We start from the raw sequence: 69,793 nt of genomic DNA on the forward strand, positions 1-69,793 counted from the left end.
GAAAACTTAAATCAACAATTTGAAGTTTGTTTAGTGGAACGTTTTAATTCAAAAAATGTTTTTAAATCAAAGTTATTTGAAGAAATTAATAAACTTGAAGAAGTAAAAGAAGATGATCATCCAAAACTTGAATTAAAATCTTTGCCAAAAGAACTAAAATATGCTTTTCTTGGAGAAAATTAAGCATATCCTATTGTAATATCTTCTATCCTCTTACCAAAACAAGAAAAAGATTTAATAATATTACTTAAAAAGCATAAAAATGCGATTGGATGGACTTTGCAAGATATAAAAGGTATAAATCCTTTAATCTGTGCACATAGAATTCACTTGGAAGAAAATGCTAAAACATATCAACAACCACAAAGAAGATTAAATCCACACATGAAAGAAGTTGTTAAAGATGAAGTTTTAAAACTATTAAATGCCGGAATTATTTATCCAATCTCGGATAGTAAATAGGTAAGTCCAACACAAGTAGTACCAAAAAAACCAGGCATCACTGTTATAAAAAATGAAAAGGGAGAATTATTACAAGCTAGGATTCCATCTAGTTGGCGTATGTGCATTAATTATTGAAAATTAAATGATGCAACTAGAAAAGATCACTTTTATGCCGTATCCTTACTCTTGAGTTTTAAGTTCATGGAAAGCTAAATCATTTTATGTCAAGGTGAAAATGTTTCATTGTTGGTCAAGTAAGATTGTTTATATTTTGTATATTCTTTCCTTTTCTATTTTTATTTTTACTAATTGGTCTTTATTTGTAGGTATAATTTGAATGATTTATTGTTATCTATTTACATCAAATACTTGGTACCTTGAATGTGGTTACCTTGATTTGTTGTCTAATATGCTACAATAAATAGTACTACAATAATTATATACTATAAATATATGTATCAATTTATAATAAAGTCATATATATTATTTTGACAATAGCGTGGCTCTGCCTGTTGTTCTAAATAATATATTGTGGTTTGATCTAACATTTACTTTTCCGCAACTAACATTTAATTTTTCGCATCTAACATTTATTTTTCCGCAACTAACATTTACTTTCTCGCAACTAACATTTACTTTCTCGCATCTAACATAAAACAAAAGTCATATATTTTATTTAGACGATAGCATAGCTCTGCCGGTTGTTCTAAATAAAATATGGTGATTTGATCTAACATTTAATTTTATGTCAATTTATATTTATGCACTTATATATATATATATATATATATATATATATATATATATATAGAGACTTGATCCCCTGCACCCTAGGGTGCGGGGAATCCGTGCACACCCGTGCTCAAAATAATTCCGATTGAATTGAAATTTTTATAGTAGGATCGTTTTAAAAATACGAATTCAATGATATATCATATGCTACAAATTTCAATCTCGATGGTCGGAATCATGAAAATGACCAAAACTTGCACATTTAACCCTATTTTCGGCTATCTTCACGATACCGGCCATCGAAATTGAAATTTGTAGCATATGATATATCGTTGGATTCGTATTTTTAAAACGATCCTACCGTAAAAATTTCAAGTCAATCGAAATTATTTTGAGTACGGGTGTGCACGGATTCCCCGCACCCTAGGGTGCGGGGAATCCGTGCACACCCGTGCTCAAAATAATTCCGATTGAATTGAAAATTTTATAGTAGGATCATTTTAAAAATACGAATTCAATGATATATCATATGCTACAAATTTCAATCTCGATGGTCGGAATCATGAAAATGACCAAAACTTGCACATTTAACCCTATTTTCGGCTATCTTCACGATACCGGCCATCGAAATTGAAATTTGTAGCATATGATATATCGTTGGATTCGTATTTTTAAAACGATCCTACCGTAAAAATTTCAAGTCAATCGAAATTATTTTGAGTACGGGTGTGCACGGATTCCCCGCACCCTAGGGTGCGGGGGATCAAGTCTATATATATATATATATATATATATATATATATATATATATATATATATTATGGGTACCATATATTAATTATCGGTTCATCTGATATTAATATAGTGGGAACTATATTATATGATATATTTGTTTAAATATTTAATGTTTTTTTATGTTTATATTTATGCATCTATATATATATTATGAGTATCATGTATTAAATATCGGTTAATCTGATATTAATATAGTGTGAACTATATTATATGATATATTTGTTTAAATATTTCATTGTTCTTTTATGTTTATTCTTATTTTAGTTACTTTTATTTATTTTTGTTAAGCAATCTTAAATAAACTAACAATGAACCTTTGAAGCCTTGGCAATTTTATAATTTGTGTATTTGAAGTTTTATAATAATATTTTCATCTATAATATATCATTGCTAAAATTAAACTTACAGCATCCTCTCCGTGGATCGATCTCGTACTCACGAGTATATTACTTGCAGACAACCTACACTTGGGTGAATTACAATTTAAGATGTAGCAAAGCACCCTACTACATGATACCTCTAAGGTAAAGGATCAATATGCTCATGTATGCAATACACAGTCATGAAATGTTGTATATAAAGACATATAAAACATGCAATCACATAATCCATGCAAACACATAATACATGCATACTCAATCTGGATATCTCGAATAATACTTTCGTAACTCATATACTAAGGAAAGCTAGACTAGCTCTATGTCCAAGCCTATCGTCCATACTACAATGCAAATTACTCATTCATTATAATCTTATTTTAAAAGCCTCAACTACACTATAGCATACTCTCTATTTATTATAAAGAACCAAAGCTATACATGCGTCCATCGTCAGCCCTCTGATGACGACTGCCCCAGAACTTGGGCACCTCTCCGCCGCAACCCTGGAGCGCCTCGCCAACCTCCGGACCAAGCCTAAGAAGGCTGAAAATCACCTAGAAGGCCTAAAGACTGAGAGAGAAGAGTGCAAAAAGTGTGAAGAAAATGAGGCCTCGGATGGCCTATTTATAGGCGGAGTTCAGACGCTCCGATCCTAGAAATCACCTAGAAGGCCTAAAGACCAAGAGAGAAGAGTGCAAAAGGTGTGAATAAAATGAGGTCTCGGATGGCCTATTTATAGGAGGAGTTCGGACGCTCCGATTGAGGAGATCGGACTCTCCAAACCTTGCATGCGAGACCTGTCACTTCATGCACAGTTTGGACGCTCCGATCCCTACTTCGGAGGCTTCGAACTGCTGCGTGTCCATTCAACCTTGACATCTCAACTCTTGCATGACCTAACTGAGATCGGATGGTTCGATCTGGGGTTGGACGCTCCGAACCGTCCGTAGCCTCCTATCCAAGGTTCATGCTTCCGAAGGATTTCAGATCCTTCAATCTTATTTCAGACGCTCCGAACTCACCTAGGTCAAATTTCCGAAAATTGCTAAATTAATTCCAAATTTAGCCCCTAATCCATGCTTTACCATTTCTACTTAATTAATCTTGTAAAATGGAGCCGGACTACTACATTCTCCCTATACTTAAGATATTTTGTCCTCGAACAATCTTAAGTACTGAATGCAGAAAATACTGAATAAACATCTTTTACAAACTGTAAATTTTACAAGATACATGTGAAATACAACAATTTCAAAATAACTCTGGATAATCTGTACGCATACGACTCTCATCCCAATTGGCTTTTTCAGTACCTCGGCGCTGCCACTGAACTAGAACAAGAGTAATGATCTTGTTGCGTAAGACCTTATCCTTATGACCTAAGATACGCAAAGGTCTCTCCACATATGTCAAATCTGTATCTAACTGTACTTCAGACGATTGTAAGATATGAGACTCATCTGCCACATACCGTCGCAACAGTGATACATCAAACACGTCGTGGATACTCGACAAATATGGCGGTAACGCCAACCTGTAAGCCAGATCTCCAACACTTTTCAAAATCTCAAATGGACAAATAAACCTAGAAGATAGCTTACCCTTGAGACCGAATCTCAAAATCCTGCGAAATGGTGAGACTTTCAAAAACACTTTCTCGCTTACTTAGAACTGCAAAGGTCTTTGCTTAACATTCGCATAACTAGTCTGCCGATCCTGCGTAGTCTTAATTCTCTTCTTGATATGCCCAACAATATCAATAGCCTGCTAGATCAACTCTGGTCCCTCTACTTGTCGCTCCCCCACTTCTTCCCAGAACAGTGGAGTACGACATCGTCGTCTGTACAATGCCTCAAACGGAGCCATCCCAATACTGGGATGGTAGCTGTTGTTGTACGCGAACTCAATCAATGACAACTGATATTGCCAAGCTGGACCAAAATCCAAAGAACATGCTCGTAACATGTCTTTAAGAGTACGAATCATGCCCTCTGACTGCCCATCAGTCTCTGGGTGATATGCATTACTCAAACTGAGAGTAGTACCCATAGCGTGTTGAAGACTCCCCCAAATTTGGAAATAACTGGGATCTCGATCACTCAGTATGCTCACAGGCACTCCATGCAATCGGACAATCTCCTGGATGTACAAACGTGTCATCCTATCAAAAATGTAGTCCCGGTTATAAGGAATGAAATGTAATGTGCTTTTTCAAAAAGGCCGCACAGAAATCATGCGAGAAGAACAACATACTTCGGCTGTAAATACTTGCTTCTAAGAGAAATCAATAAATATCTCCACCGTTCAGAAGTTTTAACATGATGTTCCAAACACAATGTGTAAATTTTGCATAATTCCAACGGTTAGATCTTTCAAATGAGCCTATTCAATTAGACCGCACAGAAACTATGCGAGAAGAGCAGTCTCTGCCAGGTGGTCAAATTCCGATCCTAAAATCCACCAATAAAGATCTCACCGTTCAGATCTTAGATAACATAATTTTCAATATGAATACCAATTTGAACCCGATCGGACGGTTCAATTCTTCCCAACTCCTTTCGCAAATTGGCTGATGTGCAAGACATGCGAAAATCCAAAAATATTTCCTTTTATTTTTCGTTCTTGAGTCAACCGTGAAGAGTAATCGTAGATTTAGTTTTCGTTCCCACAGAAGGCGACAATTGACACGTTCAAAAATTTCACATCAAATAAGTTACCTCGAACCGATAATCAACGAACCAATTTCTTCAATAAACCGAGCTGAGTGATCCCAAAATATTTCTGTGTATAAAAAAACATGTGAGATGGCTCGCCCGGAGGCGAAGCCACTTCGACGCTCAAGTGAGTATAGGATTCAATAGAAAAAGTATGAAAAACGTATAAAAAATACATATATGAGATGTGTAAGAGCGTGTGAAAGAGTTGTAGAAAAGGTTACCGTAATAAGGGTTAGATATCTTTTATTTATAGGAAGAGAGTCCTAGTCCATATAGAATTTTATTATATAAGTCTACTAGATCATGCATATCCATGCAATATTATGATATATCTCTAAAATATAAATAAAGATATGATAGAATTTTTATCATATAATCAGAACAATTAACACACGAATTACTATGCACAAGTGCGAACACTTGTACGATACCTCAAGGCAAAAAATAATTACTAGAATAAAGTAATATTCAATTACAAAAACCAATCCTAGTAATTCCTATAAAATTTAGATCTTTCAACACGTTGAGAAATCCAAACAACACTCTAAATTTAATCATATATTGAAAACGAAAACTAGAAAGTGTAAAAGAAAAGATCAAATATCTCAAACAATTGAGATATTAAAACTACATCCTAACAACTATAAAACATGTATAGAAAACCACATGGTGCAGTAGGAGAATATAGCCGCAAGTAAAAGTTTGAATGATCTTCACTCGGCAGTGACCATGATGTTGTGTACTGGTGTTGTGTGATAACACAGACAACACCGAACGGCGGTAGGGATTCTTCAACTCTTGTTTTCTTTTGATAGAGTCTTACAATATTAAAAAAAAATCTATTTAAATCAAACTTGAGATATCAGATATCAATCATCAACTTATAATTAATTAAGGATATAAAAATCTAATAAAGACAAAGCATAACAAATCAAATTTAATTAAAAGGAAAATAATTGAAGAGATTTTATGGCTTGTACGTCAAAACATATTTTCCCTTTTAATTATATTAAATTTTCTTTTTTTAATACAAAATCATTTTCATCCTATAACAAATTTGTCTGTCTCCATCCCCGATATTGATCAATATGAATATTAGCTACAGGGAAAAAAAAAAAAAGAAATGGTTCTTAATGATTGAGTTTTCAGGAACTTGGTGGCTAAGATCTAATTAGAACTAGATGTTGTGTTGTCTTTCTTTTCTTTCCTTTTCTTTTTTTTTTTTTTTTTTAATGTTGACACTTAAGCACACCTACAGAAATTAATATTAATTTGAACCAGGTGTCGGTGCCTGAAATCAAATTAATTGCATGACTAGTGAACAATTTTTTTCACCGTTCTATCGATAGGTTGTTGGTTAAGACTCCGACTCATTTAATTAATTAGCTTAGTTCCAAGAGTTACAAGAATATTTATACACTTAGGTTAGTTCACGACTTTGTATTTTTTTTAGTCATTTTTAATTGAAATGTTGACAAAATATCGGAAAATATGACATAATTGAAAATATTATGGCATATCTCTGAAAAATACTGACGTGACAATAAATATTAATGCTAGCACGTTCGATGTCACGTCAGCACTTTGATGAAAAAAACTTAAATTAAAAATAATATTATATGATAAATTAGTGGATTAAAACTATGAATTGACTGATAACAGACTCAAAAACGAAAATCGTGCAAGTTACACGACAAAAAAATAATTTCATCTTAAAAATGAAGCTTTTTTTATTTTATTTTTTAGAGTCAGTACGTACCTTGTATGAGTTTTAACTTCCACTATTTTCACTCTTCCGAATTTTCCATCTTCAATTCTTTTTTGCGATCTAAATTTTCAATCAATAACCTAAGTACCTAACGATCTTAACATAATTATAAATATTTTTATATTTATTTTATTTTCATTTCATCAAATTAAATTATTTAATAATTTAAGGGAAAATGATTTTTCTTGTCAATTAATAGCTTGCCCATTTTTTGGTTTTCGTCCTTTAACTTTTCAAGTTTGGTTTTGTTACACTAACTTTTAATTTTCGATTATTTTGGTCCGACCGCTGATTTGACAGCTTGACATGTCATCATTTTCCTATGTCATGTCAGTATTTTTCGATGTCACGTCATCCGTTAGACCAAAATATTTTAAAATTAAAAGTAACCAAACTTTCAAAAGTCAATGGATGAGAACCAAAAATAAAGAAGTTAATGGGTAACTATTTTTCCATAATTTAACTATATATATATATATATATATATATATATATATATATATTTATATGTAAAGAAACAACTGTGAGTGATAGATAAAGTTGAAATAAGTCGAAAAAATTAATATTTTTTTAGATTTAAAGAGAAAAAATTAAGGTAGCTTTCAATAATTACTTTTTGTTTCCATGAGTGTCACAATATATATTTAGGACATAAATTAAATATTAACAATTAATTTACTTTGAATAAATAAATGGACACAAAAAATGAGATGAATTAAATATTAAAAATTAATCTAACTTGACTAAATAAATTTACTAATCTATAAAATGACATGAAAAACTTTAAAAAACCTTGAAAATGACAAAAATATTGATTATTAAATGAAATAATGAGGACAAAATTGTAAATTCACTATCAAAAATGTCAAAATATAGATTTAAAATATGAATTAAATATTAAAAATTAATTTACTTTAAATAAATAAATGGACACAAAAAATGATATGAATTAAATATTAAAAATTAATCTAACTTGACTAAATAAATTTACTAATATGTAAAATGACATGAAAGACCTTAAAAAATCTTGAAAATGACAAAAATATTGATTATTAAATGAAATAATCAGGAAAAAATTGTAAATTCACTATAAAAAATGTCAAAATATAAATTTAGTACATGAATTAAATATTAACAATTAAATTTACCTTAAATAAGTAAATGAACACAAAAAATGATATGACTTAAATATTAAAATTTAATCTACGTACCTTGAATAAATAAATTGACTAATGCATGAAATAAATGAAAAACTTTTAAAAACCTTGAAAATGACAAAATTATTAATTATTAAATGAAATAATTAGGACAATATTGTAAATTCACAATTAAAACCAAATAATTAATGAAAATAATGAGGATATTGAAGAAAATTTACAATTCAAACTTGTATATTTATATAGGTAATAAAAAATAAATAAATAGTAGTAATAATAATAATAATAATAATAATAATAATAATAATAATAATAATATAGGTAATAAATAAATATGTATATATATATATAGGTAATAAATAAATAATATAACTAGATTAGAATAGATAATCGAATATAATATATAAGAGATAGATATATGCCGAACCCATAGTTGCCGACAAATCAACCAACATCTGCAAGTAAGGACTAAAGAGTAAATCAAGTTAAACATGCCCCCAGCTGTGTTATTAACCTAGGTTAATAACACAGCTGGGGGCATATATATATAAATATATATATATATATATGTTCATCAAATTAAATTTAAAGAGACGAGCTTGAACCTTATATATGTTGTTGAATCTCAAATATAAAAAACAGTATATATTATATTAATTAAGAGAAATTAATTAGAGATGATGTTGAGCTACGAAGTTATGGCAGTCTTAATATCTTTCCTTGTCGGATACTATTTGATCAATATCTGGTCACGTTTTGCTGCTCCTAACAACAATGAGCCGCCGAAAGCAGGCGGCGCTCGGCCCTTGGTCGGCCACCTCCATCTCATCGGTGGCAGACTTGCCCACATCACGTTCGCAGCCATGGCCGACAAATACGGCCCCATTTTCACCGTCCAACTGGGCGTCCACCGAGCATTGATCGTCAGCAAATGGGAATTGGTTAAAGAAATCTTCACCACCTGTGATACAAAAGTGTCATTCCGACCGAATTTGGTGTCCGGGAAGCTCTTGGGCTTCGATTCCACCATGTTTAGCTTTTCTAACGACTTGGGATATTGGCGTGGGATCCGAAAACTGATCTCCCAAGAGCTTCTTTCGGCGCCGAGACTGGAGCTGCTCAAGCACGTTCGCGTGTGGGAGACAGCGGAATCGGTTAACCAGCTGTACAAGGCTTGGGAAGTACTGAAGATCAAGGATGGGTCGGACTCGGGCCGGATGATGATGCAGGTAGAACTGAAGCAGTGGTTGGGGGACCTGAATCTGAAGGTGATGCTGAGGATAGTGGCGGATAAGAAACTGTCTCACGGAGGAGACGATAGCGAGTCGAGCCGGTGCAGGGCGGTGCTTGGAGAGTTCTTCCTCTTGATTGGACAGTTTTTGGTGGGAGACATGCTGCCGTATCTTGGGTGGTTGGATGTAGGTGGATTTGAGAAGAGGATGAAGAAAACTGCTAGAGAATTGGATATAATCGTCGGGAAGTGGCTGGAGGAGCATCGCGCCGATGTACGTTCCGGCGGTGGTGGCGGTGAGGATAAGCTGGATTTCATGGGTGTCATGCTTTCAACTATACATGGAGTTAGCCTTGGAGGTCATGATCCAGATACCGTTATTAAAACCACATGTCTGGTATATCATATCATTCTTTTTATTATAATTTCATCTGTCAAATATATACTTTTGTACATAGTTATTACATGTTGCCCTTTTTATTACATGTTTCCCTTTTTATTACATGTTACCTTATTTGTTGAATCTACACATATTGAAAAAGATTCAACCCAAAAAAAAAAAAAAAAGGATTGAACTCAATTTTGTTAAGCACGGATGTTGCCGTATTCGTTGAAACTTTTAGTTACCAAAATTGGAAGGCTTATTTTGTGTTTAACATGAGCTAGCTCGTGCGTTTGGCTCAATTGAATCATCTGCAGTACTACCCTATATCTAATTTAGATATTCAGATGATCGAATATGGTATGCATGAATTTTGTTTAATCAGTTTAAATCTTTATATGGAGTTGGTCGATGCTACCCCACCCGGGTAGTGTCGGGTGGGATATCAACGGCCCGGATCATGCAGGTCAAATAAAATTGTTCCGTGGCTTTACGGTGGTACCCTGAAACCAGCATCGACTGAACCCTTTATATGACCAACGTGTGTATCTGAGGGGTAATAGATTTGAAGGGCCCGGGTTAGCCAAAACACAATTTTCATCCGGGGTCCACATAAAAATTGTGGGGCCCAAATGAAAATTGGCCAATCAAAATGTATTGGATGAGCCCCACAATTTTCATGTGTGCCCCGGATGCAAATTGTGTTTTGGCCAATCCGGGCCCTCTCAACTTTTCCGAGAAAAAGAAATTTAGCTTCCTCCCAATTTTTCTTTTAAAAAAACCCGAAAACAAAATTTTTTCTTATTGTATCTTGAGTTGAGTAAGCGTTGTAGGAGACGAGAGACATTTGCAAGGTTCCAAAATTCAAACCTTTATGATATTTCATTGGAAGGTTAAAGTGAGTTTTAACCATTTATCAGTCACAATAAAACTTTAATACTATTTGACATCATCACATGTAGGCTATGGTTGCGGGTGGGACTGATAGTATAACAATTGGTTTAGTATGGGCACTGTCTCTTTTACTCAACAATCCCAATGCTCTAAAACGAGCTTACGAGGAACTAGACACGGTGGTCGGAAGAGATAGACGCCTGAACGATTCCGACATCCAAAATCTTGTATATCTCCAAGCCATCGTCAAAGAAACACTGAGACTATACCCTGCACTGCCCTTACCTGGCCGGGAATTCACCCAAGATTGCACGGTCGGCGGCTACCACGTCCCGAAAGGCACGAGATTGATAGTGAACTTGTGGAAGTTGCACCGTGACCCCAGCGTCTGGGCCGAAGAACCCTCGAGCTTTATGCCCGAGAGATTCCTTTCAAGGAGCTCAAGTTCGGACGACGCGCTACGCCAGCATTTCGAGTACATCCCGTTCGGGGCCGGTAGAAGGATGTGTCCCGCAATGAATTTCGGGGTCCAAATGATGCATCTCGTGCTTGCTTATTTCCTGCATTCGTTTGATGTAAAAACTCCAGATGATCATCAAGTGGTGGATATGACGGAGAGTTCTGGTCTGACTAATATGAAAGCCACCCCTCTTCGTGTTCTTGTTGCTCCGAGGTTGTCTCCTAATCATTATATTGATTAGTTGTCGTTTACTGGTTAATGTGTTAAAGATATAAACATATGAATGCATGAGACGTCTAGCTATTCTAAAATCAAGTGCTTCACTTGATGATCTATTATTAGTACTATATCTCTATATTTAGGGCAGTTCTTGTCTAATAATTCATGTGATCATGTATGTATCTATGGTGAAGATGATGGCAAGTATTATGTTTGTTTACGGATGGAATCATTCATGCCCTTGTTTATGAAAAACAATGGATTATATAAATTATAAAATATTGTACATTTTTTATTTTCTTCATGAGATGTTTGAGCTCGTATACAAGCTTTCTTTCATCTACGTGCCTTTGGTAAATAATTCACTCGTACAGTACAGTTCTTTTATCTCATATATATATCCGATCGAATCTGCAACCATTGGTTCATCAATGGTTGCATGTGAAGTTCTATAACGATGTGATGCATCTTTAAGAATACATAGTGGCATCAAATATACAACTAGGAAACCACTTTACCATATGCACATCTCATATATATATTATGGCCAGAAATTCCATATATGTACTATTATCTCATTAGATCACATAGGATATCCACATCCGTAGACGAGCGGTGAATTTCTAACTACAATGTACTGGCTCCTACATGTGTCGCAACAACACCTCGCCACCTGATGAACCTCATTGAGTCGGTAAACGTGTCAAAGCACAATCCTAGCACGTAGAGTCTCAGTGTTGTCTCAGGTCGTAAGTACTAATGATGTACAATCATAACCACATACTTATCCACTCGATTACTGATAAACACTTGGGAAGTCCGAGAGAGGGTAGTTCAGTGAACTCATTGTATGAGCATCAATCTGTATGATTAAAAATATTAATTATGTCCATAACAATGAAACATGGTACACAACATCACAGATTCTAGTCTCGAGATCGAGCGATCCCTACGCTTTTTTTGGACGGCCCAATCGACTAAGAACTCGTTTTAGAATATACAATAATTTAAGATATATGTTTCATTATTGTCATCATATGTACAATCTCATATTTATTTACTATATTATATTCAAAGTGATCTTTATCTATGCGGCTTGCATGGGTATACGGGAAAAATAAATGCCAAAATTGAATAAAACATAATTATATTTAAGATAAAGATAAAAAAAACCGCTTGTCAACTTCTTTAATATATTTATTTATTTCTTATGATCTTCCTCAATTTTCTAATTTACATTGTTTTATTTATTATGTTATACATTCATCGTTGTATTCCTTGATCATGAGTGTTAGGATCGTGAGCGTGTGTAGAAGAGGGAGTGAATACACATTTTAAAATATTTTTAGAGCTATAATAGCTTGTTCTTGAAATATTCAAAAACGAACTGAGCACCGAGAGATTATATCGAGTTCGGTTTTCAAACTCAGCGAAAACCACTCAAAATAATCCCTCTAAAATCCGATTAAACATTTTAGAAATCGCTTGAAAATAATGCAAATTGAAATGATAAAAACGGTTTGGTTGAAATATTTTATCAAACACTTTGTATGCAATATTTTGGTATTTAATCAAACACATAAAATGCTTCAAAAATGCAATCCAAAACAGTAGCAATAAATAAATGCAAGAATTAAAGAGATATGGATTTGTTTATGGATGTTCGGAGATAAAACTTGTCACGCCCCGTGATCGGAACGTAGCATCGGCGTTGTAAACAATTTTAAATCGTAAAACAACAAGCCATGTAGTACATAAACAGCCTTCAACCAGTCTTTACAAATCCAGTAATGTCTTTACAATAACCAAAACATGATAATAGCAGAAGCGAAATATAAGCGATAATAAAACTAATAAGACTGCTAGCAATTCCATAAATTTAGACTTGATCACCAACCCCAGAATGCGTTTTTCTCATCATCATCCAACTGCTCTTCAGTATCTGGGAAGGGAAGTAAGGGGGATGAGTGTTTTGGGAAACACTCAGCAAGAGGGGGCCAATCGTACATGCAAATGTCTAATATACATATATATAGGAGTTCAAAGGAAGCACGTTCCAACACATGTCGCAACATAGATCAGAACAAGGCATGACTTGAAACTGAGCATCAATACATATCATGAATATCACATAAACTTAGACATAGCACTGTTATTCATCTCGTTAATCATGGCTACTGATCAGTCCCTAATTTTTACTCCTCTAAGGGGGCGAGGCCTTAAACGGTTATTATAACCCACCGCATCAGGGCCATATCATATCTTATCATGTTTTCGGAATTCCTTATCCACTTCTTAAGTAGAATTCTAACAGTGCATAACAAGGAGTTTCATAGAACAAACATGTACGAATTTCAAAGAAGTATGAACCAGGCCATGTACGATTGAATTTTCACAAACACGATCATGAACGTATTTAAAACATATATAGATATAAGCCCTCTTACAGTATTCGATTTACAACAAATCGTGCAAAACTTGATGTTGATGGTAAGCCTCAAACGTGAGCAGAAAACTTCTTCCACAATAGAACAGAATGCTTGCTTTGAAACTGGAACAGAAACCTTGCTCTGCTTGAACTGCTGCTATCGAACTGGTACTGCTTCTGCTAGTCCTCGAAAGTGGCAGAAGGTTGGAACTCAAAATGTGCAGAGTTTTACTCAGTTTTTGTGTTCGAAATTGGTGTGATCTCCCTGCTAAATCTGCCACTATTTATAGGTGTAAGAAGCAGCTGAAGGGCCTCCCATTCATGGCCAATAACTCATATTAACAGCCATCATTCTTTATTATTGCAGCTGTTACAATCTCTTGATTTCTAGCTGTTACACTCCTTGGCTGATACATGCAACACTAATCTGCATACTCATTGTGGCTGTTACAATTCTAGCCTATGACAAAAAACGTGGCTTCACATTCCTCCCACCTTGAGAGAAGTTTCGTCCTCGAAACTTGGATTGGGTTGTTCTTCAAAGAGAAATGGGTATAGCTTTCGCATCTTCTCCTCTAACTCCCAAGTGGCTTCCCTTTCCGTGTGATTAGACCACTGAATTTTTACGTATGGAATGGTTCTTCTTCTCAACACTTGATCCTTGGTATCCACTATTCGTATTGGAACTTCTTCATACTTGAGCTCTTTTTTCAGATTCCCTTCAATTACCAGAGGTTCAATTTCAAGGACATGACTGGGATCTGGGATGTACTTTCGTAATTGAGAAACATGGAAAACATTGTGAATCCTTGACATATCTGGTGGTAAGGCCAGTCTATACGCCAAGGTTCCTACTTTGTCCAGAATCTCGAATGGTCCGACGTATCTAGGATTCAATTTTCCAGCTTTTCCAAATCGAACAACTTCTTTCATGGGTGAGATTTTTACATACGCCTTTTCACCTGCTTCAAATTCCAACTGTCGTCTCTTCATATCAGCCCAACTCTTTTGTCGATCTTGAGCAGCTTTGAGTCTTTTCTTGATGATAGTTACTTTCTCTACCGTTTCTTGAATCAATTCAGGTCCAGTGATGGCTTTCTCTCCGACTTCATCCCAGTATAAAGGTGAGCGACACTTCCTCCCATATAATGCTTCGTATGGTGCCATACCAATACTGCTGTGGTAACTATAGTTGTAAGCAAATTTGATGAAAGGCAAGTGTTCACTCCAGTTACAACTAAATTCTAGAGCACAAGCCCTCAGCATATCCTCCAATGTTTGGATTGTTCTCTCTGTTTGACCATCAGTTTGAGGGTGATAGGCCATACTGAGAGTGATCTTGGTTCCCATTGCATTCTGAAAGCTTTTCCAAAATCTGGACGCAAACCTCGGGTCCCTATCTGACAAAATACTAGCAGGTACGCCATGTAATCTTATGATATTGTCCATGTACAGGGTAGCTAGTTTATCCAGGTTGTAGTTCATGCGGACCGGTAGGAAATGCGCTGTCTTTGTAAGTCTATCTACAATTACCCATATTCCGTCATGACTCTGCCTTGACTTGGGTAAACCGACAACAAAATCCATAGAAATATGTTCCCACTTCCATTCTGGAATTTCCAAAGGTTGAAGTAATCCTCCAGGTCGTTGATGTTCAGCTTTGACTTTTTGACAGACCTGACATCGCGACACAAACTCAGCAACATCCTTCTTCATTCCATTCCACCAAAAATTTCCTTTTAAATCTCGATACATCTTGGTGCTGCCGGGATGCACTAAAAATTTTGATTTGTGTGCCTCAGACATCACCTCATGACGAATATTATCGATGTTGGGTACACACAATCGTCCTTTCACCCACATAACTCCATTGGAATCTATTTCAAGATTTGGTGTCTTTCCTTCTCCTGCTTGCTCCCTGAGTTTTGCTAAAGAAGGATCGTGGCTTTGTTTCAATTTGACTGTTTCTCGAAGACATGGTTGTGCTGAGAGTGAGGCTAAGATTACCTTACTCATGTTCTTCCGACTTAGAGCATCAGCTACCTTATTTGCTTTTCCAGGGTGATAGCTTATTGTCAAGTCATAATCCTTCAATAGTTCAATCCACCTTCTCTGTCTCATATTCAATTCTTTTTGAGTAAACAAGTACTTGAGACTTTGATGATCAGTAAATATTTCACACTTTGCACCGTAAAGATAATGTCTCCAAATCTTTAGTGCAAAGACCACTGCGGCTAATTCAAGGTCATGCGTAGGATAATTTTGCTCATACGGCTTTAATTGTCTTGAAGCATAAGCAATTACCCTTCCATCTTGCATGAGCACGCATCCCAATCCTTCTTTTGACGCGTCGCTATAGATGACAAAATCCTTGCCTTCAGTTGGAAGTATCAATACTGGTGAAGATGCCAGCTTTTTCTTCAGAATTTCAAAGCTCTGTTCACACATTTCATCCCAGTTGAACTTAGAGTTCTTTTGTGTGAGTTTGGTGAGAGGTATAGCTATCGACGAAAAACCTTCCACGAATTTTCGATAATAGCCAGCCAAACCTAGAAAGCTTCGGATTTCAGTTACAGTTTTTGGTCTAGGCCAATCCATAACTGCCTCCACTTTCTTGGGATCCACAGATACTCCGTCTTTGGATATTATATGGCCCAAGAAGGTGACGCTCTTTAGCCAAAATTCACACTTCTTGAATTTGGCATAAAGTTCTTTCTCTCTTAGCGTCTGGAGAGTGAGTCGGAGATGTTCTTTATGGTCTTCTTCACTTGGTGAATATACGAGGATGTCGTCAATAAATACCACCACAAACTTGTCGAGGAACGGCTTGAATACTCTATTCATGAGATCCATAAATACTGCCGGTGCGTTAGTTAACCCAAAAGGCATCACCATAAATTCGTAATGCCCATACCGTGTCCTAAAAGCTGTTTTCGGAACATCTGCTGACTTGACTTTCAATTGATGATAGCCTGACCTTAGATCGAGTTTGGAAAAGACTGTAGCTCCTTTGAGCTGGTCAAACAAATCATCAATTCTTGGGAGGGGGTACTTGTTCTTGATTGTGATCTTATTGAGTTCTCGATAGTCGATACACAACCTCATACTCCCATCTTTCTTCTTCACAAATAGGACCGGGGCTCCCCAAGGAGATGCACTTGGTCGTATTTGCTTTTTATCCAACAATTCTTGGAGTTGCTAATTCTTTCAGCTCTGCTGGAGCCATTCGGTATGGTGCTTTTGAGATAGGTGCAGCACCAGGTACTAGATTAATTTCAAATTCCACTTCACGGTTGGGCATTATCCCAGGAAGTTCTTCAGGAAACACATCTGGAAATTCTTGAACTACAGGAATATCTTCTAATGAAAGTGCAGCTTCTTCCTTTACTTCGCCTACCACTGCTAGGTATACTTCTTCGCCACTTTTCATAGCTTTCCAAGTTTGAGAAGCAGATAAAAGGGACTTCTGCTCCTTGACTTTGCCATGATAAATGACTTCGTCGAGATTTGCAGCTTTCAATTTGACATTCTTCATGCGACAATCTACTAAAGCATGGTTATTTGCTAGCCAATCCATTCCTAAAATGGCATCAAATTCTACCATGGGTAGTTGAATGAGTTCATCTTGAAATATGTGTTCACTAATTGTCATTACACAATCTCTGTGAACCCTATGTGTTTCAATTGTTTTGCTAGTGGGAGTTGCTACTCTAAAAGGTTCCACCAGTATCTCAGGAGTAAGTCCTAACTTCTTAGCAAACCTCTTAGATATAAATGAATGCGTAGCACCACAATCAAACAATACATAAGCAGAATTTTTTTTGATTAGAATGGTACCTGCTACAACGTCATTTGCATTCTCGACTTCTTCTTGTGTTACCGCAAAAACTCGGGCATTTGGCTTGTTCTCTTTTGGTTTATTCGTAGCAAAACTGCCTTTTGCCTCAGCTTCTTTGCCTTTGTTTTCTGGACAATCTGCAATGCGGTGTCCAGTCTTTCCACATCCAAAACAGGCGCCACTTGCTCTGCGGCATTCTCCAAAGTGTTTAAATCCACAGGTACTACATGTTTGGATTTCTTGATAGCTTGGTTTTGAAGGAGCGCTCTTGTTTGTTCCAGTAAACTGATATGGTTTCTTGAATGTCTGTTTTCCTGTTGAAGATTGCCCCACAAGAGGTCTCTTGTTCGTGTTCTCACCATCCCTTCGGTTGATATCGATCTCAGCTCGAATTGCAGCTCCCATTAAATCAGCGAAACTTGTGGCATGGTAAACTGCTAAAGCTGTCTGAATACGACTGCTCAAACCTCTTTTGAAACGGTGCATTTTCAAGACATCATCAGCCATGATAGTAGGAGCATACGTTCCAAGTGAATTGAATTTTGAAGTGTATTCAACCACTGACATATCCTGAGTCTGAGTGAAATTTTCGAACTCACTTAATTTTTGCAATCTGACTTCCGCAGGGTAATACTGCTTCAGGAACACATCCTTAAATTGTCGCCACGTGATTGGACCAGCTGCTATCATAGGTGGTGACACTGCCTCCCACCACTTGGCTACTTTTTCTTCCAAGAAGGGTGTTACTACATCCACCTTAAACTCATCAGGGATCTCGAGTAGGCGGAGTTGAGTCTCGATATTCTTGAGCCAATATTGGCCAACCTCAGGATCTGGATCTCCTTTAAAGGTTTGGGCTCGGTTCTTTCTCAGTGACTCATAATGATACTTCACCCCATGCACCTGTGGTAGTGGGTTGCCATTTGCAGGCGGGTTTCCCAACCTTTGAAGGGTGTTAGCCACAATGGCTGCTATAGCCGCCAAGTCAGCATGATTTAGGCCTAATACTTGCGGCGGCGGCGGCGGCGGCAGAGGGTTCCCTTCATTGTTGTTGTTGCGGTTTCTATAGCGTGGGTTACGATTGTTGCGTACTGGTCTCTTGTCCATGTCCTACATACGTAAAAGTTTCTAAGATTCTGATAGATTTATGGTTTAGAAAAATAAATTAACAAGTTGAACACATAGGTAAACAAAAGACCATTCATTGAATTTCAGAATAACAACCGAATTGAAATAACAACTGATAGTTTTGGAATTGAAAGCAACAACTGATTTGGAAATAAGTGACAAGAAAACATAGCTGAATAAAAACTAATGCATCCATACTAATCTAAGTCTATAACTTCTCCATCCCCCAGAACATCGGCGGCCACCTCCTCAACCTCAATCTCTTTCGGATCTTCCTCTGGATCCTCCTCAGGTTCCTCCTCGGAATCCTCTTCTTGCAGTTGATTCACGACCTGGAGTAGAATGGCATTATGATTATTCAAGTTTGCCACTGTACCCTGCAATTGCTGGACTTGAGCTTCCAGCTGTTGGATGCGATCTCGCATCTGTTGACGACGCTGCCCATGTTCTGCGCAGGACTGCTGCCTCAACTGCTTCTCATGTTCCACTTGTTTAGACAAGTGGCTAACAACACCAGACAGCTCTGCTATGGTGTCCTGTGCTGTCCCCAATCTGTCTTTCGACTGCTTATGTTCTATCTCAGCTGCCTCCATTTTTCCTTTCGTTTTGTTATGCTCTTCTTCAGACTTAATCACTTGGTTGCGCAGAGCTTCTTCACGAAAATGGTTAAGGTCCATGTCATCACGAAGATATATGTTGTCCCCCCTCACTTGCTCTAACTCATAGAAGTACTGGTTGGCCCTCTTCTCCCATTCACGCTGCTCACGTCTAGCAAGAACTACCTTAGCGCAAAGTCGAGTAATCTTATGCTTCTGGTTATCAATAACCAGTTGCTTCATGCGAAAGATGGAATGGGCACGAGTACGAGGAAAACTGGGCGCCATTTCCTGAAAGAAAACAAATGGAAAGGCAGGGCTTAGAACAAAAAAAAAATATATCAGAATTCAGCAATTACACAATACATGAACAGTTTGCAATAATTACAAACGAAACGAGACTTTTCGGAAAAATTTTCCAAAAATGGAAAATTTTGAGATTTTTAATTGAGCTGACAGTATCGATTGTGAGGATCACGACACAATTGACGGAATTGGATTTCGAGTTTTTTATAAAAAGTTATAAGCATTCTAAATCTTTCCTAAAACGGCAAAAACGCGATTTCGGAGGCCTAAACGAAGGAATTCGGCCAAAATCCGAGTTACATCATGACAAAATGTAATTTTGTCATGACTTTGGTTCATGAGATCGTTTCGAAGGGGACTACATTGGCCCTTTGGCCTACTGTGAGAAACTGCAAAAAAATTTCTAAGGTATTCCCACCCGGATTATGAACCTGGCGGTCTCTGATACCACAAAAATGTCACGCCCCGTGATCGGAACGTAGCATCGGCGTTGTAAACAATTTTAAATCGTAAAACAACAAGCCATGTAGTACATAAACAGCCTTCAACCAGTCTTTACAAATCCAGTAATGTCTTTACAATAACCAAAACATGATAATAGCGGAAGCGAAATATAAGCGATAATAAAACTAATAAGACTGCTAGCAATTCCATAAATTTAGACTTGATCACCAACCCCAGAATGCGTTTTTCTCATCATCATCCAACTGCTCTTCAGTATCTGGGAAGGGAAGTAAGGGGGATGAGTGTTTTGGGAAACACTCAGCAAGAGGGGGCCAATCGTACATGCAAATGTCGAATATACATATATATAGGAGTTCAAAGGAAGCACGTTCCAACACATGTCGCAACATAGATCAGAACAAGGCATGACTTGAAACTGAGCATCAATACATATCATGAATATCACATAAACTTAGACATAGCACTGTTATTCATCTCGTTAATCATGACTACTGATCAGTCCCTAATTTTTACTCCTCTAAGGGGGCGAGGCCTTAAACGGTTATTATAACCCACCGCATCAGGGCCATATCATATCTTATCATGTTTTCGGAATTCCTTATCCACTTCTTAAGTAGAATTCTAACAGTGCATAACAAGGAGTTTCATAGAACAAACATGTACGAATTTCAAAGAAGTATGAACCAGGCCATGTACGATTGAATTTTCACAAACACGATCATGAACGTATTTAAAACATATATAGATATAAGCCCTCTTACAGTATTCGATTTATAACAAATCGTGCAGAACTTGATGTTGATGGTAAGCCTCAAACGTGAGCAGAAAACTTCTTCCACAATAGAACAGAATGCTTGCTTTGAAACTGGAACAGAAACCTTGCTCTGCTTGAACTGCTGCTATCGAACTGGTACTGCTTCTGCTAGTCCTCGAAAGTGGCAGAAGGTTGGAACTCAAAATGTGCAGAGTTTTACTCAGTTTTTGTGTTCGAAATTGGTGTGATCTCCCTGCTAAATCTGCCACTATTTATAGGTGTAAGAAGCAGCTGAAGGGCCTCCCATTCATGGCCAATAACTCATATTAACAGCCATCATTCTTCATTATTGCAGCTGTTACAATCTCTTGATTTCTAGCTGTTACACTCCTTGGCTGATACATGCAACACTAATCTGCATACTCATTGTGGCTGTTATAATTCTAGCCTATGACCAAAAACGTGGCTTCACAAAACTCCTACGCCGCCCCTTCTTCTCCTTGTAAGGATCCACTAGAAAACTTTGATTTATAAAACTTTTTGTACAAACCCAATCCGCTCTAAGACTTACCCACTGCCTAAACAAGAACTCCTAGCACACTCGATTATAGACTTCAACCTCCCAATCCACATAATATTTAACGTCTCTTATGTCAAGACTACAAACACAATCTTTAATGTCTTTGTGCTAAGACTCTCACACAACTAATCTTTCAAAGCACATCTCTTGTATGTGTGTGAGTGAGCTCTCTTCAACTGATATTTAGCAACATTTGGATGTGGAAGAGTGTTTTGTAACCTTGATTTGGCGTGAAAGATTTAACTTTGAAAGATTATCTCTCTTCTTGTTCCTTACACCTCGGGCTTGTTTTCTTCTATAATCTGCCCATGCTTTTAATTCCCAACAAAAGCTGTTGTTTGATCTTCAAAGTGTTGTATTTATAGCCTCCAATAATGATATGAACATTAGATTCAAGAATATGACCGTTTGGGGAAGTTTCTAGACACTTTCTGATATTGTTGAAACAGTCATATTTGAGTTGCTGGTAATTTTTTGAAGTTGAGCTGATTTTACTGTTCATCGGACTTTTTTGATTGATCTGATCTGACCGATCTAGTCAGGTCCAACTTTGATATGGTATAGTCCAAATTTAATCTGGTCTGGTCTAGTCTGGTCCAACTGCTCTGGTCTATAGTTGATCTGGTCCATTCAAATTGAACTGGTTTAGCATAGATTAATCTGATCTGTTCACTTGATTATAGCTCTTATTCACTGATTATTGGCAATGTGATGAACATGGAATTTGTATTCCTTTGTCTTGTCTTTCCATGAAATCAAGAATCACTCGATTTTGAGTTTGTACGAGAGAGATATGCTCGAAATACACGGAGATATATATATGTTAGATACAAGAATATAACTGTTAGTAAAGGTTTTTTACTATTTCTGACATTGAAACTGTCATATTTAACTTATATACACATTCCTCATCTTCTGCTGATTTTGGGCTCTAATGATGCAGTATCTATTGGTTGTCTACTGGTTGCATCGACTACTGATTTTCGACGGCTACTGGTTTTGATTGGCTACTGATTTGTTTTAACATCTTGTTGCGATATTTACGCTCGCAAGCGCACGATTATCAAGTTTTAATATAGTGATTAATAGAGTATCATTCCCACGATGAGTAAAATTGGTAAGCTATTTGAGACACATGGAGTACCGTCAGAAGATCTTGGTTATTCATTCATGAGGTCACACGGATCAGGATCTGGACCGTGCAAATTGGTAAGATATTTGAGACACATGGAGGTTCGGGACCCGACTAGACCATTTAGTCTAAACTTCATATTTCCTTTAGATCAGAAGGGGAAGGTACTATTGATGCCCCCAAAAATATTAAAGGTCTGGTCCGACCCGAACCCGATAATCCATGCCAAAGAGGATAATCCAAAGTTCACCAAATTTCATCATACATCAAGGTCCAAGCCGGATAAAAGCCCAACCAACACAAAAAGGTAATATTTATGGTTCAAGCCTATAACACCCTGATTTTATCTTAATTAAACTTATTTGAGTTAATCGGAGATTACAGAGTTCAAGAGCCGACTTGATTTTGATCAGGGTCTATTTTGCAAATTTTGGAAATTTTAGGGACTGAAACACAATTTTTGGATTTTATATATTATCCTAGCTTGTTGACTAGTCTTCATTGCACCATCATCTTCCCCAACTCGTCACCTCCATTAGAAGACGCCCCATTTGAGTTCCAAGCTTCCAAATTTCAGTCCGAGCTCGATCCGTCCGTTGGAATTTATTTCTGATGGCAGATTAGCGATCACAACAGCGAGAGCTCCGTTATATAGTAAGTTTTTCTTCAATCAGTTAGACTTCTATTTTTGGATGTTGTTAGAATCGATTGAGTTTTGAGTATGTTGTCATTGACCGAGTTCTGATCGTTTATTCTCAATCGGTTTTGAAATAGAGCGACGTTCGAAATTGTTATGATTTTTGGAAGATTATTTCAAAAATTGAGTTTTGAGATGTGTTGAATTTGAGTTGTTATTATTGTTTTAGCATTGATATGAGTTGATGTCGATAGTATACTGCTGTCTGCATTTCCGGTTTGATCAGTTTATAGCCGTTATGCCGCCGGTTTGAGTTTTGGGATTTTGAACCGTTTTTTAATCGTAGAACCTTGGCTTTTGAGTTGATCGTTGTTGTTGATCATCTATTGTCTCTGAACAGATTCGTTTGGTGTTTGTCGAGCCCTGTGTTAGCAGCATTCGATCGTCGAAGAGTGGGACGAAGAGCGGTAAAGAGTTTACCTTGAGCTTTGTTGTTGTTTAGGTTGTGTAGATTTTGATATAACCTCTTTTGTAGTGTATCCAGAGTTGGAGCTACTTGCATTGAAAGATACAAGCAGTCATCGTTAGCGGGATAGCATACTCGGGACAGTTGGTTCTTGAGTTTTCCCTTAAATCACATACTTGCATCAATACTTGTTCTAGCATGTGGAACTTGTATTTTGTTGTTGATTGAGCTTTTATTATTTGGCTTAAATGCTTTATGTTTTCTTATGCATTCATCTTGAGCCAAACCTTTGATTTCAGCGGGCAGAACGACCCTTTTTGTTTAGACGTTTTGGGGGCTATACTGCGAGTGGCCTGGGTGTAGAGGTTCACCTAGAGTCGGCATACTCCTTATAGTCGCACCAAATCTAAGGGAGTGGGATACGTGGCACCACCTCGATTGGGAGAGTCGGTGAGTCGTTACGTGATCTCATCCCCGGGATCCCAAAAGCATAGCAGTAATCCCTTGTGTATCAGAATTGATATCCCGATTTAAAGACATCCATATCATTCGTTTTGATTTTATTATGTTGTCTTGAAAGCATGTTGTTGATATATTACTTGAATTGCTTGTTATGTTACTTTTACTGGGAATATCATTCTCATCGGAGTTATCCGATTATTGCTTTGTTTTGTATGTGTACTTGGCGACAGATGGGACAGGATCAAGTCAGAGGCAACATGCTAGGGGTTGAGTTGAGTAGAAGTGAGGACTCGGTGTTTTTAGAAGTCGAATTGTAATTCGAACTTGTTTGTATTTGGATTGTAATCTAGAACCGATGCATGTTCTATTGGTTTGAATAATGTACAACTCTAAACCTACCTTATACTCCTTATGCATGTTGTAATGAGTTTGTAGCACTGTTGAATTGAAGAAATGGATTGTGTTAGAATGGTTTTTGTATCTGTCATGCCTTTTTTCTTTTTTGGTGCAGCAGGGCACAGACCCCATGCCACGTCCGTGCAAGGGTCCGCGTCCTCTCGCAAGCTTGGAGTTTTCCTTTGTTCAAGTGCACGGACCCCGTGCCACCTTCGGGTGAGGGTCCGTGTAGCTGGACAGAAACTCACGTTTTTAGTACAATGTTTAAGCACGGACCCGGATGTGGTGCGGGGTCCGTGTGTGCTTTGATTAAATGCACGGACCCATGCACAAATGTGTGCACGGGGTCCGGGCATGCTCTTTAAAAAAAAAATTTCTTCTTCTTCTATCGCTTTTAATCTTGGATCTTGTATGCTTAATTACTGTTTAATTCGAGATTAGATGTTTAGAACCGAGGTCTCACAAAGCCCTAACTGCTGAGCCCATTAGACCGAGCCATGACTGGGTAACATAGTCATTGGGCCGACAACATGTGGAAGCTTGGATAATAAAAAATATTTGAGGATCTCTAACAGATAAAGATAAGCTACAACAAATACGAAATTTGATAAGATTTGTAATTCGGTCCAAGAGTCCTAGCCGTCATAATCATTGAGTCCTACCCTAACACGAGTTCTACCTCAACAAGATAACCTACCTCTCCAGCCCCTATAAATACAGGTATTATTTATGGTTTTACAGATTCACTTTGACTCGCGCATCACTCACATGTATTCTCTTGTTCTTTTACTTTCGTTACGCTCTTCATCTTCTAAGCATTGACTTAAGCATCGGAGGGGTCATGCCAAAAACACCTTCGGCGCTCCCTGACGAAGTATGTGTCTGTGTAGAACCACGTCATTCCAGACCCGACCCAACCCGATTTATTGAAGATTTGAAGATCCTCTCTACCAGACCGAACTCGAGGCAAAATTTTGGTATCATCAGAAGAATTTTTGGAGAAATATTAAGATGGACAAATTAAAATAATTAAATATTTAGGCTAAAAATAAAAAACCGGCTAGGCGACCGTCTAAACGTCTAGGCGCTAGGCAGTGGGTGATCGTCCGCCTACCACTTTTTAAAACATTAATATATATATATATAATTTTGATCACTAGCACCCTAGGGTGCAGGTTTTTTGTGTGCTTTAGTGTAAAAAAAAACACTAAAACCCGGTACCCGTGATCATTACTGTGTGTATATATATAGTTTGTTCTTATATTTACTGTGTGTATATATATAGTTTGTTCTTATATATATAGGTGCATCATAAGTCTAAACATAACATGTAGCTAGAGTAAATGGGGACTTGTATAATAATCATTTTTAATTTAAAAATTTGGGTCCAAACAGCTTCCCACCAATACTGCAAAAATTGGCCTTCTTTAATTGATGATAACACTAAACTATGCAGTTCAATGAACTTAATATATGTTATAATATAATAGATGATAGGCATGTATTTTGTGTAATAGACTTATATATCTATTTACGTGAGATAGATTGATTCATATATGTAATAAAAATGAATATTTTTTTACGAAAAAAGTAATAATTTTCTTTCAAATAAATATATATTACACAATGTAACACTAAAAAAATCATTCTTTTCATTCAAAGCAACACATACTACACAATAATTTCATACTATAACTTACAAAAAATTAGATACTTTTACTGTGAATAATAATAATGTGGACAATACATAATATTTTTTTTTTATATGTGGAGTCTGATCATAAATCCGTCTCACATGAATCTTTGTAATAGATAATATAATATAGCAAATGCAAGATTTAGAATTTTCATCAATAGTGTCAAAATATGGTCTCAAAATCACCATTCACCTTAATCTTAAAAAATACCAAAAATTATGCACGTATCATATTTTAAATAAAAAATTATTTTTATTTTACAATGGGATTAAATTTTACATATAACATCAAATTAAAAAAAAAATTACATAATCACTTATCCAAAGGCAAACGATAAATACTAGTATATAATTTGTTGATGACTTGAAGCTTATTTTTTTATTTTTAATGACGCGAGAACCCAGAATCGCTACCTTTTGATGCATACTAGGTAAATCTCGACTAACGCAATAACATGTAAATCACGCTAATCAGATAAATCGCACTTAACAAACTTTATGCGATAGATTATACCAAGAAAATGCCGAGAAAGAAATTGAACACTGGACAACTAACCAAGTACTTATCTACTATACCAATTTTAACACACTGTTAAAACACTCTAAACCTGTCTGGCATGGAGGTCCCATGGTGAGAAGAGATTTCGGTGTGACATCCAATTGTACCAGTTCCCTAAACAACTAAATAATATATATTTTTTTAAATCTTAACCGTTGGATCATGGAACCCCATACCTGAAACCCATAGACGGTCCAGATACCCAGCACAGCCACACGGGGACCGAATCCATAAATGGGCTGTCCCAGGGCTATTAATGGGCTGGGTCATGTCCCACTTATTTGGGCCATATGCCATCGATCCACTGTGTGGGCGTCAGAGTGTCGGTGGAGATATTAGTTTAGCCAAGAATAGAACACGGGCAACTCTTAAGATCTCGAGTTTCAGCTCCCCACGATTCTTCACCTGTCACTCTCTATTTCAAACCTCATTTTTTTCTTTCTTTCTTTTTTATATAAAAACGATCGATAATTGATAGATTCGATGTGTTGTACTAATTATATCAGTAATATATGTAATAAATTAACATTAAAATCACCACTTTCCTCGTTTTTCTGGGAGGCCCAAAACCTCGTGCGCTCATCCCAAGTGGTCTCTCCTCCGTTGTGTATATAGTCAATGCTGCAACACAAAATATGAGTGGAGGGGAGGGGAAAAGATTGAATCTTGAATATCCAATTTCAAGTTTTTAATTTTATGTTTCGTTTTTTTTAGTAGAATCTGATGTTTCTTGCGTTATTGGATCTGGGATTCTTGCTATTTAAGTAAAGGTATTTCCTTTTTTTTTGAGTTGGTGCTTTTTTGTTTATGCAAGTAATTGTGTATTTGTTGCATGTTGATGCATTTTTTACTCTATTTTGGTGGTTCGTGGTTACCCTTATCGTTTATTTTGGATGTTGTGTTGCTGTGATTCATGGTTTGACTGCCATTGTTTCCCTTTCTGTGTCTATTATGGAGTGTAAAGTTTGTATTCTTTCTTTTTGCGCCAAATGGACTTATTTGAGGAATCTAATTCATTGCCTTTATTTTCATATTTATATGCTCGGCCTGATGTTTGTAGTTAATTTTTTTTTGATTCACTATTCATGGTGTGTTCTTGAAGTTTTACTTTTCATTTTCTTCTTTGTGTAACTTTTTTGCCTAATGCCGCAGGATTTTGTTGGAGTGTTTATGGGGCAGTTTGAAGAAATGACTTCGGATTACTTTTTGTTCCTGTGCTTGAATCTTTGTATTCTGTGTAATTTTGGCTAAATGGTTGCTTGTGTAAATTTGAATTTGTATTTACTTGAATCAGAGGAATAAAAGTCTGGAAAATGGATCTCACTTATGTAAAAGAAAGGGACATTGTGATTGATATCGAGACCTGTGTAAATTCAAGCAAAGAACTAGTGAGTCTTGAAATTTTGGATGGTCAAGTTGAAAAGGTGGTGTCTTTCACAGTTTGTGGTACACCGATGGTTGTAGATGAATTGGCGAATGTCGAAATTTCGGTGAGCCTGCCTATAAATGTGAAAAATGTCAGTGAGATTTCTTCGGATATGGGCAAGAGTGTGAAGAAAGATAGTCGTAAGTCAACTAGTGCTAAAAAGCCTCCTAAACCTCCACGTCCACCGAGATCGTCGCTAGATGCAGCTGACCAGAAGCTTATTAAAGAGATGACGGAACTTGCCATGATTAAACGTGCTAGGATTGAACGAATGAAAGCATTAAAGAAAATGAAAGCGGCAAAAACTTCATCATCGGCATCTGCATCATCGAGTGGCAATTTGGTTGCTTTATTGTTCACCGTTTTGTTTTGTATTGTCATCATTTTTAAAGGTAACGACTAGCTTGTTTCAAGCTATTTTTTCATTACTCATTGCTGAATTTGTTTCGTCCATAGCAAAATGTAGTTATAATTGATATCACATTCTTGGTCGGGGTTCATGCTGTGACCCTTTGAAAAGCTTACTATTTTTACAACTAGCTAAAAACGATCCAGTAATATGTGTTTTTCATCTCATAGCTATGGCCTAAGATAACTAAAGATAATACATGTGTAACTTCATGCTTGAGATGAAAAAGAAACAATCTTGATAGATTTTACCATCGCAATTGTGGCTATCTGAATACTTACTAGATTATCTGTTGTATTTCAATAGGATGCCATTCTTCAGGAATGCACCCGAGGAATAACAACACCATTCACGTCCATGGATCTTCTGAATCAAATAGTGAAATAAGTGGAAATAATATTGTGGTTCAAGTTCAAAACCGGCAAAATTTATCAGTGGGTAATGCACCCTTGATGAGCACTGGATCTCCCTTGTATGTTATCTTTCTAATTTCTTTGTCTTAATTATTATATTAATGGATAACTCACTCTTGGCCCGCATGATTGAGCTCCCTTTTCTTTGTTTTTTAGTTAATGGAACTGGTGCCTGGTTCGGATTGCAAGGATGAGGGAAAAAGAATTATCCATTGAAACAAGTTTCTTGGGGAAAGATAAGTAAACTCTTCGCAGTTTTGTTGCCCAAAAATCTCTCTGAAACGAAAACTAGATAGATCAGAAATGCCTTGTACAGTGATAATAAATACAGAAGGCTCCAAATAAAATTATTGTCCAATCTCTGCTGCGTTTTGCCATTAGTGTGGCAAACAAAGTTGCAGATGGGAAGAAGCTACTTTCCTTTCCTGATGCTCTTTCGTCCAAGTTTGCTCCTTGTATGTTATCATTTTGATTGAGAGTTCATTTTGTTAGGCTGAGTGTGTGCCTTGTTGCATATTGAGAAATGGTGCGTCTTGATTCTTTTGAATTGATAATATTCTCGAGTGTGATAATATTCTTGTGTCTATTTTGAAATACTTTTTAGTGGTTATTTGATATGCCAGACTGCAGTTCAACAAAGCTTGGTCTAACAACATCAAAAGCCCTTTTAAGTTCAAAAAATTAGAACAATGAAAGGTTTGGTGAAAATTCATAAACTGAAAGGCACTTTTATTCGAGCGTTTCTAGCTCTTTATTGTAGTTGGTTACAAACTCAGGATTATAGATACATACATTCTAAAAGGGTTCACTATATGTCCAAATACATCGCCATCATCCTGTGAAAAAACAAACTATATGCAACTCAATTTCAAGTATGACTTAGCTACCTCACCATCAGCTCCATTGGGGTAGAATCCACCAGGTTCAGTCTCCTTCCCACTTCCATACACAATCCTTAGTATTTCCTCGGGTGTTCGATCAAACGCCAACGAGTCTTGATCACCTGCTAGCACATTACCTGAACTTTTCCCCTCTGGACCTTGGCTGGGGTGAACGATGAGTCCTTCATCTTTCAATCCTTGATTTCCAAGCTTATTCCTCAGGTTTGAGATCTTATCCGTAAATTCTGCCACTGTATAACCATAGGGTGCCACCGGTACAGAGGCCCGCTCATAGAGTAATGCCCGGATGACCGCATCTTGACCTGCTTCAACGCCTAGAAGTCCTGCCAGAAGCTGGAATTTCAGAGTAACCAAGTATTAGTTGTTAGCACAAGCCACAAGATTATCACCATATATCCAAAAAGAGCCTCTTAACTACACACAAATGCTCGCTCACACACACACACGCTATAATGGTAGGTAGTTTTGATTTTAAACAACGTAAAAGAGTAGATGAGCATCACTTTTTTGGCGGTTGGGGATTGGAGTTTTGGATTAGCTCCCACATATCCTGTGAGGCCAACATATGGGATAACATAGCATGCAATCAGATAGTTGAGATCATTTTCGTAGGGATCAAATGGAGGATCCAATTCTTTCCCAAATGCATCATTAATCACAGTTGCGAACGATTTTACGCTGAGGTCGAGCTGGGGTCGGGGAAATCCAGGAACTGTCCTTTTTATTACCCTGCAATATGCATCAATCAAGCTCTAGTTTGTACATTGAAATATGAAACAAGGGATGCGATAAATAATGGTGTTGAGTGAGGGGGTAGGAATTGACCTCACGTGTCCAAATTCTTGATATGCAAACTGCCCTATGATATCTCTTATCAATGGACTGAGTTTGGCAATCTGAGCACCGAGAGGCGGCGGGCCTCCGGACGTAAGGTTAGGCTCAAGAACGTCCAAGCCATGACCAAAAGCTCCCCAAGCGAAGAACTCGGCTTCCATGTATTCCAAATTCAAAGGGAACTCCAGAAGATTGATGTCAGACTTGGGCAGATCCTGCGACTCCGAAGAGCCGCCGTTGAGGTGGAGGAGCAGGAGGAGTAGGAGGGTGGTTGAGGCGGCGGGAATGGACAATGTTCTCGACATAATGTTAGATGGCTCACCTTTTGGGGTTATGTGATATTTTCTGGAAGAGTTTGTTCATGCAAATAAGATTTCTTGGGGTTGCTATTTATGGGCAAGTTAAAGTGCCGCCTTAGTCAAGAAAAAGGGTCACGTAGGGATTGGTATATTTGAAGAGCATTTAATTCTATAGGTAGGAGGCCACATTGACACTGTTGAGATAAGGCACGTCTTTCTGGGGGTTTCCACACACAGCTCTAAAACTTACACGAGTCATCTTGGGTTATTTTTTTCCCCTTAAAAAATATGCACCAGAGGCTTTCCAGATTTTGTAACCTTTTTCTTTTTGTAAATTTTGGAACATAAAATTTTTATATTTAAGCTAAAAAAATGATCCGGAAACGAGAAAAATGTCATCGGTGAGATTTCTTCGGACTCTGAAGAAAAAAAATTGCAAAGATCGTCCGGTGAGGTGGCCTTGCACGGTGATAAATACCATAGAGTTGAGTAAATAATCATCGAAACTCTGCAACATTTTGCTATCAAATGTAGAGCTGTCTAAGTGGGTTGGATCTGTTGGGTTGACCTATTCTTTCTTACTAAATAGACGAGTTGGGTTGACAAATTCGTCTAAATGACGGGTCGTCCCGTCCCGTCAAGTGATGAATTGTGGTAGGTTGTGAGTCAACTCGCTAAAAAATTGACAGGCCGGCCCATCCCATAATGCCAAATAGACGGGTTGGGTTACTAATTTTCCAATCCATCCAAATGGCGGGATGGGCTTGGCAAGTTTTGGTGGGTTGCGAGTTGGTCCGTTTCGATAGCTCCAACTAAGTGTCCCTAGTTAAATTGTATTTGCGGTTGCTACTCTCTTTTTGCAACCTCTCTTCTTCTGTTTGTTTAGATACTTTTTACTAGTTATTCCTTATGCCAAAATGCAGTTATCTGAGTGCCATCTTCTAGTAAATTTTGTATGCATCCAGTAAAGTTTGCGTTTGGTCTAATTACATACAAGAACCCCTGCAAGTTTGAAAAATTAGGACAGCTAGTACACTTGTTGGTGCGAAAGATGATCGTTATACATTTTTTGTTTATCCGATGTTTGAGTTCTACAATAGATTAAACTTATAAATCATTATACATATTGACATATATCCATGTATCTTACATCCTTCATCATCCGATCTCACAAGCCAAATCTCATGACCCAAATGGCGAGGTTTGATTCCAGAAACTTAGCTCTTTATTGTAGTTTGTTCAAAATTAAGCAGTATTGTTTATACATCCTAAAATGGTTCACCATATATGAATACATGACCTCATAAAGAAAGAAAAAGAAAAGAAAATAAAATGTAGCTTCACTTCAAAACTTCAAGTAGGACTTGGCTATCTCACCATCAGCCCCATTAGGGTAGAATCCACCAGGCTGAGATTCCTCCCCACTTCCATACACAATCCTAAGTATCTCCTCCGGCGTACGGTCAAATGCGACCGAGTTTTGATCGCCTGCTAGCACGTTACCCGCGGTTTTCCCCTCCGGACCTTGCACGGGGTTCACGATTAGACCTTCGTCTTTCACCCCTTGATTTCCCAGCTTATTTCTCAGGTTTGAGATCTTATCTGTGAATTCCGCAACGGTATAACCATAGGGTACCACCGGTAAAGCGGCACGCTCGTACAGTAGTGCCCGAAGGACCGCATCTTGGCCTGATTCGACGCCTAGCAGTCCCGCCACAAGCTGGAATTTCAATCATTTAGTGACCAAAATATTAGTTCTCAGTTAGTACAAGAGAAAGATAATCGTTATATTTCACAGAACTCCTATGTTAACGTCTCATGAAAATGATTACTTTTTATTACAAATATTAATCAGATCGACCCATAATCTATCTCACCGTACATCTCCTCTTGTATTCTTGAATCTAAGTCTAACTATTTATTTAGATTTTAGAGAGGGTAAAATAGTTTTTTAAGTAGCCAGACATATAAACATGGTATCAAAAAAGTAAACAACCAAAAATTATTATTAATTTTCCACTTACATCGCCAACTTCGTCTCTTGATATATTTTTACGATGTGAAAAACATGATCACTTTCGTGTGTATATATACATATATATATGTATGTATTTTAAATATATGCTCAATGGTATGCGCAAAGAAATTGTAGTTAAGGCCTGTAATTCAAAACTCCATAAAACATAAGAATTTTCGATTTAAAATGCGGATGTTACTATGTTAGTGCAATAGTAGTTATAATAATCTTATTATAATCTTATTAATATACTTTATCCAAGTGAAACGCATAGAAGCAATTCAATATAATATACTTATTTATACAACACCTAGGCCAACACGTTGGGCTTGACTTTACCATAACTAATCTGATGAAGTCATAAAACCATATAAACATTTATACGGACCAAAATATTCTAATATCTTGGGTTCCAAAATGCAACAACTTGAAAAATTTGGGCGGCCCACGTTAACACACGAGTTATGTTTGATTACCAACTCAATTTGAAATGATTTTAATGACTTTGAAATGGACTAGAATAATCAATTTTTCTAATTGAATTTCTAATTCTAATTTAATTAATTTAAATCCCAATTTAAACAATTTCTATTATACAGTAAATACATTTTAATTAACTCATTTTCAATTAATTGACAAAATTTGAAATAAAATTATGATTTTTAATTCATAACAAACTTAAATTATTGAGTTATTTTATATGACATTATATTTTCTTAGCTATTAGATGTTTTCTTATTTACCAAATTTGTGACCTTTGAATTTTTTTTATTTACGAAAATATCACTTATCTGTAATTGTTGTAGTAGTTGCGTTTTAGTGACTATTTATTTATGAAATACTATATTTTTTGTATTTTTTAATTTTACAATTTATTTATTTTTGTTTTTATGATTTTCGTAAAAAAACAAAAACACGGACTCTACAAAGCAGGCAACGCGTGAACGAGAGAGAGGTTTTAATACGTTGGTATGTTGGTATGACCTCCCTAATGTTTTTTTCCTTTTAATGCCTATGTAATTACAGAAATACCACTTTCACTATATAATTTTTTTTCCTTTTATGGATATTTATTTATTTACAAAAATGTCATTTCTTTTGTTTCACTGTATTATTGTTATTTTTATTTTCAGTTAAAAATTTGAACAATAGAAGACATGCATCACGTGCGTCCCGACACTTGTATAATATAAATGTGGAGTGCAGAGGTTGGCCTTGTCTTGGTACTTATTTTTCACTCATTTGCCTAACAACTTCATTTGCCGTCAATTACTTATAGTTCACCTAACGTCAAGATCCAAATTTGAGTAAAAATATTGGGTCTAAAACATAATTATAAAGAAACCTATTTAACCAAGCAAAAAATAATTTCTAATTTCATGATACGGCTATAGTAGATCTACTTTATAAGCTTTGACTTAGGGCAAGCAAAAGACAAGGAAGAAGAGTACTATATATTACCCGTTTGGCGGTTGGACTTTCTAGTTTTGGGATAGCTCCAACGTACCCGGTGAGGCCAACATAAGGGATAGCGTAGGACGCAATGAGATAGTTTATATCATTTGCATATGGATCAAATGGAGGATCCAATTGCTTCCCAAATGCATTATTCATCACCGCCGCAAAAGACGCCACGCTCAGGTCGAGTCGTGGTCGAGGGAAGCCAAGAACTGTCTTTTTTATAGCCCTGCAATATGCATCATTAATATATATCCTGTCTTTTTTTTTTCTTTTTATCTATACTATATTATTCAGTGTGAAACCCTTGGAATAACATGCGTGCATCGTGTGACAAAGTTTTGGTGAAAGATATATAGAAAGTATTAATATATAGTATGGAAGGGCTTGGGAATATAATGGACCTCAAATGGCCAAATTCTTGATATGCAAACTGCTGTATGATGTCTCTGATAAATGGACTGAGTTTAGCCTTCTGAACACCGAGAGGTGGAGGGCCTCCGGCCGTAAGATTAGGCTCAAGAGCGTCCAAGCCACGACCCAAAGCTCCCCACGCGAAGAACTCGGCTTCCAAGTATTCCAAATTCAAAGGGAACTCTAGAAGGTCAACATCCGATCCGGGCAGGTCCTGCGACAGCGTAGAGCCGCGGTGGAGGAGGAGGAGGAAGAGGAGAAGGATCGTTGAGGCGGCCGAAATATTGGACGACATTGTTGCCATGATGTGAAATGGCTTGTGGGATATATTTCGTCTACTTGTTTTTCATGCAAACTGAATTATATTCTTCTGGTTACGTATTTATTGGCAAAATTCAATGCCAACCTTGTTCAAGAACATGGGGGGTTACTTTTTGTACAGAAACGCCATTTCAAATTAAGGGTCAGGTAAAGATTGGATTAAAGGGTATTTTTCATGAGCATTTAATTAATTCTAGGGAAAACTGCAAATTTAGTCTTGTATGTTTGTCATTTGTAATTTTGGTTTTCTATGTTTTCATATTTCAATTTTAGTCCTACATGTTCCGAATTTGGCAATTTCGGTCCTTTTTACTCGAAAATTCTTACGTGGTATTGTGTACACGTCAGCTCCACGTCAGCATTGAATTGGTGCCACGTCGGAAAAATGGCTAAAATTGCCAGAAAAATAAAGATAGTGGACTAAAACTGAAATCTGAAAATATAAAGGACTGAAATCACAAAGTGACAAATATACAGAACAAAAAAAAAAAAACAATTTTCCCTCAATTCTATATATAAGAAATTAATAGGAAGTCACAGGTGAGATAATCATTTATATATATCTTTCTCGGTGTTTCCACACACAACTCCAATAAAATAATCAATACACCACCCAGTTTAAGTTTGTTTATTTGAATTTAAAAACACACCCTTTCCACAAGAATTACCACAAACTTCACTCACTTCTCCTTTGCAGATGCAAGATCATCATCATTCCGTTCGGATAAGATAACGAAGCCTTTAATTTCGCCTTTCGCGTCAGTTCAAACGTATAAATCTCACCATACCGTACTTAATCAATGAAATTAATGACAAGCCAAGCAATTCTGAATGGAATATGAATTTTCTGGAGAATTAATGTTAATGTCTAATTACAAGATTTGGTGAAAGTTCATTCTTTATTGTAATCTGTTCAAAATCCAGCATTATTATTTATACATAAATTATAAAAGGGGTTCACTATTATATAATAAACAATGTACATGATACAATTAATAATTGTATATATGCAAACTATTCAATATTATTTCTGCAAGTAGGACCGAGCAATGGCGCCATCAGCTCCATGGGGATAGAATCCACCTGGATGAGACTCATTCCCACTCCCATACACAATCCTAAGTATTTCCTCGGGTGTTCGCCCATAAGCCAACGAGTCTTGATCCCCTGCTAGCACATTCCCCGCACTTCTCCCCTCCGGACCAAGGGCGGGGTCAACGATCAGCCCTTCGTCTTTCAAGCCTTCCTTTCCAAGCCTATTTCTCAGGTTTGAGATCTTGTCTGTAAATTCTGCCACTGTATATCCATAGGGTACCACTGGAAAACCGGCACGCTCGTAGAGTAGTGCTCGAATGACCGCGTCTTGGCCTGACTCGACCCCTAAGAGTCCCGCCACAAGCTATATATATTTTTCAAAAAAATATTAGTTCATTCTTGGCACATATATGCTATAAGGTGATAGTGGCAATGTTATGATCTATATATTTACCTTTTTGGCGGTTGGGGATTGGAGTTTTGGATTAGCTCCGACATATCCGGTGAGGCCAACATAAGGAATAATATAGGAGGCGATGAGATAGTTGAGATCATTTGCATAGGGATCAAATGGAGGGTGCAGTTCTTTTCCAAATGCATTGTTTATCACCGTCGCGAACGTCGCTGCACTCAGGTCGAGTAGGGGTCGGGGAAATCCAGGAACTGTCCTTTTTATTGCCCTGCATATATATGTTTTCAAGTATATATGAGTACTTTAAAAAACTCCTCATCATCATGATATTTGATGGAAAACATTAATTATTTTAGCATACATGATACCGTTTGGTATCATAGATGAGATGTACGATAAATGAATAAAAACATGATGAAATATGGATAAGGAAGATATAGTTATGAATAATTTGTTGTTTTGTATGATTTTTATTTTGTAAGATTATTGTGTTTATTCTCTTAATTGTCATTGTCAATTTCACACACAATGTTACTTATATGACACTCATTCTCCACTAATATCATGGGTGGAGAAGTATTTGTCATCAAACCTACATCTAATCTCATACCGGGCCATGAGATATCATTGAGTTAATAAAAAAATGAGAGAAACATTAGTAAAAATTTGTGTCTCATTCCATTTTGAATCTCATGTACCAAACGGTGTAAGTATACTTTTATGAAAAAATTTCCTATGTGAATGGGAATGTACCTCAAGTGCCCAAATTCTTGATATGCAAACTGCCCTGTGATATCTCTGATCAATGGACTGAGTTTAGCAATTCGTGGGCCGATGGGCGGTGGGCCTCCGCCGGTGAGATTAGGCTCAAGAGCGTCCAAGCCACGGCCGAAAGCTCCGTAGGAGAAGAACTCGGCCTCCAAGTATTCCAAATTCAGAGGGAACTCAAGAAGATCAACGTCGGATTTGGGAAGGTCACGCGACACCGTGGGACGGCTGCCGTGGAGGAGGAGGAGGAAGAAAAGGACAAGGGCGGTCGATGCCGCGGAAATGGACGATGTTGTTGCCATGAGATGACTACCTAATCTGAGTTACCGTTTTTGGTTTTGTGTGTGAAATAGTTTGGTTAATTCTTTGTGCAAATTGAATTGTTGGGGTTGGGTATTTATGGACAAAATTCAAAGCCACTTTAGTCAAGAAAAGGGTTGCTTGATTATACAGACATATTATGTGAAAGGGTCACGTAAAGATTGGACTTACTTTGGTATTATTATTGTTATTTTTTTCTTGAAGAGCATTAAATTCTAGAGATGAAATAGGAAGCCACATTGACATGATTGAGATATGGCACGTCTTTCTCGGCGTCTCCACACACAATTCTATATAAAAAAAATCACCATCCAATTAATTCGAGTTTGATTTGGATTTTAGAAGCGTATGGATGAAAGATACGGTTTGAGTGATTAAATTAAAATGCATTTTCCGATTAAAAACAACATTAAACTATATTTTTAACTCGAACTTTGATATATGCTAGATGATTAACTAGGAGTCAAAGATGAGAAACGCCTAAAATCGAATTGAGTTTATGCTCCATGCCCCATCTACCCAAACCCAAGTACTGGAGCATGATCAAAATCAAGCTCGAATATTACTGCATTAGCGTGGGGTTTAACAAAAATGAATTGAAAAGTGGCCATTGCGTATTTATTTTTCAAGCTCGAAGAAATTTTTGACTGGGTCACTTGCTCATAAGAAACAAAATACAATTTTGATCTTGTATATTTCTAATTTTTTTTTTCAATTTGTGTGCAACACATTATCAAATTTTAATTTTCGTTCACTATATTCATTTTTTTGTAATATAAGTTTTTTCTTTATGACGTATAAACCCGCCGTTGATACTTTTGGTGCACACTGGGTATTCTCCCTAACTAATGTAATTTCCTGCAAACTATGCTAGTCAGGTAAACCGCACTGAGCAAGCCCTGTACGATAGGCTCGCCCGAGAAAGTGTAATTGGTAGGAGGAATCGAACTCCTGACCATTTTTCAATAATTTACCTACTCTACCAACTTGAACACTTACTTGAGAGCGCATTATTAGTTTTTTCCCGCGTGGTGCTGACGCTAGAATTATGAAACAAAAATTAGTATAATTATCAAAATTGAAATATATAGTGATGATGTCGATTTTTTACCTCGGGTTCGGTCTGGTAGAATGGATCCTCCAAATCTTCTATGAAACAGGTCGGGTCGGGTATCAATGAAATCTGCGCAAGCAACAGCTAGGTCAAGGGGCGCCGAAGCTGTTTTTGGCGTGACCCCTCCGATGCCTAAGTCAGTGTCTTGAAGGCAGATGGTATGATTAATGCGAAAATTGAGAGATATGAGTGTGTGAATGTAAAAGTGAGAGTGAATGTGTGATGAATAATGAGTAGTGAATAATGAATAATCACAACCATAACAATACCTGTATTTATAGGGGAAAAATAGTAAGTTACCTAGTCGAATTATAACATGTCCTGGACTAGGACTTTTCATCCATTGGTCCCTTTGTAAGCTTATCTCTATCTCGTGAATATTTGAAAAGATCCAGACTTATCTCATATATATCAGAGTCCTACCTGAACTCGAAAAAAATACTTGCGGCCCATTAAAAACAGCCTAGATCGGCCCATAATGACCAGCCCTGGTCAAAGTCCAACATAGTCCAAACTGAGCTGGACCTTGTGTAACGACCCACTGTATCAAGACGAGTCTTTTCAGCGTGCTTATGTCCTCACTCACACGCACCCTGGAAAACTTCCCAGGGGGTCACCCATCCTATAATTTCCCCAAGTCAAGCACGCTTAACTTTGGAGTTCTTATGTGATGAGCTTCCGAAAAGAAGATGCACCTTCTTGATATGAGCAGTACATATGAAATCTTTTAAGCCCTCCTCAACTATGTAGTCCCATACCTACACAGTCTCAGAATCCCCCCTCATTCCGGCACGAGATCGGTTCATTCATGTCTCCCTCCGCCTAGAAGCCTACCAGGAGCCGCTCATTGTCCGTGCAACCTCTTGGCACCGGCGATCACTCCTTGCCTCATCAGCCCCGGGCGTCACATGCCCACCAGCTTCCGCTTGGTTCGTCCCCGAACCATACCGTACTAAGAGAGGTCGGCTTTGATACCATTTGTAACGACCCACTGTATCAAGACGAGTCTTTTCAGCGTGCTTATGTCCTCACTCACACGCACCCTGGAAAACTTCCCAGGGGGTCACCCATCCTATAATTTCCCCAAGTCAAGCACGCTTAACTTTGGAGTTCTTATGTGATGAGCTTCCGAAAAGAAGATGCACCTTCTTGATATGAGCAGTACATATGAAATCTTTTAAGCCCTCCTCAACTATGTAGTCCCATACCTACACAGTCTCAGAATCCCCCCTCATTCCGGCACGAGATCGGTTCATTCATGTCTCCCTCCGCCTAGAAGCCTACCAGGAGCCGCTCATTGTCCGTGCAACCTCTTGGCACCGGCGATCACTCCTTGCCTCATCAGCCCCGGGCGTCACACCTTGACATGTTGGGTCATATCGGGTAGGCCAATTATAAACGAGCTCGGGTTGAAATATTTTCTCGGGATAACAATAGTACCTCCCTAACTGGTCTAAAATAAGAATGAATTTAGACCAATAATGTAGACCTGACCCCGAACTACATGTGCTTCCTTTGGACGAACGGTCTAGATGAAGGTCTGATTAGAACCGATCTCGAACAAAGAGCAATAGACGACAATCTGATGAAACTGAGTGCCAGACCTGCCTGGGCTTTGAATACCACTGACATGGGCCACTGAAGTGGACTTTAAGTGCGAGACCTGCCTGGGCTTTGAATACCACTGACGTGGGCCACTGAGGTGGACTTTGAGTGCCCGACCTGTCTGGGCTTTTGAGTTCCACTTATGTGGTCCTTGTCTGCCAGACCTACCTGGGCTTTTGAGTTCTACTGATGTGGTCCTTGAGTGCCAGACCTGCCTGAGCTTTTGAGTTCCACTGATGTGGTCCTTGAGTGCCAGACCTGCCTGGGCTTTTGTATACCACTAATGTGGGTTTTTGATGCCACTAATGTGGGTTTTTGATGCCACTGATGTGGGCTTTTGACGCCGGACCTGTCAGGACTTTTAAAAGTGTTAAACCATAAATTGGGCCTTATTGCTAGATTGCATGCCCGATGTGATAGACTTGGGTCTTACAGCGAGATTGCATGTCCGATATGATATAATTGGGCCTTACTGCGAGATTGCATGCCCGATATGATATAATTGGGCCTTATTGCGAGATTGCATGCCCGATGACGTAAAAAATGGCCTTACAGAGAGATCGCATGCCCGATATAATAAAATTGGGCCTTACAGCAAGATTGCATGCCCGATGACGTAAAATAACCCAAACAAAAATACAAGGGAAGAGAAGTCCAACAAATTTGATCACAAGAAAACAAACATGTAATTTTGATAGTAGAAGATGCCACAGAATATTATTAATAATGATAATAAATAAAAATTTAATAATTTAATTCAAACATAAAGATGATTGAAATACTTATCTCGTTCATGCGTTGTCGATGACATGACTTCAGATGTATAGCAAGATAATATCTTATATACTTTGATCTGAGGACCGACTTGATGTAGCAAGAAAAAATCAATCTCAACCGTCCAGAATGTGCGTCAATATGTTATAAACTCATGATAAAAATTTCAAATAATTTCAACGGTTAGATTTTTGAGAATGACTTTTTCAAGAACACTGCTCAGAAACCATGCAAGTAGATTGTGTTGCAGCTCGGCGGTCTGAGCCACCTTTTCCCAAGTCCCAAAATTCTGATCATGATCTCACCGTTCAGATCCTAGAAAACATATTAATAAATATGTCTGCAAAATGTGAATTCGATCCGACATTTCAATTAAGTTCAATGATTTTCGCAAGGTTCTGATGCGCAAGCCATGCGAAAATATACAGAAACTGTGCAAGTGGGAAGATGATGTTAGGGTGTCAAAATCCAATTGTACAAGACTCCATTCACGATCTCACCGTTCTGATCCTAGAAAACATATTAATAAATATGTCTGCAAAATTTGAACTCGATTCGACGGTTCAATTAATTCTTATGAATTTTGCAAGTTTCTGATGCGCAAGCCATGCGAAAAACACATAGAAGATCTGCGAGCGAGCAACGTCTGTTCGGCAGTCCAGATCTGATTCTAAAAGATACCAATCATGATCTTCACTGTTCAGATCTTAGAAAACATATAAATAAATTCTTCTGCAAAATTTGAACCCGATCCGACAGTTCAATTAATTCTTTTGATTTTTGCAAGTTTGTGATGTGCAAGCCATGCAAGAATCCGAAATTTGTTTCTTCTCTTGTACTCACCATCTTAACCCTTTGTTTTCAAATTTCCACAGACGGCGCCAGTTGATGATGTCATTTTTTTACCTCGGGTTCGGTCTGATAGAATGGATCCTCCAAATCTTCTATGAAACAGGTCGGGTCGGGTATCAATGAAATCTGCGCAAGCAACAGCTAGGTCAAGGGGCGCCGAAGGTGTTTTCGACGTGATCCATCCGATGCCTAAGTCAGTGTCTTGAAGGCAGAGGGTATGATTAATGCAAAAACTGAGAGATATGAGTGCGTGAATGTAAAAGTGAGAGTGAATGTGTGATGAATAATGAGTAGTGAATAATAAATAATCACAACCATAACAATACATGTATTTATAGGAGAAAAATAGTAAGTTACCTAGGCGAATTATAAAATGTCTTGGACTAGGACTCTTCATCCATTGGTCCCTTTGTAAGCTTATCTCTATCTCGTGAATATTTGAAAAGATCCAGGCTTATCTCATATATATCAGAGTCCTACCTGAACTCGAAAAGAATATTTGCGGCCCATTAGAAACATCCTAGATCGGCCCATAATGACCAGCTCTGGTCAAAGTCCAAAATAGTCCAAATTGGGCTGGACCTTGACATGTTGGGCCATATCGGGTAGACCAATTATAAACGGGCTCGAGTTGAAATATTTTCTCGGGGTAACATATAGGATTAAGACCAAATATAGATTACTAAAATTGCAAAGATATGAATATAGGTTTAAAGGAAACACACTACAAAACAAAATGCCAATAACGACAGCAAATTTTGTCGCTATTCCGTCGTTAAATTAATTTAACGACGGAATAGCGACAGAAATATAGTTGTCCTAAAAATCTTTGTCTCCAACCGATATAATGACAAAAATGGATCTCTGTCACTAAATAGCGACAAAACTTATTTTCTGTCATTAAATTTTAGCGACAGAAGTTATTTTCTGTCGTTAAAATTAATGACGAATTCGTCGGATTTGTCGCAAAAATTACCGACGCATCTAAATTTCTGTCATTAAATTAAGGACAAAAGTTTTTTATCTGTCATTATTTTTACCTACAGAATCTAATATTTCGTCTTTAATTTAACGACAAATCTATCATTTTGTCGTTAAATTTAACGACAAACTGGCTATTGTCGTCGTTAATATTTAAGGATGGAAAGAATTTCCGTCGTTACTTTGTGAACCCACCCAACCCCCCTTCTCCCAGTAAGCACTACCCCTATATATAATCCATCATTCACAAACACCAACGATAACTACAATAAAAACTATCAATTGATCTCCAAAAAATATATCAACAAAAATATCATTGTAGATAATATTTCAGCCATTACAATTGAATTCATCAATTTGTTTGACAAAATACATGCATACCAAATATCTTGATATATATACAAAAAAAGTGAACCCACCATGCATATAGCCAAATATCAAACTATGTACCAAAAAGACGTAGAACCAACCAAAAACCAAGTATCTGAAATCTTATATGTGCCAAAAAAAAATCTAACCATCACATAACCAAGTATCTAATCTTGTGATGGAGATTGAGTGCTATCATCATCATGAGGACTCGAATAGGAATGAGACTGGGGGTCAAGGAGTGCGTGCTCCATCAAATATCGAACATGTTCTTGCAAACTAGTCAGTTGTTGTGTAAATTCTTCAACTTTGGAATTTGCAGCAGCAGCCTCAGCCCTAGCAGCCGCCACATCCGCTGATGAGTTGGTACGTGCATGTGGTCCACGTCCCGACATAGCATCAGGAAATGTCAAAAAAGCCTGCGACCCAATGCCATATATGCGTTTCTTTCTCACTCCTCCAGCAGCCTCCATATACATTTCATTTATGGATTCTAGATTCGGTGTCCGTGGCAACCCACCATCAACATCAGGTTGTGAGAACTCAAGTAATCGCTCATTCATATCATCCTAAATAACATATCATAGATTGACCTCAATTCAATAGCAGTATATAAATTGAAAGGGACCACGAAGGCTCCAATGTTTTTAACTGAAAATTGAAATTTGAACAGAAAATTGATAAGAAAAAAATAAGGTTTTAGAGTCAAACCCCAAACTTGAGTCCTGGGCAATCGACAGTAGATGGGAATCGGTGATTGGCGTAGCGGAAAGCAGTTGATTTTGGGTCACAAGATCACAAATACAACAAGCTAAAATCTGAAAAATTAAAGAATTTAGAACATATCTTACCTGAGAAACCGTCCGACGACAAAGAACGAGCGCCAAAGGAAGATCGAAAAGAGAAAACAATATCGCCAAGTATTTGGGAGTCCGCAGGGTTAAAATTATTAAATATGTATAACGACGAAAATAAAATTCAGTCATTATTTAATTATTTAGAGACAAGTTTTCTTATTTTGTCAGTAAATAATGACAATTTTAAAAGTCTGTCGTTACTTAACAACGAAACAATTTTTTTCGTTGTTATTTTGCGACAATAAAATATCCTTTCGTCGCTCAAATAATATAATTATTTTTAAAAAAAACTTTGCGACAAAATGTAAAAACTGTCGTAATATAATGACAAAATATAAGTATTCGTCATTAATTAACGACAAATTTAAATTTTTGTCGTTAATTAATGACAAAAATAACTTTTTTGTCATAAATCAAAATTAATGACAAATTCTCATTATCTGTCGTTACTTTATGACAAATCTATAATTTTCGTCGCTAAATCCAATTTATCTTGTAGTGACATGTCTTGGTGTAAGACATAATTTATTTCTAAATTATCTTTTGAAAAAACTGCAATTTTAGTCTTTTATATTTGTCACTTTGCGATTTCGATCCTCTATGTTTTCACATCAGTGCCACAGCAGAAAAAGGACTAAATTGCCAAAAAATAAAGATAGATGACTAAAACTAAAATCTGAAAATATAGAGGACCAAAATCACAAATTGACAAACATACAGGACTAAAAAAACAATTTTTCCTTATATTTTCCTATTTGATAAGATTACATAGAAGAGTTTTTTCTTTCTAGACTAATAAAATATTAATATAAACTCTAGATATGATTTCTTATATTTAAAAATGATTTATTTTGTAATGAAACTCTACTTTTTTGTTTTGTAGGTATCTATTCAAGGAACGTATTCTAGGTCAAATAGTTATATATATCAAAGAATAGATGTTGAAAAAGAGAGAGACGATCACAAGAAATAGAAAGAACATAAATCTTGAAATTTGCCCTTAAGAACTCGAGTAATCGAGTAGTGCTTATTTTTCTGTGCTCCTGTGAAATATTGAAAATGCTCAAATACAACACTTGTTCAAAACGTTGTTTGATTGGTGATCGTTGTTCATGTTTTTGGTTTTCACAAAATTTTCATATGTCTTTATTTGTTTATTTTTGTTGATTTAAATCTAGGATGCAATTTGCTTTCATAATCTGTTAAGGGAGTTATCGTTTAGACTATTCACTAGTATTTGTTTTATGTCTAAATTGGATATATTTTCTATTAAATTTTTTCCCTCGAGCATCGCACATGTGCATTAGTATGTCTTTTAATCTATTTCCATAAAGTATTTGTGTGTTATATTATTTATTTCGATGCATGTTGTCTTAAGTGTTACAACACCGTACACAACACTTGTATCTGATATACATAGTTCTCAAGTTATTTTGTATTTTTATGTTAAACAACCTTTTCAAGTGGTATCAAGAGCCAACTCTTGACGCTACTGAGTGAGATTCTGGTTAGTTACTTTTTCTTAAGGGGAAAAATTACCATGGACATGCCACTTGTCAATACTGCACTATGACCACCAGTTCTGGATGCATCCAAGTTTGCTATTTGGAAAGTCAAAATGAGGGCCTACATCAAATCTATAGATGAAAGAGCATGACAACATGTCGTCGATGGTTGGACTCTAGCAAAGATTGATAAAGACGGTGACAGTTAGATCAAACCAGAAATCGAATGGACGGATGATGTATTTCAAATTCCGAACTACAATTCTAAGGCACTCAATTCACCTCTATTGACATAAACATGTTTAGTTTAATCACCAACTATGTCTCTGCCAAAGAGCATGGGAAATCCTTCAAAAACACTGCAAAGGGTTTGAAAGTGTGCGAAGAATCAATGTAAGAATGCTAACCACAAAATTTGAAAATTTGAGGATGGAAGAAACTGAGACAGTCACTTCCTATGATTGCAGTCTGTGTGAAATTTCTAATGGAGCATACAACCTTGGTGATCTAATCTCAAATGAGATATTTTTGAGCAAAGTTTTAAGATCACTTCCAGAACGCTTCAACATCAAGATATGCGCAATTCACGAAGCATGAGACACTGATAAGATTGGACTAGATGACTTGATGAGTTATCTTCGAATCTTTGAGATGAGCCCCGACCTATAGAATTGGACAAAGGAAAGACTATTGCATTAAAAGTCTCTAACGACTCTTACAATGATTTTTTCAAATCTATCAAGAATTCATTGATTCTGACCTGTGTGAATATTTTATTTCAAAAATCACAAAAAAAAAAAGAAAATTAGGAGAGTATTTGAATAAGATAAGGAACAAGAAGAAAAATGTCCAGCGAATCAAACCTCCAAGTCTAACTGCCTCTGAGAAAACTCATAAAATGTCTCCCACTCAAGTATAGTTTCAACCGAGGAATGAGGGAAGGAATCAATCAGATGCCAATAATTTTTGACTCTGTGCAATATAGATAGTGCACTTGTTTTGGACATTATTCTAGTGAGTGTCCAAATAGACTTCGCAAAAACAAAGGGATGGATGTTTCGTTAAGTGATGGAGAATCTGATAAAGAACAAGTATCCAGTGAAGGAGAAAACCATACTTCTTTGTCTGTACTTTTGGTAGAGAAACGTTGGCTGCAAGTCAATCCATTGGGTTTTGATTCAACTTCTGCAACATCTGGTAGGAACATCACTTTAAATCCATCAGGATCAATATGTCTCAATGAGACAACTCTCGGTGATATAAGAGATATGGAAACCCGAGAAGTAGATGAAGAAGAACTCACCTTGGAGAGAGTATGGAAACTAAATGAGGAGTTGTATGCTGATTGAATAAAAATACCGAGTTGAAGGGTTTTGTGGCCAAATTTGATGTGATATTAAGTAAGAAAGACCTCGAGAGGTGCAATATCAAGGCTGATTTCGAAAATACAACACAAACTTTTGCTAAGGTCAACTTGAGCTCAATCAAACTTGACTCCATTTTGATGATGGGAGAGGACAACGAAACTAGTATAGGATTTAGCAACAATGAAATTGGAGAATTGTCCAACGCTAGATCACAACCAATTGTATTTGTGAAAGAATGCATTGACACATATGACTCACCAACTGTCGCCCATACGGTTTTAAGCGTTCCAACAAAGAGGAAATATTCTGCACAAAAAGCTGAAACAAAGGAAGCACCACTTTGTATGTTAGTTTTAAACTCGGTCACATCAAATCATATTCCTTAAAATGGAGAGAAGCTTTCATGAGTTTGGAACCCAATCGGATGTTGCAAAAAGTGTCATACAACATCTACCACGATACTTCCAACTAAAGGACCTCAGTAAAGAAGATTTGGGTACCTAAGCCCAAAATTCATTGCACTGTTTTTATACCTCTTTGAAAAACTAACATTGCTATTCTCTTGTATTTCGATACTGGGTGTTCACACCATATGACAGGTTTAAAGGAATATCTTATTGATTATATTGAACAAAATAGAGGCTGAGTGACCTATGAAGGTGGTGCGAAGGGATGGATCGTTGGTAAATGAACACTGAATGTGGAACGACTCCTTGAACTTCTCAACGTGCTAAATTTCGAGGGACTCAACTAAAACTTAATAAGCATTAGTCAATTATGTGATGATAATTTTCATGTTCAGTTTGATAAAAATAATTGTGAATTTTTTGATAAAACTAATGCATGTGTTATGACAAGTTACGAGTTCTGCAGATAATTGCTATCAACTGAGAGAGGATCACGCCTGTAGACATACAAAAGTGAGATGCCAACTTCAAAACATTGAAAAATATGGTGAAATATTATGTTGTGCGAGATATGCCTTATCTGACCTCAAGAACACCGTATTTTTGTGGGACATGTAAAAAAGGCAAACAAACTCGAGTGTTACATCAAGTGTTGTGACACTTTGGCAAAACACGCTGCCTTGAAGTGTTATATATGGATCTTATGAGTGGAATGTAAGTGAAAATCTTGGGAGGTAAAAAAAGTACTCATTCGCGTGTTGATGACTTTTTTACGGTTTGCATGGGTAAAGTTTTCTTATAGAAAAGTTAATGACCTTGCTACAGTTAATAAATTACTTGAAAAGATGGCCAATTGAACAATTTATGGGTTGGAAAAATCAGAATTGACGACGGTAAAGAGTTCGAGTACTCTCACTTTTCATCTCTTTGTGATAAAAAAAAGGTACAACTCATGAGTTATCTGCTCCGAAAACCTCTCAACAAAACAGTATTGATGATAGGAATAACCAAAATTTGCAAGAGATGGCTCGGATCATGTTAAGTTTAAAAAATATTTCAAAATGATTTTGGGCTAAGGCCCTAAGCACAGTTTGTCACATTTCAAATCGTGTATATTTGAGGAGTGGTTCAACTATGACGTCTTATAAGATTATCATGGGAAAGAGGTCAAACCTAAAATATTTTCATATTTTTTGGTATAATACTATATATGTATTAAATGACCAAGATCACCTATGAAAGTTCGATTCTAAGAGTGATATGTGCATGTTATTTGGACATTCAACTAATAGTCATGCTTATAGAATATTTAACCTAATAACTTAAACAATCATGGAATCTATTAATGTTGTGTTTGATGATCTTGATCTTGGAAGAAAAAAAATTAATGATGACTTATATAATCTAATGGAAGTTTCTATACCACCAGTAAATCAGATGTTGTATTTTATGTTGTCACACCTAGCACAACACCTCCACTGAGATTGATAGAATATGAGGATGATCATCGAAGTGATGACATACTGAATGATGATGATGGTGTGAACACAGATGGAAATGACATTCCTAAAAAAAATCCAGAAAGACCACCCTCATCCCAAATCATAGGAGATGTGCACGGAGACATGCAAACTCGAACGAAAGGAGAAAGTTTATTACTGAAAGATTATTGATTTAGTATGCATGACTACCGTATATTCTCAGGTAAGAAATTTATGCTTTGTCAAAATTGAACCAAAAAATATTAATGAAGTCTTAAAGGATGAATTCTAGATTAATTTTATGCATGATTAACTTGAACAATCTATTCGGAATGATGTGTGGTACTTAGTTCGAAGGCCTAAACATGTTAATTTTATTGGAACCAAATGGATTTTTAATAATAAAATCGATGAATCATGGAATGTTCTTAAAAATAAAGATCGATTGGTTTTTCAATGGTACAAATAGGTTGAGGGGGTTGATTTTGTATAGACCTTCGCTCTTTTAGCCCACATTGAGTCAGTCTAGCTTCTGCTTGCCATTTCATGTCGTACGGGGATTCACCTTTCACATGGATGTGAAAAGTGACTTTTTGAACGACATTTTAAATGAGGAGGTGTGTGGACTAACCAAATGGATTGGAGGATCACATCACTTGGATCATAGCTAAAAGCTGAAGAATGCATTATGGATGGAAACACACCCCACGTACGTGGTATGGTAAGTTGACTGATTATTTGCTCCAGATAGGTTTCAAGCGAGATGAAGTTGATAAAACCCTTTTTATTCAGAAGGTAAAAGATTATATACTCATATGTCAAATCTGTGTGGATGATATCAGATTTGGTGCTCCCTCACAAAAATATGTTGATAACTTTGTTGAATGTATGTCTTCTACATTTGAAATGAGTGTGGTAGGTGAATTTAGTTTCTTCTTGGACTGCAAATCAAGTAATGAAATTTTTATGTGTCAAATTAAGTACACAAAAGGTTTAATAAATAAATTCTATAATGAACATGCTAAGAACATGAAAACTCCCATGGATCCTAGTGAAAAATTGTGTAAGGATGATGTTTCTTCAGTTGTTGAAAACACACTATATTGCAACGTCATTGGCAGTCTTCTCTAATCAAACACAAGTCATCCTGGCATAATATTTAGTGTATGTTTATGTGAGAGATATCAAGAAAATTCTAAGATCCTCACTTGAAGGTTGTGAAATGTATCTTAAAATAACTCTAGATCTAGGATTATGGTACAGTGAGAAAATTAATACCAAATTAGTGGGGCTTAGTGATGCTGATTGGGTTTGAGGTTTAGATGATAGGAAAAGCAATACGGGAGAATGTTTCTACCTTGGAAATAACTTAGTGTCATGGTACAGTAGGAAGAAAAATTGTGTGTGTGTAATGACCCAAATTTATCTTCATTGAATTTATTTGAGATAATCGAATATTATAGAATTCGAGGGCCGATTTGATATTTGATCGGGGGTTGTTTTGCAATTTGCAAAATTTCAAGGTCTAAAGTGCGATTTTTGGTCTTTGACTTGGTCTTTATTTTGTATTCTTGACTAGACTTCCTTCTTCATTTCCTTTCTTCTCCATCGGTTTCTCCCTCCATTGAAGACAAGAAGCGAGATCTTCAAGCTTTTGATCCTCCAGTTTTGCTCGATCCGTCCAGCAGAAATTAAATCCTAAGGTGTATTCGCGATCCCGTCATCGAAGGATTCGTTATATCGTAAGTATCTCTTCGATCAGTATACTTCAATTTTGGGATGTTGTTGGAATCGAATCATTTTTGGATATGTCGTGCTTGAGCTAGCATATATCGTTAATTCTCAGTCAGATAAGAAAATAAACATCCTTCGGAATTGTTATGAATTTTTGAGTGATTTTCGAAAATATGGGTATTGAGATTTGTTGGTTTTGAGTTGATTTTAATGAGAATGAAGTTGTATTGAGTTGTTTATGATTTATATGCTGAGTTGTGGTTTTTCGGTTGATCAAAATATAACCGTTATGCCGCCGATTTGAGTTTTGGGATATCGGTTGATTTGAATTGTTTGAGTCGTACTTCGATCGAGTTTGAATGTCGATATTTATCTATATTGCTTCATTTTAGATTGGTTTTAAGGTCGTTGAGTTGGAGTTGCAGAATTCGATTCAATACAGAGATTGAAGCCGGTATAGTATAGATTCTTTATTATCGATTGTCTTGGATTCGAATGAGTTTTGATATGGGATTATCATTGTTTATCCATATTTGGAGCACTTGGATTTATCGAGAAAGGTATAAGACGACATCTACTTGAATGGGACGAATACTCGAATCCGAATTGATTTCGAGTTTTTCCAAAGGAATCACATACTTGCATGTTATTTGAACTATTTGAACTTATTTGAATAAGTGATTATTTGCACATGCATTCATATTGAGCCAATTGATTCTCTTTCATTTTGAATTAGACGTTTTGGGGATTATAGTCGAGTGACATTGGTCGTCGATTAGTACTCTAATGGCCCGATCAACTTTCTATAGTTGCTCCAGAGTTTAGAGGATTAAAATATGCATCGTCCACCTCGAATGGGAGAGTCGGTGTGATAGTTGTAGTATTTTGTCTTTGGGATCCCAACCGTTGAATTAAAGAACCGAATTACCTTTTGATTATCCGATTTTGATAATCTCAAATTAAAAAAGGCATGCATCTCATTTATAGTTCTTCTTGAATTATATGGTTGTTGTATATATCATGATTTGATATATGTTTGTATTGCATGTTATGTCTCTTTTAATGGGAATATTATTCTCACCGGATTATTCCGCTGTTGTCTTGTCTTTTTATGTGTGTTCGGCAACAGGTGGGGCAGGACCGAGTCAGAGATCGCATGTCTAGATGGGATGCGATTATAGAGTGTGGACTTGGTGTTTTAGAAATCGAATTTGTAATTCGAACTCGATATGTATTTTGTATTGGAAACCTAGAATCGAAGCATGTTCTACTAGTTTGAATAAATTTACAACTCTAGAACTATCATGTATTGCATTTTGTTGAATTGAGGTTGTGATGTATGTTTTTAGAACATGATTTGAAGTTGTTTTAGCATGGAAATTTGATCTGTCTAGCTTTTTTATTTTTGCTGGTATAGCAAGGCACGGACCCCGTGCAAGGGTCCGGACATACTCTGCCTCCATTCTTTGAGTTGTGTTTGACTTGCACGGACCCCGTGCCACCTCCGTGTATATGTCCGTGTGATGTTTGGTTGAGGCAGTAAGTTGAGTTTTTGTGCATTTTGTGCACGGACCCAGGCACGGGGTCCGTGTCCTTGTAACCTTCGAAACTTTGGCTCCATCTTAATGCACGGACCCGAGCACAAAGGGCGCACGGGGTCTGTGCATGCTTTTTTTAAAAAAAAAAATTACTTGTTTTCTTCCTCGACTTTTTTTTTTATTGATTGAATGATTAATTCTTGATTATCTGATTAGAATCGAGTTCCTCACATTAAGTGGTATCAGAGCGATAAAAAAAATTACTTGTTTTTTACTAATCAGAAACTTAAGCACGTAATTAAATTAAATAGATAAACACAATCAGAGTAAACTGTGAAAACTTAATCAAATACTAGCCCGACAGTATATAACCAAAACAAAAACCCAATAAATACAATTATACAATCCAATTGAATAAAACAAATTCCACAAATAACTTAAACTAAAACCTCCGTTACCGCTCCTAGTCCCTGGTCACCGACCAAACATTGGTCTAGCTCCTGGTCGACCTGCAATCCTGTCTCCTCGAATGAGGTGTCCATGGTAAAAGTATGGACGTGAGAGCTAACGTGCATTAAGTAAATATGAGTATACAAGTTTATGCAATGCATGCAATCATGTTACATGAATGATTTGGAAAACAAGGATCAAACTATGGAACATCATGCTTAGAATGTAGGCAACACCAGTATGCACACGCTGCTTCGAAGATCCAATGGATGGCACACATACTGAACCCCATCTTGGACTATCACCATCCTTTCTAACCGCACACACTGCTCCATAGATCTAGTGGGTGTCACACGGTACCCGATCATAAAAGAAAAACTGGGGCTGAACGAACCTAAACACAATTGGCTATCTCGAAAGGATAACGAGCTCAACATGGTATACCAATGACACATACATGAACATCAATAGTATAAACATGCATAACATGACAAGTAATAATGCAACACATAATAATGTAACACATAAACATGCATACTTTGCTGGATCTTAGTCTGTATTTATATACCTCAACTTATTGGTCTATCACCACAACTGTCTACAGCCCAAGCTTACAAGTCACGTGAATACAATATAAATATAACTTATCTAAAAGTCTTAACTATAATAATAGCTACTCTCAATAACTAATAGGGATCCAATTCTATTACTTTATCTATCGTCAACCCGCTAATGTTGAGATCCCAAAACTTGAGCACATCTCCACTACAAGCCCATTAACCTCCTGCTATTGCCCGACCTTGAGAATAAGGTTTGAAACACTCAAAAATATACACTAACACACAAAAGCATACCTCAAACACATACTTAGTGTGAGGACCGCACGACCTTTTTTGGGAATGATCAGAAGATCCGATCCCTGTTCGAAAAGTCCGAACTCCTGCATACAGTGATGTGTCAACATAATTTTGACATCTCAGTGGACAACTGCATTCAGAAGGTCCGATCTCCCACATGTTGGTGCACTCTTGACACCTCACAAACTGCATGACCTAACTCCTCTTCGGAACGTCCGATCTTATATTCGGATGGTCCAAACTTTTCCTCTACTTTTGGACTCAATTCAATGAATCCGATCATTTTGGAGCTTCCGATCTCTTATTCGGATGGTTCGATACTTATTTTCTTATTTCTGAACTATTTAATCACATGGTTAGTTTAAATAGTGATCTCTTAATCATATTTTACCATTTAATCTCGTAAAATGGAAATATGTTTACTAAAACTGTTAAAGATACTCAAAGATAACACTTGTTCAAAGTGTCGGTTGAAGAGTTGATCGTTCGTCTTGTTTTCGGTTTTCACAGAATTTGTATATGGGGTTATTTGGGTAATTTGCGTCACCTCACCTGTGAGACCTCGGTTCTAAACAACTAATCTCAGATTAAACAATAATTAAGCATACAAGATCCAAGATTAAAAGCAATATAAGAAAGATTTTTTTTTTTAAAAGACATGCCCGGACCCCGTGCACACATCCGTGCACGGGTCCGTGCATTTAACTAAAGCACACACGGACTCCGCACCACCTCCGTGTCCGGGTCCGTGCTTAAACATTGCACTAAAAACCTGAGTTTCTGTCCAACCACACGGACCCTCACCCGGAGGTGGCATGGGATCCGTGCGCTCGAAACAAAGACATACTCCAAAGCTTGCGAGGGGACGCGGACCCTTGCACGAACGTGGCATGGGGTCCGTGCCCTGTTGCACCAGCAAAAGAAAAGGGCATGACAGATACAAAAACCATGCTAACACAATCCAATTCTTCCATTCCACAATGCTAAAAACTCAATACAACATGCATAAAGAGTACAAGGTAGGTCTAGAGTTGTACATTATTCAAACCAGTAGAACATGCATTGGTTCTAGATTACAAATACAAAACAAGTTTGAATTACAATTCGACTTCTAAAAAGACCGAGTCCTCACTTCTACTCAACTCAACCCCTAGCATGCTGCCTCTGACTTGATCCTGCCCCACCTGTCGCCAAGTACACATACAAAACAAAGCAACAGCCGGATAATTTTGGTGAGAATGATATTCCCAGTAAAAGCAACATAACAAGCAATAAAAGTAATATATCAACAACATGCTTTCAAGACAACATAATCAAGTTAAGACGAATGAAATGTATGTCTTTAAAAATGGGATATCAACTCTGATAAACAAGAGATTGCTGCTATGCTTTTGCGATCCCGAGGATGAGATCACGTAACGACTCACCGACTCTCCCAATCGAGGTGGTGCCACGTATCCCAATCCCCTAGACTTTGGTGCGACTATAAGAAGTATGCTGACACTAGGTGAACTTCTACAACCCAGGCCACTCGCAGTATAGCCCCCAAAACGTCTAAACAAAAAGGGTCGTTCTGCCCGCTGAAATCAAAGGTTTGGCTCAAGATGAATGCATAAGAAATACATAAAGCATTAAGCCATATAACAAAATCTCAATCAACAAAATACAAGTCCCACATTCTAGAACAAGTATTGATGCAAGTATGTGATTTAAGGAAAACTCAAGAACCAACTATCTCGAGTGTGCTATCCTGCTAAAACGATGACTGCTTGTACCTTTCGATACGAATAGCTCCAACTCCGGATAAGCTACAATAAAAGGTTATATAAAAAACTATACAACCTAAACAACAACATCGCTCAAGGTAAACTCTTTACCGCTCTTCGTCCAACTCTTCGACGATCGACTTCTGCTAACTCTGGGCTTGACAAACTTCAAACGAATCTGTACGGAGGCTTATTATCAACAACGACGAACAAACCCAATGCCAAAGTTCTACAATTCAAACGGTTCAAAAATCCCAAAACTCAAACCGGCGGCATAACAGCTATAAACTGAACAAATCGGAAACGTAGACAGCAGTACATCATTGCAAACAACTCAATTCAATGCTAAAACAAAAAGAACAAAACAAATCCAACACATCTCAAAATCCCCATTTTCGAATTAGGCTTCAAAAAATCATAACAATTCCGAACGACGCTCGATTTCAAAACTGACTGAGAATAAACGATAAGAACTCGTTCAAGAACAAAATAACTAAAACTCAATCGATTCTAACAACATCCGAAAATAAAAGTGCAATTGATCGAAGAAAAACTTACTATAGAACGAAGCTCTCGCTGCCGTGATCGCTAATATGCCTTCAGATTAAAATTCTAACGGACGGATCGAGCAGAAACCGGGATTGGAAAGCTTGAAAGAGGCGTTTCCCAAGCTTCCATGGAGAATCACGTTTGGAAGGGAAGGGTGAAGAATAATTCAAGCTCAAAAAGTTGTAGATAATATATAAAATCTCATATTTGCATTTTAGTCCCTGAAAAATCCAAAAATTACAAAATATACCCTGATAAAAAACAAGTCGGCTCTTGAACTCTGTAATCTCCTATTATCTCAAATAAACTCAATTAAGATAAATTTGGGACGTTACAATTCCCCCCCCCCCCCCCCTCTATGAAGAGATTTCGTCCTCGAAATCAATAAGAGTCAATCACATAAGATAGAATAAAGAACAAAGGACAGTAAGAAGAACTCACGTCATACGAATAGCTCAGAAAAACGTTGTCTCGTGTCAGATTCTGTCTCCCAAGTTTCTTCCTTGACTCCGTGACGGCTCCACTGCACTTTCACCAAAGGAATCGACTTAGTTCTGAGCTGCCTCTCCTTTCGGTCAAGGATCTGAATCGGTCACTCAAAGTAGCTCAGAGTCTCGTCAAGCTCGGCTTTGTCAGGCTAAAGAATATGAGAAGGATCTGGATGATACTTTCGCAACATAGAAACATGAAAAACGTCGTGAATACCAGATAAAGACGGAGAAAGTGCAAGTCTGTAGGCAAGATCTCCTAACTTCTCGAGAATCTCATACGGTCCGATGAATCTTGGAGATAACTTATCTCTCTTTCCAAATCTAACAGTGCCTCTGAAAGGAGAAATTTTCAAGAATACTCGGTCTCCCTGATCGAAACTCAGAGGTCTGCGTCTGATATTCGCATACTTCGCCTGTCTATCCTGAGCTGACTTCATTCTCGACTGAATGATCTTTACTTGCTCTGCCATATCTCGAAGCATATCCGGTCCCAAATCAGGTGACATGGACACATCATCCCAAAACAAAGGAGATCGGCACTTCTTACCGTACAAAGCCTCAAAAGGCGCCATACCGATACTCGCTTGATAACTGTTGTGGTAAAAAAACTCGACAAGAGGCAAATAATCCTTCCAACTAGTGCCAAAGTCTAGCACTACTGCTCGAAGCATATCCTCTAACGTCTGGATAGTCCGCTCTGGCTGTCCGTCGGTCTGAGGATGATAAGTTGTACTCAGATGCAATCGAGTACCAAGTTCCTCTTGAAGACTGAGCCAAAAGTGCTAAGTGAATCTAGGGTCTCGGTCTGATACGATCAACTTCGGCACACCATGCAATCTCACAACGTTGCTAACATGCAAGTCAGTCATCTGATCGTGACGATACGTTATCCTGTACGAAATAAAGCAATCAGACTTTGTCAATCTGTCGATCACTACCCAAATAGCATCGCATTCTCGAACCGATCGTGGTAGTTTCGTGACAAAATCCATCGAAATATAATTCCACTTCCATTCAGGAACAGATAGACTGTGCAACATACCACCGGGTCACTTCCTCTATGCTTTCACTTGCTGACAGTTCAAACATCGGGATACAAATCTCGCAACATCGCTTTTCATCTTCTTCCACCAAACTGATTCTTCAGATCGTTGTACATCTTACGGCCTCCAGGATGAATACTGAACCGACTGCAATGAGCCTCTCGGAGAATACGCTGCCTCAACTCCGAAATATCAGGCACAACAATACGGTTATTCACAAACAAAACATCATCTCTAACCTGGAATTCAGACTGATGTCCAGATCTGACTTTATCTACTGAAATATGAGTGCTCGGATCAGACTTCTGTACTTCTTTGATCAAAATAAATAACTCTAGCTCGGCTTGAATAAGAAATACTCTGATAGTCTTCCTATCTGTTTCAAACTCCAAACCAGAAGTGCAACAATCATCATTTAGCTGAGAAACACCGATATTATAAAGAGATAAAGAACAAAGCTTTTGGCTCAAGGCATCTGCAACTGCATTGGACTTTCCTGGGTAATACTTGATTTCACAGTCGAAATCCTTCAACAGATCTAACCATCTTCTCTGTCTCATATTCAGCTCTGCCTGTGAAAACAAATACTTAAGGCTCTTATGATCAGAAAATATCTCGAAAGACTCACCAAATAGATAGTGACGCCAGATCTTCAAAGCAAATACAATCGCAGCGAGTTCAAGATCATGAACCGGATAACGAGTCTCGTGCGGCTTCAACTGCCTTGATGCATACGCTATCACATTATTATGCTGCATAAGAACACATCCCAAGCCTTAGTTAGAAGCATCACAATAAATGGTTAAACCTACAGTACCTGATGGAATAGAAAGGATCGGAGCACTGGTCAGTCTCTTCTTCAGATCAACAAAACTAGCCTCACAATCTGCAGTCCAGATAAAAGGTGCATTCTTCTGAGTCAGCTGGGTAATCGGCTTGACAATAGATGAGAATCCCTCGATGAATCAGCGATAATAACCAGCTAAACCCATAAAGCTTCGGATCTCAGACACTGATGCCGGTCTAGAACAATTCATAACCGCTTCGATCTTGCTGGGATCAACAGAAATCCCATCTCCTGAAATAATGTGACCGAGGAGGACAACTTGATCCAACCAGAATTCACACTTAGATAGCTTGGCAAAAAACTGCTCAACCCGCAAAATCTGCAAGACGATCCTCAAATGCTCTGCATGGTCAGTACGGTTCTTCGAATAGATAAGAATATCATCGATGAGGATAATAACAAACTCATCCAAATAACGGTGAAAGATACGGTTCATCAAACCCATATAAACCGCTGGAGAATTAGTCAAACCAAACGGTATGACTATAAACTCGAAATGACAATATTTCGTTCTGAATGTGGTCTTAGGAACATCTTCCTCACGCACTCTCAGCTGATGATATCCCGACCTCAGATCAATCTTCGAATAGACAGAAGAACCCTGCAGCTGATCAAAAAGGTCTTCTATTCGGGGTAAAGGATATCTGTTCTTTACCGTAGACTAATTCAGTTGACGGTAATCAATACAGAGCCGCATAGATCCATATTTCTTCCGAACAAACAAAACAGGAGCTGTAGTGACCCTTACCCGGATCACCTACTAAACAGAACTTAGACATGCAATTAACTTAATAAATAGATATCAGAATAAACTGCGAAAACATTACTAAAATTACAATCCCAAGGCAAGGAATATGTAAATACCCAAAAATAATACAACCAAATCGAATAGCTGTATCAATCCAATAACAACAGAAATAAAACCTAGGCGAAGCTCCAGCTGACCAACCACTGCCTAGCCCCTCTTGGATCCACCCGCCTCATCCAATTGCAAACCTGCCCCATGGAATAGGGTGTCCAGAAATACAGAGTACGAGACGTGAGAATAAAATGCTCAGTACGAGAGTATGAGTATACATGCATGCAAAGTGAACTCCCTATAAACTTGAGGTCAAGGATCAGATAACAGAGACAGACCGGGCCCTGGTATGTAGCACGCTGTGCCGTCGCTTCAGGAGGTGGCTCCCATACCATAATACCAGTGGATATGCCGGACCCAAATCGATGGAAGTCCAACCACTAACAGGATAGGGAAAAAACCCTACTAACAGACATCTCGAAGGAGATAGCTCAGTATGCAAATGAATGCAGCATAAATCAATGACATATAAACCATGCAGTCACATAATACATGCATACTCAGTCAGGATATCTCGAACAGTTTTTTGTACCTCAAATCAGTGCAAGCTCTACCAACTCTAGGTCCACGCCTATAGTCTTCTCTACACTGCCAAATGATACTACTATCATTATAGTGCTCTAAAAGCCTTAACTAAGCTATTGCATACTCCTAAATATTTATAGGAAGCAAAAGCTATACCTTCGTCTGTCGTTAGCCCTTTGATGTCGATGCCACCAGAACTTGGGCACAACTCTGCTATGACTTCCGAACGCCTCGACGACTCCCGGGTCAAGCCTAGGAAGGCTAGAATAACTCGAATACGACTAGAGTAGAGAGGAAATCCGGAATTGTCAATTGAAAGTGAATTCTCGGCCTTCTATTTATAGACAACAATCGGAGCCTCCGATCCTCGATCGGAACTTCCGAACCTCGATCGGAACGTCCGATCCTGCCATCGGAGCTTTCGAAGATCCTGATCTGCCACGTGTCAAAATATCACCTGTTGACTTCGGATAGGGGTGATCGGAGCTTCCGATCCAACCACACGTCATGGATGACGTAATATCATCGGTGCCTCCGATCGCTCATCGGAGCTTCCGATCCTGATCGGAGCTTCCGATCGCGCCTTCGGAGCTTCCGATCCGTCCGATACCCAATTTATTTAATTAGCATTAATCCTTTAATTACTCAATTAGGGTACGGGCTACTACAGGAGCACCCCAAGGCGACACACTAGGTCGGATGTATCCCTTAGCAATCAAATCCTCAAACTGTTTTTTCAATTCTCTCAATTCGATCGGTGCCATACGATAAGGAGCTTTGGAAATTGGCTGAGTACCAAAAAATAAATCAATGCTGAATTCGATCTCTCAAATAGGCGGTAATCCAGGAATCTCATCTGGAAAATCGTCAGCAAATTCTCTAACCACTGGTATATCAACCAATTCAAGGCTATATTTCAGTTCGTCAACTGCATAAACCAAAAATCCCTCTTCACCTCTCTATAAAAACGAGTCATCGATAACACAGAAATCAAAAAAATTCTAGATCGAGAACCCTTACCGAAGAATTTCCACTCGTCTGCCATTTCAGGTATGAATCTGACAACCTTCTGAAAACAATCGATGGTTGCCCTGTACTTGGTTAAAACATCTATACCAACAATACAGTCAAAATCTGACAACCCAAGTACAATACAGTCAAACTCTAACAAATTTTCCTCGAAACGAAGTTCATAGTTCCTGAATAATCTGACAAAAATAATTCCTCCACCTAAAGGTGAAGTAACAGCTACTACAGTAGGCAAAGGCTCAGTAGGCAAAGCATGCATCAACACAAATTTTTCAGAGATAAAGGAATGAGAAGCACCTGTATCTATCAATACATGAGCAGAATAACCAAAAATCGAACAGTTACCTGCTATAACATCGTCAGGTGCTGCCTGAGCCTGATCCTCTGTCAAAGCAAAGACTCGTGCCTGCTGTCTTGGAGGCTGGTTTGCATACGGGTTACCTCCCTGTCTGTTCTGTTGCTGAGGCTGGAAGGAGTGAACCGCAAAAGTCTGCATTTCAGGCTGAGCTGTAGGTCTAGAAGAACTCCCACTCTGAGCTTGATCTTTACCTCGCTGAGGACACACCTTAGCAAAGTATCCTGGCTGCTGACAGATATTGCAGTTCCCGAAGACTCCTACACACTGATCTTGGGCATGTCTACCCCCACATTTGTTACAGAACTTAGATGAAAATCCGGAACTCTGTCCTGAACCGAACTTCTTGGAGCCGCTGGAGCTAGAAGAACTGTTCCCCGGCTTCTTGAACTGTTTCCCTTTGGATCTGAAGTGATCCTTTCTGTTACCCCCACTGCTTCCTCCTTTATACCTCTGGGGTTGGTTCTGATACTGCGATGACTGATTTTGATACTGAGACGGTTGATTCTGAGAATGTCTCTGCAGCTGAGGTACCATCTGATTTCATCTCTGTCTCCACAAACCTGCTTCAGCTCCCTTCGCGTGATTCATGGCATCCGCAAAGTTATCAGGCCTAGCAGTGTTTACCAACGTGAAGATGTCAGGGTTCAAACCATTGATGAATTGATCGAATTTTGCTTTTTCATTGTTGGAAATGTGCGGTGCAAATCTCAGTAAGCTATCAAACTTGGCTACATACTCCTGGATGTTCAAGTTTCCTTGCCTCAGAGTGGAAAACTCGGCTCCCTTATCCTTTCGGTACGAAATTGGAAAAAACCGCTTATAAAACTCAATTTTGAAAAGAGTCCAAGTAATGATTGTACCTCGATTCTCCATGGATCTCTTCGTCGTGATCCACCAGTTCTTAGCAACACAACGAAGCTGATGAATGACTAACCTGATTTGGCGGTCATCTGAATAATCAAGGGAATCGAACAACTGATCAATGTCGTCTAACCAGCTCTCACTGTCAACAGCATTCTCTGTACCCTGCAACAAAGGCGGATTAAACGACTGAAACCTCTTCAGCAAGGTTTCCATAGGCGTCGCTGTGGCATCCATCTGATCAGTTTCTGTACTAGCTTGCTTATTCGAAGGAGTAACTGGCGGTGAGTTTCTGTTAATAACTCGACGAGGACCCATCTGATAATCAAATTTAGGACACGAGATATCTCAATTGCTACAAATCGGTGCCCTTTCAACCTCTCAGAAAATTGGATACCAGTCGACAACAAAACATTTATATCTCAAGTAGTCCATGCTTTATAAATTAAATCACATAATCATGTGATTCAATTAATTCTCAAATAATAAAGCATGCTCGCATGAAATTAAATAATCAATAAATACCTCAATCACATGTGAGGAGCCAATACACGAGGACTCTATCTACCCCGCTCACTTCTAGTTCAACCAAGAACTTATCGCTCTGATACCACTTAATGTGAGACCTCGGTTCTAAACAACTAATCTCGGATTAAACAATAATTAAGCATACAAGATCCAAGATTAAAAGCAATAGAAGAAAGAAAATTTTATTTAAAGACATGCCCGGACCCTGTGCACACATCCGTGCATGGGTCTGTGCATGTAACTAAAGCACACACGGACCCCGCAACACCTCCGTGTTCGGGTCCGTGCTTAAACATTGCACTAAAAACCTCAGTTTCTGTCCAACCACACGGAACCTCATCCAAAGGTGGCACGAGGTCCGTGCACTCGAAACAAAGACATACTCCAAATCTTGCGAGGGGACACGGACCCTTGCACGGACGTGGCACAGGGTCCGTGTCCTGTTGCACCAGCAAAAGAAAAGGGCATGACAGATACAAAAACCATGCTAACACAATTTCCATTCCATAATGCTAAAAACTCAATATAACATGAATAAAGAGTACAACGTAGGTCTAGAGTGTTACATTATTCAAACCAGTAGAACATGCATCGGTTCTAGATTACAATCCGAATACAAAAAAAGTTCGAATTAAAATTCGACTTCTAAAAACACCGAGTCCTCACTTCTACTCCACTCAACCCCTAGCATGCTGCCTCTGACTTGATCCTGCCCCACCTGTCGCCAAGTACACATACAAAACAAAGCAACAACCGGATAAATCCGGTGAGAATGATATTCCCAGTAAAAGAAACATAACAAGCAATAAAAGTAATATATCAACAACATGATTTTAAGACAACATAATCAAGTTAAGACGAATGAAATGTATGTCTTTAAAAACGGGATATCAACTCTGATAAACAAGGGATTGCTGCTATGCTTTTGGGATCCCGAGGATGAAATCACGTAAAGACTCACCGACTCTCCTAATTGAGGTGGTGCAACATATCCCAATCCCCTAGATTTTGGTGCAACTATAAGTAGTATGCTGCCACTAGGTGAACTTCTATAACCCAGGCCACTCGCAGTATAGCCCCCAAAATGTCTAAACAAAAAAAGGGTCGTTCTGCCCGCTGAAATCAAAGGTTTGGCTCAAGATGAATGCATAAGAAAAACATAAAGCATTAAGCCATATAACAAAAGCTCAATCAACAAAATACAAGTCCCACATTCTAGAACAAGTATTGATGCAAGTATGTGATTTAAGGAAAACTCAAGAACCAACTGTCTCGAGTGTGCCGCTAAAACGATGACTGCTTATACCTTTTGATACGAACAACTCCAACTCTGGATAAGATACAATAAAAGGTTATATAAAAAACTATACAACCTAAACAACAACATCGCTCAAGGTAAACTCTTTACCGCTCTTCGTCCAACTCTTCGACGATCGAATTCTGCTAACTCTGGGCTCGACAAACTTCAAATGAATCTGTACGGAGGCAAAAGATGATCAACAACGAAGAACAAACCCAATGCCAAAGTTCTACAATTCAAACGGTTCAAAAATTCCAAAACTCAAACCGGCGGCATAACGGCTATAAACTGAACAAATCGGAAATGCAGACAGCATTATAGCATTGCAAAAAACTCAATTCAATTCTAAAACAACAACAACAAAACAAATCCAACACATCTCAAAATCCCCATTTTCGAATTAGGCTTCCAAATATCATAACAATTCCGAACGATTCTCTATTTCATAACAACGGCTTTTTGGTGGGCCGATCCGCCCCGCCCCGATAGGTTAACCCCTCTAACAGCTCTAAATCTAACATATATTCTCGTGGTTTTCCGCGAGTGAGATTTAAATTTCATACATAATTTTTCATTTAAAACAATTAAATTTAAATTAAATTTAAGTATTGTTTTATAATTTAATTTAAAAGGTGAAATTTATATCGATAGTGGCGTTATGATGTTGAAAATTTATTAATAGAATTAGGACCGTCTCAAGCGACAACATGAATAAAGGTTGTTTCTTGGGTAAATTTACTTTAAATCTTTAAATTTAAACTTAAAAATTTGTGTTCAGTCTCTATTAAAAAAAATAAGTGTTTAAAATCCTTGATCCACAAAAAACTTTTTATGCACTATAAGGGTCCACATGTTTTTTCTCGGATGAAAATCGGTATAAAACATTGAAAATATGGTATAAATATATGATATATGAGTATCAACTGGTTCAAATCTGGTACTAATATATGATTTTTGAGTACTCAAACATGTATGCAAATATTGATATTAATGACACGTTTGTATTCTTTGGATGAAAATCGGTACAAAATATTAGAAATATGACACTAATATATGATATTTGAGTATTAAATGTGTTAGATCTAGAACAAATATATGAATTTTGAGTACTCAAATATGTTGCAAGTGTTGATATTAGTAAAATTGTTCATATTTTATACTTAAAATGTTATCTTTTGTACCAGATCTACATCATTAAGTATTTCGAATATCATATATTAGTATCACATTTTCAATATTTTGTATCGAATTTACCCGTGAAAAGACATGTGGGCCCAGAGAGTGCAGAAATTTTTTTTGTGGATCAGGAAGTTTAAACACAAATTTTATCCGACAACACAAATTTGAGTATAGATTTAAAGATTTAAAATGAATTTACCCTTGTTTCTTAATGCAACAGATAAAAAAAAATATTAGTACATATTGAAACGACCTTGACCTCTATTTTAAATTAATTAATAATGAAAATGCGGATTTTAAAAAATATTTCGGCATGACCTATCCATTTATAGAACGACCCACCTGTCACAGACAACAAATTTAAAATGCAACCAACAATACGAAATAAACTAGACCGAGAACTGAACGAGAACCGGAGAAAAAGATTCGACATTCCAAACATCCAAAATAAATAACACTTTGATGTTTACATGCCCAAAGACGATCAATAAATCCTTGCGTTTATATTTGTCCAAACAACAAAATAAATAGCTAAAAAGTGTTTAAAATAAACTTCTGCGGAAGACTAGCATAGGTCGGAGGGATGTGTCGTGCCCGCATCGCAGTCCTCTTGATAGTCTTGCCCCTCGATCTCAATGATTACTTATACCTGCACCAAGTAGATGTAGTGAGCCTAGGAGCCCAACAAGAATATGAGAGAAATAATGAGTACTACATAAATACATGCACATGCAGATTAAAAATAACTTGATAATAAAATACTTTGTGCCCTTAATTTGAATAAATGATCTCTAAAGGAAAGAAGTGAACATAAATGAAACATATGCATGGCTAAGTCAAATATAATCACCGTAACTGAATAAACTGTTCTGAAACATGGTCATAAATGATTTGAACTGTAACTGTAACTTTAACTGAAACTGTAACTGTGAACTTAGATCCTTGAATTGTGACTTTGGTTTCGATCTAGATCATGGCTGTAGTGCAGTATGCCGCAAGGAAGTCAGGATATCTCCCAACCGTCTTGCCAATGTTTGGTATGGGAAGCCAAGATTTCTCTTGGCCCGTTCATACATGTCAGGTGGTAAGGAAAGCCAGAACGTCTCCCAACCCGTCCATACACGTCTTTCTGTGCTCACAACCAACTCACTGCGTTCAAAATATTTTCTTTCCTTCTAGATTCATGGACTTAGCACGCATATGTAGATGACTAGATGTAATGTACTTGAAAATATTTACTCAATGATCATGCAAGAGACTCAAATGTGGATGACCGAGATGGTGATTTAGGAAGCAACAAAGGGTAAGATTCTAAACCATAGGTTTGCGCTTAGAACAATTCGAGCGATTCTCCCGTAAAACTTATAACTCGCCAAATCCTTATTCAAAAATAGTTTCGCTTGAAACCACGACTCCCACACACTTATAACTTAATTAAGAATTCATCCTCGAGGTACCAATCTTATCCCCTAATTTCTGACAATAATGATTTCGGGCAGCTCACTTAACATTTAAAATTCTGCACCTTAACATCCAATAGCCTAGAACTCAACCAAACCTTAACCGAATTGGTTTCCGCTTTAAATGACATTTCCCTAACATCCTAGGCTATTTCCAAACCCGAGCCCTTAACCAAAACATGAGTGTAATCCCGTTCTAATCAACCATTTCCGGACAGCCAACGCAAGCCCAAAAACTGCTCATCCAATTCCTTATTCCTCACTCTTTTCTAGACACTTAAGACATGGATTTCTATGCTCTTATCAAATAACCCATGACCAATCTCCCCTTTCCGAAACATCCTCAGCTTGAGTCGCCCTGCTTCAAGCTAAATCCCAGCTCGAAAACAGACCCCCTGTCCTCAAGCCACTACCCAGCTCAAGGAAACCCCTGTCCTAGAGCAAATTCCCAGCATGTGAAAGCCCTGCCCCAGCTCTCAGAAAACCCGATTCCTCCAATGCCTGTTCAACAGTCCCTCGCCTCATCTTGCTAGCCATTTCACACAAACCTAGGTGCTACCATGTGAGCTACGTTCTCACCCATGGTAGCCCCTATATCACCATCCAAACAACGAACAAAGCTCAAGCAACGCATAGCACACGACAAAAGAAATCCCGAAACAATTTCGAAACATGGAAATTGCAAACACTTAACAGAAACTCCTACTCATCTATAGCCAACATAAGATAAATGACATGAACGACACAAGCAAGTACAATACGCCAAATGAGAACATGATATTTTGAATTGGAAATCCCAAAAAGAAACAGGGCTCGAACGAGCCATCAGCAACAAAAAAAAAGAAAAGAATCGTGCAGCTACCTTAAATTCCAGACAAATATCAAAATGCATACAAGAAAACAAAAACACATCATACTAATCCACTTGGTGGCCAAAAAGCCCATATTCTTGCCTCGGCTTGGAAATACAGAAATGGGGCTCGAACTGCTGGAATCGAGCTGAGAAAAAGAGGAAGAAGGTTGATCAGCTCGCCTGGAGGGATGCTTCACCGGGAAAGAGTAGCTGGAGGCGGCCGAAGGCTGGAGGAGAAGAGGAGAAGATACCGATCGTGAGAGATAGAGACGGGGAAAAAACAGGCACCTGATGTGTATCGGCTAAACTTGGAGAAGGGAAAAGAAGAAATGGGTCGTGACTTTAGGCCAGGTGAATCCCTTAATGGGACGTGAATTTGGGCTGGGGAAATTCCTTTGGGCCGGGTTAGCTCATGAGTTTAAGCGTATAGAAAATGTAATAAATAAAATATAATATGTAGTTTTTAATAGCGTTAGGCTCAAATTCCGCAAATAATAAGTTTTGAAAATTTAGGAATTAAATACTTAAATCCTATTTATCGGGTTTGAAAATGCTAATCTTCAACACTTAAACATTTTGATGTCACAACGATAAATAAAATATTTAAATAATAAACAGAGTGATTAAAATAATTTAAAAAAACTTGACGAATGATTAAAAGTCATTTAAATAAACACACAAGCGGAGTAAATTTTTAAAATGATTTGAACAATCAAAATATTTAAATAAATAAGTTTAATGGTTAAAATCATTTAAATAATTATCCAATAATCTCAAGTAACTTTTAAATAAGTGAATGAAGTAGTTAATATCATTTAAATGAATAAACTAAATAATTAATATCATTTAAATAAGCAAGCTTAAACCTTTAAAATATTTAAAACAAATAAATAGTATAATAAAATAATTTAAATGAGTAAATCTAAACATTTAAAAGAATTAATTTAATAGTTAGTAAAATAAAATCCTTTAAACAATTTGATAAGTATATTTTAAGCACTTAATTTGGTTATGATTTTAATTAAATTTTGCGTTGTTCGAGCAGTTTTATGTGATTTCGTTGTTGTTTATATGTATGCAGGGAGATTCAAGAATGGGTGAATTTAGAGACAAAAAGAAGATGAATTTACCGGGAAGAACCGCATATGTAAGAGAATTCTACGCAGAAGCGGAGAATGGCAGAGATTTGAAGGAATTGAAGAACCATGTTTGCGCATATGCATGAGATTTTGGTGCAGAAGCATAAAAAGGCAGAAGTCTGAGAACAAGAATCACCGCATATGCGGCCTAATCCATGCATCTGCGTGAGAAGCCAGGGATTTGAGAAAACAAAGTCACGCATATGCGGCAAAAATGGTGCAGAAGCGTAAACAGGCAGAGATTTGAAATTTGAGAACAAGGAATTGCCGCATATGCGGCAAAACCCAGAAACTTGGAAAAGAAAAAAACGCATATGCGGCAAAAGTTTATGCATCTGCGCAAAAGATCAGAAATCTGAGAAGGGAAGAAGAACGCAGATGCAGCCTAATCTCACGCATATGCGTGAAAGTCCAACAATTGAGAAACAACGAAAAGCGCATCTGCTCTATTTCACACGCATCTGCGAGACTTGGAATATTTTGCATATCTGCGTATTTTTGGGAATTAGATCAGAATTTTTGGAAAATCTTTACGTTCAAGATTGATGGGCTTTTATGGGATTGGAAGCAAGATATAAAAGGAGGAAACTTTCAGAGACGCCGACATTGAGAAATTTTGCAGGAATCGATCGGCTTTGGAATACTTGGAGAACAAGAGCTCGAGAACCCGGTACGAAGACGAAAGACGGCGACATCCAGAGACGGAAAAGCTTAATTCTACTTCCTTCTAGTTTTTTTTTTAACTCTATTTTTTTAGTTTGATGGATTATTTGAAGAACATGTTTTGTTTGATCTTTGAATTTATTATGAACTAATTTCTTAGTCTAGAGGTAGACGGATCTTGAATGGAAATCATGATTAAGATATTTTGATTTATATATTTGAATTTTTCGCACAGTTTATTTGTGTTTTTTTGATTTTAATGCTTTCAATTTACTGGCCATAGATTGAATGATATTTTTTTTAGAATCTATCACTCGAGAGAGGAGAATCTGAATACGACATAGGAAAATACATCTTTGGTGTTTATATTGTTCGAGAGGCATATAACTCCATAGAAGTCTTTAGAAGAATTCTCGTGCTATTTATCGGATTTAATAGTTGAACTTAGATAGATATATTGAGTTTGCTATTGAATACGAAATTCTTCTTGACACTCGAGAGAGGTAGTTGAAAATAATAGGGATTATTGGCTAATAAACTAGAAGAATTGATAATTAAACAATCATGAGAAATAAATTGTGGTGGACAATCAAGCGAAGTCGAACCTCTAGCATTCATCGCTTATTGAATTTTAGTCTCGTGAATTCGTGGTTATTTAATTTTATTTCTTGCAAATTTTAGTTTTATTAAAATCAAACCATTTTCGTAGCTCTACATAGGATTAGGATTTTATTAGTTGCAAATATTTGATATAATATCATTTATTCATTCTCCGTGGAATCGACTTGGACTTAATTCCTA

At 37.4% G+C, this 69,793-nt stretch overlaps 6 protein-coding genes across 6 annotated transcripts; 2 read left to right on the forward strand and 4 right to left on the reverse strand.

Annotated features, from left to right (window-relative positions):
- Positions 1–8,616: 8,616 nt before the first annotated feature.
- LOC140875502 (cytochrome P450 CYP82D47-like) lies at positions 8,617–11,395 on the forward strand. Its single transcript, XM_073279204.1, has 2 exons — positions 8,617–9,621; positions 10,569–11,395. The coding sequence occupies exons 1-2, from the start codon at positions 8,671–8,673 to the stop codon at positions 11,199–11,201; spliced, it is 1,584 nt and encodes a 527-aa protein (XP_073135305.1). The 5' UTR covers positions 8,617–8,670; the 3' UTR covers positions 11,202–11,395.
- A 5,387-nt stretch (positions 11,396–16,782) lies between these two features.
- LOC140864557 (uncharacterized) lies at positions 16,783–18,552 on the reverse strand. The gene has a single exon (XM_073268815.1). The coding sequence runs from the start codon at positions 18,550–18,552 to the stop codon at positions 16,783–16,785; it is 1,770 nt and encodes a 589-aa protein (XP_073124916.1).
- An 8,453-nt stretch (positions 18,553–27,005) lies between these two features.
- LOC140875347 (uncharacterized) lies at positions 27,006–29,464 on the forward strand. Its single transcript, XM_073279012.1, has 4 exons — positions 27,006–27,392; positions 27,775–28,440; positions 28,764–28,929; positions 29,027–29,464. The coding sequence occupies exons 2-4, from the start codon at positions 27,936–27,938 to the stop codon at positions 29,028–29,030; spliced, it is 675 nt and encodes a 224-aa protein (XP_073135113.1). The 5' UTR covers positions 27,006–27,392; positions 27,775–27,935; the 3' UTR covers positions 29,031–29,464.
- A 115-nt stretch (positions 29,465–29,579) lies between these two features.
- On the reverse strand, positions 29,580–31,017 carry LOC140875844 (desiccation-related protein PCC13-62-like). The gene is made up of 3 exons (XM_073279651.1): positions 30,598–31,017; positions 30,276–30,501; positions 29,580–30,105 (listed from the first exon to the last, which is right to left on the reverse strand). Exons 1-3 carry the CDS (start codon positions 30,909–30,911, stop codon positions 29,722–29,724), a joined length of 924 nt encoding a protein of 307 aa, XP_073135752.1. The 5' UTR covers positions 30,912–31,017; the 3' UTR covers positions 29,580–29,721.
- Positions 31,018–32,250: 1,233 nt separating this feature from the next.
- LOC140864564 (desiccation-related protein PCC13-62-like) lies at positions 32,251–35,106 on the reverse strand. The gene is made up of 3 exons (XM_073268828.1): positions 34,785–35,106; positions 34,384–34,609; positions 32,251–32,625 (listed from the first exon to the last, which is right to left on the reverse strand). Exons 1-3 carry the CDS (start codon positions 35,096–35,098, stop codon positions 32,251–32,253), a joined length of 915 nt encoding a protein of 304 aa, XP_073124929.1. The 5' UTR covers positions 35,099–35,106.
- Positions 35,107–36,006: 900 nt separating this feature from the next.
- Positions 36,007–37,679, reverse strand: LOC140875668 (desiccation-related protein PCC13-62-like). Its single transcript, XM_073279424.1, has 3 exons — positions 37,316–37,679; positions 36,605–36,830; positions 36,007–36,514 (listed from the first exon to the last, which is right to left on the reverse strand). The coding sequence occupies exons 1-3, from the start codon at positions 37,630–37,632 to the stop codon at positions 36,140–36,142; spliced, it is 918 nt and encodes a 305-aa protein (XP_073135525.1). The 5' UTR covers positions 37,633–37,679; the 3' UTR covers positions 36,007–36,139.
- Positions 37,680–69,793: the final 32,114 nt, after the last annotated feature.

The sequence above is a fragment of the Henckelia pumila genome, chromosome 1 (genome assembly GCF_033568475.1).
Source record: "Henckelia pumila isolate YLH828 chromosome 1, ASM3356847v2, whole genome shotgun sequence".
Taxonomy (NCBI): Eukaryota; Viridiplantae; Streptophyta; class Magnoliopsida; order Lamiales; family Gesneriaceae; genus Henckelia; species Henckelia pumila.

Excerpts from the sequence above, each read along its gene's own strand:
- LOC140875502 (XM_073279204.1), top strand. The coding sequence starts at position 8,671 with ATGATGTTGAGCTACGAAGTTATGGCAGTCTTAATATCTTTCCTTGTC. Across the intron at positions 9,622-10,568 it reads TTATTAAAACCACATGTCTG|GCTATGGTTGCGGGTGGGAC; the intron begins GTATATCATATC and ends CATCACATGTAG.
- LOC140864557 (XM_073268815.1), bottom strand. The coding sequence starts at position 18,552 with ATGGACAAGAGACCAGTACGCAACAATCGTAACCCACGCTATAGAAAC.
- LOC140875347 (XM_073279012.1), top strand. The coding sequence starts at position 27,936 with ATGGATCTCACTTATGTAAAAGAAAGGGACATTGTGATTGATATCGAG. Across the intron at positions 28,441-28,763 it reads TATTGTCATCATTTTTAAAG|GATGCCATTCTTCAGGAATG; the intron begins GTAACGACTAGC and ends GTATTTCAATAG.
- LOC140875844 (XM_073279651.1), bottom strand. The coding sequence starts at position 30,911 with ATGTCGAGAACATTGTCCATTCCCGCCGCCTCAACCACCCTCCTACTC. Across the intron at positions 30,502-30,597 it reads CAAGAATTTGGACACGTGAG|GGTAATAAAAAGGACAGTTC; the intron begins GTCAATTCCTAC and ends TGCATATTGCAG. Across the intron at positions 30,106-30,275 it reads AATCCCCAACCGCCAAAAAA|CTTCTGGCAGGACTTCTAGG; the intron begins GTGATGCTCATC and ends CTGAAATTCCAG.
- LOC140864564 (XM_073268828.1), bottom strand. The coding sequence starts at position 35,098 with ATGGCAACAATGTCGTCCAATATTTCGGCCGCCTCAACGATCCTTCTC. Across the intron at positions 34,610-34,784 it reads CAAGAATTTGGCCATTTGAG|GGCTATAAAAAAGACAGTTC; the intron begins GTCCATTATATT and ends TGCATATTGCAG. Across the intron at positions 32,626-34,383 it reads AAAGTCCAACCGCCAAACGG|CTTGTGGCGGGACTGCTAGG; the intron begins GTAATATATAGT and ends TTGAAATTCCAG.
- LOC140875668 (XM_073279424.1), bottom strand. The coding sequence starts at position 37,632 with ATGGCAACAACATCGTCCATTTCCGCGGCATCGACCGCCCTTGTCCTT. Across the intron at positions 36,831-37,315 it reads CAAGAATTTGGGCACTTGAG|GGCAATAAAAAGGACAGTTC; the intron begins GTACATTCCCAT and ends ATATATATGCAG. Across the intron at positions 36,515-36,604 it reads AATCCCCAACCGCCAAAAAG|CTTGTGGCGGGACTCTTAGG; the intron begins GTAAATATATAG and ends AAATATATATAG.